The sequence below is a fragment of the Panicum virgatum genome, chromosome 9K (genome assembly GCF_016808335.1).
Source record: "Panicum virgatum strain AP13 chromosome 9K, P.virgatum_v5, whole genome shotgun sequence".
Taxonomy (NCBI): Eukaryota; Viridiplantae; Streptophyta; class Magnoliopsida; order Poales; family Poaceae; genus Panicum; species Panicum virgatum.
Window position 1 is genome coordinate 1,363,035 of NC_053144.1, and position 64,651 is coordinate 1,427,685.

The 64,651-nt window shown below is 46.6% G+C and overlaps 5 protein-coding genes and 1 long non-coding RNA gene across 11 annotated transcripts; 4 read left to right on the forward strand and 2 right to left on the reverse strand.

The window, feature by feature from the left end:
* Window positions 1-10,472: 10,472 nt before the first annotated feature.
* On the reverse strand, window positions 10,473-15,359 carry LOC120649157 (protein DETOXIFICATION 54-like). The gene is made up of 2 exons (XM_039925865.1): window positions 14,137-15,359; window positions 10,473-12,921 (listed from the first exon to the last, which is right to left on the reverse strand). The coding sequence occupies exons 1-2, from the start codon at window positions 15,307-15,309 to the stop codon at window positions 12,364-12,366; spliced, it is 1,731 nt and encodes a 576-aa protein (XP_039781799.1). The 5' UTR covers window positions 15,310-15,359; the 3' UTR covers window positions 10,473-12,363.
* A 2,260-nt stretch (window positions 15,360-17,619) lies between these two features.
* Window positions 17,620-22,967, forward strand: LOC120649158 (ubiquinone biosynthesis monooxygenase COQ6, mitochondrial-like). 2 transcript variants are annotated; one of them, XM_039925866.1, is made up of 10 exons: window positions 17,620-17,776; window positions 17,881-17,986; window positions 18,186-18,288; window positions 18,628-18,771; window positions 19,645-19,703; window positions 20,311-20,378; window positions 20,460-20,511; window positions 21,497-21,697; window positions 21,782-22,384; window positions 22,564-22,967. In XM_039925866.1, exons 1-10 carry the CDS (start codon window positions 17,736-17,738, stop codon window positions 22,777-22,779), a joined length of 1,593 nt encoding a protein of 530 aa, XP_039781800.1. In that variant the 5' UTR covers window positions 17,620-17,735; the 3' UTR covers window positions 22,780-22,967. The 2 variants fall into 2 exon arrangements, with proteins under 2 accessions (XP_039781800.1, XP_039781801.1); XM_039925867.1 differs by lacking the exon at window positions 17,620-17,776 and having other exon boundaries at window positions 18,186-18,292.
* A 331-nt stretch (window positions 22,968-23,298) lies between these two features.
* Window positions 23,299-26,318, forward strand: LOC120649159 (E3 ubiquitin-protein ligase RNF170-like). 2 transcript variants are annotated; one of them, XM_039925869.1, is made up of 5 exons: window positions 23,299-23,563; window positions 24,533-24,729; window positions 25,496-25,597; window positions 25,797-25,848; window positions 25,924-26,318. In XM_039925869.1, exons 1-5 carry the CDS (start codon window positions 23,452-23,454, stop codon window positions 25,983-25,985), a joined length of 525 nt encoding a protein of 174 aa, XP_039781803.1. In that variant the 5' UTR covers window positions 23,299-23,451; the 3' UTR covers window positions 25,986-26,318. The 2 variants fall into 2 exon arrangements, with proteins under 2 accessions (XP_039781803.1, XP_039781802.1); XM_039925868.1 differs by having other exon boundaries at window positions 25,947-26,318.
* A 17,155-nt stretch (window positions 26,319-43,473) lies between these two features.
* Window positions 43,474-45,319, forward strand: LOC120649162. 2 transcript variants are annotated; one of them, XM_039925871.1, is made up of 3 exons: window positions 43,474-43,708; window positions 44,318-44,387; window positions 44,485-45,319. In XM_039925871.1, exons 2-3 carry the CDS (start codon window positions 44,319-44,321, stop codon window positions 45,046-45,048), a joined length of 633 nt encoding a protein of 210 aa, XP_039781805.1. In that variant the 5' UTR covers window positions 43,474-43,708; window position 44,318; the 3' UTR covers window positions 45,049-45,319. The 2 variants fall into 2 exon arrangements, with proteins under 2 accessions (XP_039781805.1, XP_039781806.1); XM_039925872.1 differs by lacking the exon at window positions 43,474-43,708 and adding an exon at window positions 43,733-44,044.
* Window positions 45,320-45,660: 341 nt separating this feature from the next.
* LOC120649161 (zinc finger protein STOP1 homolog) lies at window positions 45,661-47,147 on the reverse strand. The gene is made up of 2 exons (XM_039925870.1): window positions 47,060-47,147; window positions 45,661-46,942 (listed from the first exon to the last, which is right to left on the reverse strand). Exon 2 carries the CDS (start codon window positions 46,918-46,920, stop codon window positions 45,766-45,768), a length of 1,155 nt encoding a protein of 384 aa, XP_039781804.1. The 5' UTR covers window positions 46,921-46,942; window positions 47,060-47,147; the 3' UTR covers window positions 45,661-45,765.
* Window positions 47,148-52,507: 5,360 nt separating this feature from the next.
* On the forward strand, window positions 52,508-58,592 carry LOC120649163. Of its 3 annotated transcripts, none has more exons than XR_005665186.1 (4): window positions 52,508-52,788; window positions 54,436-56,173; window positions 57,188-57,532; window positions 58,212-58,592. It is a non-coding gene; the product is annotated as an uncharacterized LOC120649163 (long non-coding RNA). The 3 variants fall into 3 exon arrangements; XR_005665187.1 differs by having other exon boundaries at window positions 52,518-52,788; window positions 54,436-54,560; window positions 57,477-57,532; XR_005665185.1 differs by lacking the exon at window positions 58,212-58,592 and having other exon boundaries at window positions 57,188-57,930.
* The last annotated feature ends 6,059 nt before the right edge of the window (window positions 58,593-64,651 follow it).

Sequence of the window (64,651 nt, forward strand, 5' to 3'; positions counted from 1 at the left end):
TCGGGCTGCATCGAGAATGGGGGCCTGCACTATGCCGGTGTTCGTGCTCCTCAGACTTGACAAAAGCACACTGCTTCCTCTCCAACAAAAAAAAAAAACTCAAAACAAAAAAGACAAAAGCACACTGCTCTGATGACCATAGCACAAAACACAAAGTTAGTTTTGGCCTTATCACTAGGCACTACTACAGAGACAGAGGTACGTACTATACTGCACAACAGTGATTTTTTTTTCGCGACCGTGTCTGAGCACATTTTTCATTAAGAGAAAAATAGTTACATACACAATTTTAATGCGACCAAGCAACGCTTGACCAACACAAGAGTATGAAGGACTAAAAAACGAGAAATACTGAAGAAAAAAATGCACACACGAACGAAGAAATGCAACAACAACATGAACAATAGCAAAGCAACACGGAAAAGACAACTCGCACTTCCTGCTAGAACCCTACACCCGAACCTATGAGCAGAAATAACAACGTCCATGGTGCAAAGATCAAGGACTTAAGAGAGGCGGCGAAACATCCACCTGAACAACCAACCACGGTGGCAAAGCATCCACCGTCGCGTTACGCAACAGTGATCTAATGATACGCGGTTGGTTGAGTATTACTCTACGCGTAAAGCATAACTGAATTTGACTTATTCAATCTTCGAGCCAAGTCAGCGGGTAGATATGCTGAAAATTAATTAGAGCCAGTGGTTAGACTCACTATATAAAAAATGACTTATAGTGACGTGAACAAAGGTGACATATCGTTGTTATTGTATGTCACCTTTGTTATCTGAGTGACACACAAAGATGATGCACGTCACCTTTTACCTCTTGGTGGCCTCTCTAAAACATTGCCCGACACCTTTGTTATGACATAGGTGACGTGCAATATCAAAGCTCGTCACCTTTGTTATAGGTGACGGGCAATATTAAAACGCGTCACCTATAAGGTTAGTATAGGTGATCGACTTTGATAAGTAAAAGGTGACGGACAACATCAAAGCGCGTCACGTTTGTGATAACATAGGTGACGTGCAACATTAAGGCGCGTCGCCTTTGTGACTTTTATTAATATTTGAACATGCGATTTTTGAATAATTCAAATTGTCTCAAATAAAAAATTGGTCTATACAAAAGTTATAGGCCTCAACCAGATCTACAACTTTGTAGTTCAAAAATTTTTCAGTAAAGGTTGTTTTGGCACTCAAATATATAGTTCAAATTTTGAATTTCAAATTTTTTAAAATTTTTAAATGACCTCAGATGGAAAAAAAACTATATACCAAAGTTGTAGATCGTCACCAGATCTACAATTTTATAGTTGAAAAGTTTTTTATTTGAGATCGTTATAGCTGTGAAACGGGTTATATAAGACATTAGAAAGTGATGATAAAAAAATATCTCATTATTGGTCACATATGATGGTGTAGCATAGTGGTAGGAAAGGGTACGCTCGAGGCTGAGATTATGGGTTCGAATCCTGGTAACGCCAGAAAAAACGCGTTCATATTCGCGCAAAAAATTACTCGGTGGGAAAAAATATATTTTTGATTTTTATTCACGCTGCAAATATTTATTTTAGCACGTAAGAGAATGATGACCGTCATCTATGTGTTGAAATAGATGACGGCTTATACTGATGCCCGTCGCCTTTTACGTACATATGTGACGGATTTTTACATGTCACTTTTCTATTCTAATCAGTAACGATGTATAAGTGACGTGCGCGATGTCCGTCATTTTAAGGAGATGACGTCCGTCACTATTGACCCTTTCTTACATAGTGACTGAATTTCAAATCTGTCGTCGATCCATCCATCCAACTGATCGATCGATGGATGGATCACCAATAATGTTGGCATTGCGGGCATTGCTAGTGGATGGAAAGCTAAGCTAGCTAGTTCCGTCCCAAGTTATCATCGGCGGCATCTGCGTGCTAGATAAACTAAGCATGCATGCATGCGTCGCCTTGAAAAGTTGGGGTGTTTTCAGTTTGATTTTTCCGCGGTACTGTCTGCACTGTGCACTTGCTCGGTGCTCCCCCGGCCTGCATCTGCATGTAGCCAGCGGACAAGTGTCCTGATGACACTTTTGTGAGCTAGTTAGTGGAGACGATAATTGAGCTGCATCGTCTGCTGCTATCTGCAGTATGTGCTCTGAAAGAAAGAAAGAAGAATTATGGGCACAAAAAGGGTTGCAAGCTCGGAACCACCACCACCGTACCTCTGCCAACGTGTGGAGATGTTAACTGAACTGAGTGTGATTTAGTTTCACGCGGCGTGCACTCATTGTACGGCACCACGTACTTGAATTAATGAATTAATAAGCTCTGGTGCTAGCTAGTAACAAATCAAACATGCTAGCCAGTGTTCAGTTCTAGTATATATGTGTGTATCCATGCCTTGTCAATGCTTTATTATCTATATATACTAGTGCCGCAGGGACATACCAAAAGTCCAGCTAGTTGTAGTACAAGTTGTTGTATTAGGCCCCATGTACGTGGACTTGTAATGTGTATCATGTGAATGACACTACACTTCGCTTGGCCGCTCCTAGCAGCTTATTTTGTGATATTTTCGTCCTTATTGGTCACTGGATACACAGTGCATACTTTAGTTGTCGGTGTCCTGATTACAACACGGCAAATAGCACCCTAGCTCATTAATCCGTGACTGGTGGACCCTCTCGCCTGAGAAAACGAGATGGCAAGTGGCACTACACGCTGATGTGTACATGGATCAGCTGCGCCGTGACCTGCCGCGCAGACAACGAAGAAATTGAGTAAACAGAACCCCAGCTTCACCATCAATCTCTTTAACAACTGGACCAAATATTGACAGTACATATAAATGTACCATATATTGTACCTGGATGTAGAGATGTTTTTTTCATCTCAAACAGGTACTGCATTTAATTTCCTGAAAAATGGACTCCACGGTACCACATACGTACTCCCTCTATTTTTATTTACATGTCATATATTAAGTTTATTTTAAATCAAACTTGGCAAATTTTAATCAAACTTATAGAAAAAATAGCATTTACAATACAAATTTATTTCATTGAATCCACCATGAAGTATATATTGATAGTGCATATGTTGGATAGTATAGTTGTTGTTTTATTTTTCTATATACTTGATAAAATCTAATTAAAAAATTGACTTAACCCTAATACGACATGTAGATAGAAATGGAGGGAGTATATCCTCCATCAATTACCCTTGTTTCACAAGTCTGCATGAGAGGAAATTTCTTGAAACTATAATAATGTTTAGAAAGGTCGCTTCCTTTTCGGAAACGACCATGTGAGACAATAATAATGTTCAAATAATTGGTTGTTATCTATGGAAAACTAAGAAAACTTCATGGACGAATCATGATTTCCAGAATGCTCAACAAATGTTGTCATCAAGATTATAACAAGCGCAACATCAAAAGGTATATATCAATTTTTTTATGAAACAAAAGTGCATCACTTTTACATACCTATTTGGAGTACATGGATTTGAGTACAGATATATCTGTAGCAATTTAACGCGGAACAGCTGAATTCTTGAACGGATTCCCTGCAAGAGCCGGGAAACTTCCTGCTGTAAATGAAGCTTCTGTGTCTGAAAAGGAATTTGATCTCCTTTGAGATTCGACTAGATCGGCCGCCAGAAACAGCCCCAGCAGCTAGCCCAAATCCACCTAAGATTCCCACAGGCATGATGAGTGAATGTGCATACTGCACACAGATCGCGCCATGTCTGAATGGAACACACACACAGTCCTTTCCCAGAAGAAGCAAATCGGCAATGCAAGAACATTCAGAGTCACACTTTTCCCTCTTCCAGCCCAGGCATGCGCTCGACATGGAGGGAGAGGTTGCACGGTGAATCCTCCACGCGCACGCGCGCGCGCGCCCCCACCCACCCTATAATAAGTTAACTGAGTTGATCATGAAGTAAGTATGCTCATTAGTTTCGTCTCGTGATTTGCAACCCATCCATACCAAAGGTTTTGTACATAAATTTTATTTAGTACTCCGAAATAGTAAGATTTCCTTTCATCCGTAGCCATACAATGGTACTACAGTAATCGTTCACTAATGATTCGTCTCGTGATTTACAACCCGTCTCGTGATTTACAACCCATCCGTGCAAAAAGTCTGTAAATAGATTTTATTTAGTACTCCGAAATATCAAAATTCTCTTTCATCCGTAGCCATACAGTGGTACTACAGTAACCGATCACTAATTATGAGTTAATCATGAATTAAGTATGCTTATTAGGTTCGTCTCGTGATTTACAACCCGGCCTGTAAAAGGTTTTGTAAATAGATTTTATTTTGTACTCCGAAATAGCAAGATTCCCTTTCATCCGTAGTCATACAGTGATACTACAATAACCGTTCACTAATTATGAGTTGATCATGAAGTAAGTATGCTCATTAGTTTCGTATCGTGATTTGTAATCCATCCATACAAAAGGTTTTGTAAATAGATTTTATTTAGTACTCTGAAATAGGAAGATTTCCTTTCATCCGTAACCATCGGATACTACAATAACCGTTCACTAATTATGAGTTGATCATGAAGTAAGTATGCTCATTAGTTTCGTCTCGTGATTTGTAATCCATCCATACAAAAAGTTTTGTAAATAGATTTTATTTAGTACTCTGAAATAGGAAGATTTCTTTTCATCCGTAACCATCGGATCACGATCGGACGGGCGAAATTTTTTTGGCCGACGTGGCTGCCTGAGAGGGCGCGGAGGGTCGGCGCTTTCATATATAGAAATTCCCTTTCATCCGTAGTCATATAGTGATACTACAATAACCGTTCACTAATTATGAGTTGATCATGAAGTAAGTATGCTCATTAGTTTCGTCTCGTGATTTGCAACCCATCCATACCAAAGGTTTTGTACATAAATTTTATTTAGTACTCCGAAATAGTAAGATTTCCTTTCATCCGTAGCCATACAATGGTACTACAGTAATCGTTCACTAATGATTCGTCTCGTGATTTACAACCCGTCTCGTGATTTACAACCCATCCGTGCAAAAAGTCTGTAAATAGATTTTATTTAGTACTCCGAAATATCAAAATTCTCTTTCATCCGTAGCCATACAGTGGTACTACAGTAACCGATCACTAATTATGAGTTAATCATGAATTAAGTATGCTTATTAGGTTCGTCTCGTGATTTACAACCCGGCCTGTAAAAGGTTTTGTAAATAGATTTTATTTTGTACTCCGAAATAGCAAGATTCCCTTTCATCCGTAGTCATACAGTGATACTACAATAACCGTTCACTAATTATGAGTTGATCATGAAGTAAGTATGCTCATTAGTTTCGTATCGTGATTTGTAATCCATCCATACAAAAGGTTTTGTAAATAGATTTTATTTAGTACTCTGAAATAGGAAGATTTCCTTTCATCCGTAACCATCGGATACTACAATAACCGTTCACTAATTATGAGTTGATCATGAAGTAAGTGTGCTCATTAGTTTCGCCTCGTGATTTGTAATCCATCCATACAAAAAGTTTTGTAAATAGATTTTATTTAGTACTCTGAAATAGGAAGATTTCCTTTCATCCGTAACCATCGGATCACGATCGGACGGGCGAAATTTTTTTGGCCGACGTGGCTGCCTGAGAGGGCGCGGAGGTTCGGCGCTTTCATATATAGAAATTATGAGTTGTAATCCATCCATACAAAAGGTTTTGTAAATAGATTTTATTTAGTACTCTGAAATAGGAAGATTTCCTTTCATCCGTAACCATCGGATACTACAATAACCGTTCACTAATTATGAGTTGATCATGAAGTAAGTATGCTCATTAGTTTCGTCTCGTGATTTGTAATCCATCCATACAAAAAGTGTTGTAAATAGATTTTATTTAGTACTCTGAAATAGGAAGATTTCCTTTCATCCGTAACCATCGGATCACGATCGGACGGGCGAAATTTTTTTGGCGGACGTGGCTGCCTGAGAGGGCGCGGAGGGTCGGCGCTTTCATATATAGAAATACGCTGTGTGCTGTGTGTCACACAACCACTTGGAATAATGTAAACTGCACGCACTATATTTGTGTGTATCTTGGCAAGAAGAGGGAAGAGCAGATCGAGAGATAGTGGACTCAAAACTACACTAGCTAGCTTCTTACTATATTCATTGATGAGTTGTTTTCTGATAGTAACAGGGACTCATCAGCTGTCTGCTTACGCTGCCACGAAGTGAAAGCAGATAACAGCATTCCCTATCGCTAGCCCTTGTCACGGTCTCATCTCATCACCACCACTACCTTGCTTGTGCGTGCAATGCAAAGCTAGGCATCTTATGGAACCCTACCGGTGGCCATCGGCGTGGCGCCGTTGCATTGCACCTGGGCACTGTGCACCCCGGCCGTGTTGCGCTAAGCGAGAGCTTTCTCAAGGAGGGATGATTGAAGCGGAGATCGCTGCGCCGGCCGCCGGTACGGTGGTCAGACTTGCGGGCAGTGCGTGATGATTCAGAGTTAGTTATAACTGGTTAGGGACACACACTGACCATCATGCAGCATATATATCATTCGCCAAATTAAAGTAGCTATTTAGGTAGTAGGTAGGTAGATTTTTTACTATCTTTATCTATTTCTAAAGCAAGGATTATTTTCTTGGTCTGTCAACTGGAGTTCTAATCAGAATCCGGTTACCTTTTACTGAGTTAAGGGTTCGAGACTGTTTAGAATTAGTATTTAATGAGTAAAATAGTAAAAAACTAAAATTCTCCACCGACCTGTACTATGTTAATCAATATATATTTATAATTTTATATGACTTTCCGTAGTGCTATTCGATTCGGCTGTACGTTATAATGCATGGCATGGACGACATGATATGACGGCCGTATCATTCGCCACTGATTACTTACTTTGTATCATGTCTGCCTGCTGTATATATGCTATCTATCTAGTTGCAATTTACAAGCACTCAATCAATCAACCAACTTTTGATCGAGCAGTTTGCTGAGAGTGATGATGCGCATCCATCGGCTCCGCTGGTCCCTGTCTTCTTTTCCGCGCGCGGTGCATGCCGATCATGAACTAGATCACTAACTGATCGAGCTGCTTGGGGCTCGTTTGTGACATCATGCGGCAGAAGAAAGTGATCGATCGAGGATGTGTTGGATATATACATGAGCGAGGTCAAGTCATGGACAGAAAGTAGATCCTGTGTCCAAAGGACCTAAAACTTACCTAGCTATGTAGGACAAGTAAGTAGGGTAGGGCGGCATCATCTACCGTCCTTTGTTATATTAGTGTCGTTGATATCACAGGTTCTGGGAATGAAAGCTAGCTAGCGGTGGATGGTTTTACGTCGTAATTTTGTTGGCATGCATCCTTTTTTACATATTTGCGCCCATCAATCTCACAAGTCAAGAGCTGATGATCCAGCAATTCCAGCAACAAAAAGCAACGTGAAAAATAAAGTGGAACATCTTCACGTGCGACAGCAGTACGTACTACTGCTACTGCTGGAACAGTGAAGGAACAGGAGTGCTAAAAGAGTACTGGAGGTACGTACTGTAGTAGTACATACGTGGTCCTGATCTGCTACGCCGGCGGCCAGAACATGTCAGGATCAATCACCGTTCATTGAACTGCCAAAAAGGCCATGAATAACCTACACGCCTGCAGTGAGAGGTCAGATAGTAGAGCCTATCCTGTCACCCAAACTAGGGGGCGTTTAGTTCCCAAATAAATTTTTTTAGTGTCATGTCAATGTTTGATCAGATGTTGGGAGAGTTTTTCGAACACTAATTAAAAAACTAATTTTAGAACTCACTTGGAAACCGCGAGACGAATCTTTTGAGGCCTTTGACTGCATCATTAGCACACGGGGGTACTGTAGCACTTATGGCTAATCATGCACTAATTATGCTCAAAAGATTTGTCTCGTCGTGTACATCCAAACTGTGTAATTAGTTTTGTTATTTGATTACATTTAGTGCTTTATACATGTGTTCAAAGGAGAGGTAAAAATTTTTGGGTGAAAATTTTTGGTAACTAAACGGGCTGTATATGCTGCACGCAGCCACCAAGGGTCAATCTACATCTAGGCCGTGTTTGGTTGGGGATTCCGTGAAATTTTTTTTCATCTTTGACCACTAATTTAGAGTATTAAATGAAGTCTAATTATAAAACCACTTCCACAAGCCACCGTGTAAATCGCGAGACGAATCTAATGAGGCATTTAACCGCGTGATTAGAATATGGTTACTGTAGCATTACTGTAGTAAATCATCGATTAATTACCGTCATTAGATTCATCGCGAAAAATTACATCCATTCCTGAATTTTTTTTGCAAATAGATTTCATTTAGTACTCCATGCGGAAATTTGTTTTTTCGTGAAATCTTGATGGGACGTTTAACCAAACGCGGCCCTAGCTAGCCCCTGCCCTCTCTCTCGCGCGTTGCATTCATACTCGCCAAGAGAAGAGAAGCAGCGCGCCGCTATCCTGTGGGCTGGCTAGCTGGAGCCTGGAGGCGCTCACTTGAATCCATGACGGAGCAACTTGGCTTTGCGTAGCCATGGTGCATGTGCGGTAGTATATACAGACGGATGCACGCTCCGCGTGTTTCGTTTCCCGGTCCACTTCCTTGGCTCGTATCGGCGTTTCCCTGGAGCCAGGCTCCGTTGTGCACATGACATGCGCATGGTAGAACGTGTAGACACAAGAAATTGTTTTTGCGCTCGATGTGCAGGCAACCAAACAGCATTTGAACGTATACTAGACCTGTTCCGCATGCGTACGTGAACCAATCGATCAAGCAGCTCTCGTACCTGGCGAGTCTGGCCACAAGCCCACGACGGCCTGTACGGGCATGCGAGCCAGGCCTGTTCGCGTGCGGTGAATGAATCGGCCTGTTCTCTTGTCTTGCCTGCCAGTGGCAGGCCACCAAGATCGAGCTGCTACAGCATCGCGCTGCACGGGATTGGATGGGACCGGGCGATGCATCGACGGAGACTTGACTTGACACTGGACCCGGCCGGCGGGCACAGTGCGCGCGGCGGCGGCACATGCGCAGTGCACACGAGGCGAGCCTCGTTTCGGCTCGCCCGCCGCCGCCGGGTCACACCGGCTGCCTGCTCGGTGCTGCCCTGGCTGACATGAAGATCCAACGCGGTCAGTTTGTTGTCCACGCACGCGCGGACGGAGCGGTCGGCAGGGAGACATGTTTCGACCAAGCTCTTCTCATGTCCGTCGATCTCCAGATCTAGTGTCGAGTTCAGACTTGGATACCAACACGTACGGGTGTCGACTGGACTGGAGGACAGGCATCGTATATATTGCACGTACGAACTAGTAAATCCTAATCCTTGTCCGTCATCTTGGTATCCCGGATCTCGTTAAAAAGCCAGGTCTCCGAGCAGGACAAGATCCCAATTACAAACACTACTGTCTGTACTCCCCGTGTCTTCTGCTCGCTACCACGCTGCTGTTGAATGCTTGGTTCACTGCTGTCCAAATTAAACGTGCAGTCAAGGATGCTCCCAAACACGAGTCAAAATTCCAGACGCTCAGAGTACGCTGAATGAATTGTCCGTGTGTGCTGGTGTCTGGTGAAAGCCACCGCCCACCGGAGATCAGACAGGCTCCCCCCTTTCCCTGTTTCCAGGGATATGTTCTGTTGGCGACACAGATAGAGGATCTCTAGTGGCGCCGCGGGGGCCCACTAGCTGATGGCCCTGCTCGACTTACTAAACTGCAACTCCCTCCAGACAGCATCTTTGTTTGAAGTGGATGTGGATACGTAAGCATCTACACGGATTTGCAATGAGATGGTGATCGAGCATCTTCTTCTTCATGTGAACTAGCTAGTAGTAAGATCAGATGGACGAGCACAACTCGGACGGCCACTCGTGGTGGGGCACCCAGAACCCCCGAATCTTGTCCACGATCTCCCACGCTCTGTGCTGCTCATCACTGAGATCATCATCCACGCTCCCTTTCCACATTTTTTTCAATTGGCAAACACCTTTCTTCCCCGTTTTCAGGGTCCGAGCATCCGTCTGGGTCAGCATCCTTCATTAACCTAATGCATGCCTCACGCGATGAGGAGAACACAGCAGGCAAACATGTCAATGCAAGCAAAAGGCAAGACCACCCTGTCGTATCGTATGCAAATCTAGCGTCTTTTCAACCGGATTACGCCTTTGCTAAATCGATGCAAGAGTCCACGAGACCACGACACAAACACATTGGCATAGGATACGCAGGCACCAGCAACCAGCTTATTTGGGGGCCTCGTCTCGTCCTCTCCAAATCTGAAACCCCGGATTCCTTCGCCCCTGCATCGGGCAGCAGCGTCGTCGGCTTGCGCACGTCGGCCGTGAATCGTGCGCGTCGAGTCGCGGAGTCGGTCGACGGCCGGAAAACGGAAAGACCGTACCCGGCGGTATGAGAGAGAGAGAGAGAGAGAGAGAGAGAGAGCAAACCATGACACCCCATACTTCCACTAAACTGCATGAATAATGAGGTCTGTTACAAAGCAAGGGCCTTTTTCCTTTTGTGATTACAAGGAAGATCCGCACACACGCACGCACACGGTACACCATACATACTGATGATACACCCATGAAGCGCACATGCATCATGTTGTCTTGTTTCGTATACAACTTGCAGATTCTTCTCTAGCTAGTAGCTTAAATTTGCTACATTGATTGATGGTGTTTACTGTTGGGCACTAGAGTTGGATATTACGAATTGGAGATTGTATTGCTGAAGTCCACCTCTAATTTGAGTCAAGCGCTCTAGATATGATTTTTTTTCCTTTGTCGATGTAAGAGAGCTACGCATTTTGTGTATGACGAAGAGTGAAGTTCAGATTAAAACAAGTTTAAAACAAGTACTATATAGTAGCAATAGAGTCGGCGACCTGACTTTGGTGCGGATGTTGTTTGCTTTGCTGCATCAACTCACACAGTTTGAAGGCCAAGCATCCCTCCCAAACCCAAAAAAGAAAAAGTTGATAAATGCGCATTTTTTAGCCCCACAATGCCACGAACTTGCCTGCAGATCGATTCCATTTAATTTGATTCCCTCAACTAATACCCTCCTCGTACAATATCCAATAAAAAAACAATTTTTCCAGTTATAGCGCGTACTACGAGATTATCCTCAACTCTTTACTTTCCGCGCGCATAGCACAACAGCAACCCTGGAAAAGTAGCTTTTCGTAAAGAAAAAAAAACCCACCTATTCATTCGTTATCCCGATGATGGAGCAACGGCTCTCCTGATTGCGATGTACCTTTTGTAGACGCGGCGGCATGCGCAGAAAGGGTATCCACAATCTCCAGACTTTTGATCCGTGAGACGCCCTGCACAGTGTCAGTGCGGGTGTGTGGATCATGGATCTTCTGAGACGTCGTCCGTCATGGCACCCGGCACCTGACGGATCTCCGTGTTCACCAGCAACCTGCATATACGCCTGCCGTGCCGTAGCTTTGCTTGCGCCACGCCCATACGAGCGGTGCTGCCGGTGCATGGCCCGGTCGTCATCTCCGTGAGCTAGCGGACCCGACGACGTGGACGCGTAACGAGAGCCCGGCCTCTTGCAGTCGGGGACGCGGGGTCGCATGCCGCCGCCATCTTTGCGAGCCAGGGCCCAGGACACGCCCCCGCCGACGAGAGGACACGCCGCCGACGTGAGTCAGAGCCGATGGAGGCCGCGAGGAGCCGAGGAAGGCGACAGCGACGTGCGGGATGCTGCCCTCCCTCCCAAAAGGGGAATATCAGAAAGCGGCTTTATTTGAGCAAAGCCACTCGAGCAGAAGAGGATTACGATCCATCACCACGCCCGGCGATGGCATCGCTATTCTATTTCTATCTGGGCAAGCGCAGAGCCTCCCTACTTCCCCTGAATTTTCATCTATCCTGAAAAGAATCCCTGATGCAGCTCGCTCGCTAGGTCATTTTCCATTCCAATGAAGAAGCACCAACCGGCACAACTTGCTCCCAGTCCCATGATCCCCTCCGCTGCTGCATGCTACAGGCAAGCAACTTGCATTGCGGGCCGGCGCTAGTGGCGAAGCCGCGATGGCCACCACCATCGCGTAGCAAATCAAGACAACGCAGCGCTTCTCTCCACTCCACCAGCTGAGCTGAGCTACCCCTAAATCTAAAGCTACGACGACGACTGGGATGCATGTCCATTGTCCCCGCGTCTGCCACCACACGACACAGAGCTAGTATTTAAAAGGCCAATCAACTGTGCCATCCGTTGCCTCCTGCGTCCATGGACGCCGGTTCGATCGAGCAGCCGGCTACACGTACGTACAGGTACAGTGTGCGGCCCACCATACGCTGCTGGTAGACATACTACTAGACGTCCTCCGCCGGCTCACCGTTGGCGGCGACGAGGCGAATGCTCTCCTCGGCGGCGGCGGCGGGCGTCGTGGCCGTGAGCTCCAGGCCCGCCAGCTTCTTGGCGCGGATCGCCTCGACCTGCCAGTCGGTGCGCCACACGACGGCGGCGAGCACGAGCGCCACGCAGGTGGCCTGTGCCGAGAGGAGGCCGTACCAGAGGCCGCTGAACCCGGCGCGGGCGCCGAACGCCAGGTACACGGCCACGGGGGTGCCGACGAGGTAGAAGGAGAGGAGGTTGATGCGGGCGCCCACGGCCGGGCGCGCCGTGCCGCGGAGCACGCCGCAACCCGTGGTCTGCGGGCAGTTGCCCAGCTCGCACAGCCCCAGAATGGGCATCGCCGCCGCCGCCAGCCGCACCACCGGCCGCTCCGTCGTGAACAGCTCCGCCCACTGCCGGCTCAGCGCCGAGGTCCACGCCACGTGGACCGCGCCGATCGCCAGCGCGCACCACAGCGCCACCATCGCCGCCATCCGCGCGCGCCGGGGCTTGCCGGCGCCCAGCTCGTTGCCCACCTGCACGCACGCGCACCGAGACACCACCAGTACAGTACCGATCAAAGGCCGCCGGCGTACGTGTTCACGTGCTCATGGATCAAATCAAACCGAACACACAAGAGAAAAGTGAACACTGTCCCGGCAAAGATTTTTACCACTGTTCGCCTATGGCCGGCGGGCAACCAGTTCTTGTCTTTTCTTGGAGCAGAACAGTACACGGCACGCGGCAGCGAGTTGCAGACCAAGACGTGGCCGGACGGCTCGTGCTGGCACTGCCCCACACTGTGCGAACACAGTGACATGAGGAGACCAACGTCCAATTGCGCAAGAAACTTTCCACGGCTCCCGTCGTTTCCCCATCGGTAAAAAACACAGTAACTTCCATGGATGCGGGGTAAAATGAGGAACCTGGGAATCTACCAAACAAGGAGGGATCGCGATGGTTCGCTTCTACTCGTAGTGATCATGGAGCGCCAACCTTTTTTTGGTTGTCGTGTGAGTCTATGCATGGATGCACGAAAGGACTGTGACGTGGTAGCGGGGCACGGCGTAGCACGCAGAATATGGCGGTGCGCCGCACCTATGGAGGCCAATTTTTGTGTTGCCGCTGATTGTGGGGGATGCGATGTCAATAGGAGGGCAGACTCACCATGCACATGTTGGAGTACTTTCATTTACTTTGATGATGATAAAAAAAGATAGAGTGGCAGCATGCTACTTTGATCTACGGTCTGTATGCATTGTTCATGAAGGAAAAGGGTGGAGAGACGAATCTGAAAATGGAAGAGAATATGTACGAGTACTACAGAGTTCGGGTGTTTCAACACAACATATGTTCTTTTCTCGGTTCATGCACACGCTGAAAGCAGATCGAAGTTAGCGTACTGCCTCCAAAGAATATTGGAATTTGAATCATGCACACAATATTGGAAGTCAGTCGACATCAGGAAAAGATAGAAAAAATGGACAAAAAAAAATCGTGTGACGAGCACAACCAAGTCGTCAGAAGCCAAGGTGAATGGTGTGCATGCAAGGTGTACATGGTGAATGGGTGATGCGATACGAACCTGGTGAAAGCAATCCCAGTGACTAGGTAGCTCGTCAACTACACGAGTGGTTAGCGCCAGCGGGACACTCGTAAGTACTAGTATCTTATTACCATCCAAAACCCCATCGAATTGGCCAAAAAATCTGGCGCAAATTAAGATTTTTGGAAGGATGGGGTGCGCTTACCCTGGTGGATACGCAGGCCGCGAGCGCCATGGGCACGGTGTACATGAGGCTGGTGGTCTGGATGAGCACCCCCGCGGCGCCGACGGCGGCGGCGGGGTTGGGCAGGTAGCCGGCGAGCACGGTGACGACCTCGTACCACCACCACTCGAGGCAGACGCCGACGCAGCTGGGCACGGCGAGCCTGGCGAGCCCCGGCAGGCCGCTGGCGACCACGGCGGGGCGCGCCCACCCTCTCCACGTGTCGCCGCACGCGCGCGCCCAGCGGATGTAGGCGAGCAGGAAGAGCAGCATGTTGGTGTTGGTGAGCGCCTGCGCGGCGGCGACGCCGCGGACGCCGAAGCCGAGGCCGAAGACGAGGAGCACGTTGAGCGGGACGTGGAGCGCGACGGCGATCGCGGAGCATGCCGCCATGGGCCTGGTGATCCCCTGGGAGCGGAGGTACACCCGGAGCGGCTGGAGCACGACGCTGGCGGCGAGGTCCGGGAGCGCGAAGCGCGCGTAGGCGGCGGCGGGGGCGGAGATGGCGGGGTCCTGGCCGAGCGCGACGAGGATGGGGCCGACGTTGAGCCAGAGTAGCGCGATGGGGAGCGCGGCGAGGAAGAGCAGCAGCATGGCGCGCTGGAGGGAGAGGGTGAGGAGCTCGTGGTTGCGGGAGCCGAAGGCCTGCGCGCAGAGCGGCTCGAGCCCCGACGCGAGGCCGAACAGCACGCTGTGGCCCGTGATGTTGGTGAGCCCGATGGCGAGCGCGCCGCCGGCGAGGTCCAGAGGGCCCAGGCGGCCGAGGCAGAGCACGGACACCAGCGCCCGCAGGTACACCACGCAGTTGAGCGCCGTGATCGGCGCCGCCATGCCCCACAGCGCGCGGAGCTCCGCCGCCACCGACGGCTGGTCGTCGCCCCCCACCTGGCCGCCGCCGCCGCCGCCGCCGCCGCCATTGCCGTCCTTCCCCTGGAGCGGGATGGCCATGCCGACCCAACGGCAACGGGTGCAGTCACCACTGCTAGTGCGCTCTGTGTGTAAGAGGCAGCAGAGGCGGCGGTTTTGTTTCTGCTGCGCCTGGCTGGTTGCCTTGCCTCCCTCCCTGGGGATATATATGGTCGCCTCGCCGCCGTCGCCGCAGTGATTGCCTGCGGGCTGTCCCTCCTCATCTCTGGTACTCGGCTGTTTAGCCATAGCCTGCCTGCTACTGCTTTTAATATCCTTCAATATTTTTTTGATTAATTATGGCTGGAATACTAGTAGGTTACCATGAAGGCGCTGCCGTTTCGGCATTTTAATTGACTGTTGCTGAGTGCTGACTGTATTGCGGCTGTAGAGATACTATTCCTTCCATCCCAGAATATAAACATTTCTAGCTGTGTACCAGGTGTATATTTACATAAGAAAAGTAGATCCCTCTGACCAAACCAACTACGAAGTACGAGTAGTGGGCTAAGATAAAAGCAAGGAAGTTGGCATCGGGAAGTAAGAAGTTCTTGCTAGACTGAAGATGATCAATGAAAGATATGGTTTGCCAAACAAGCAGGGGTAAACGGATCCTGTTAGGAAGAAGAAGAGCAGGATGCAGGATGTTCTATGTACCTGGACAAGTAATTGTCTAGATACATTAGAGATGCTATAAACCGGGTTATCTAGAAACATAACTAGTAATACTTATACTACTGCTGTGCTACTGTTTGGGGAAAAGGGTCGTGGATGGTAGCACAAAACCATCGCTCCAAAAATGGAAAAAAAAGAAACTTGCTCGTTCTACCAGTGGAGCATTCTCAAGAAAACAACCTTGGTTACAGTGCCAACACCGCGTGTCACACTCGTGTGATTTTGGGTGTGTTTAGTTCATTTTGCAAAATTGTGTAAAGATGTAAAGAGGGCATTTGAAGTACTAAATGAAGTCTATTTGCAAAATTTTTTGCATAGATGGGTTGTAAATCGCGAGACGAATCTAATGATGCTAATTAATCAATGTTTAATCAATAATTAGCGGATGGTTACTGTAGCATCACTGTTGCAAATCATGGATTAAGTGGGCTCATTAGAATCGTCTCGCGATTTACAGCCCATCCATACAAAAAGTTTTGTAAATAGACTTCATTTAGTATTTCAAATTAGCAAGATTCCGTTTCACTTTAATGCGTTTACGACTTTTTTAAAAAAACAGATCTAAACAGGGCCTTTGACAATTATCTTGTCGCCAGGTCTCCATGATTTCTTGCCACATTGCCAATGCACTGACCCTGAGCAGTGAGAACTTTTCTTGCTTTCTTTTTACTCCATTTTCGAGGATGAGGAATCGAGCAGTGAGCACTTGCCCATGGGTGGTGAATTGTGGACGCGTGACAACTGAAAGCTGTTTTTTTTTGAGAAAAACTTTTTTTTTGAGAAAAACTGAAAGCTGCTTGCTAGTCTCAAACAAAAGGCAAAAGTCTATTTTACCTCCTCCAACTATCACCAAAGTTTGGTTTTCCTCCTACAACTATAAAACCGGGTATTTCACCTCCCTCAACTTTTCAAACCGTTCATTTTACCTCCCTCGAGCGGTTTTGAAGACTGTTTGCTACAGTAACCTAGTTTTGTCTTTTTCTTTTTTAAAAAAAATTTCAGTTGAATCTTTGAAAAATCATAGTAAATCACAAAAAAATCATAAAATAGAAAATCCAATTTTGTTGGACTCCACATGAGTAGATATACGCAGTGAATATATTATATGGTATACTTTGGTACAATTTTTTACTGTAACTTTAGATATATACTTTTCTGTAATTAATTTATAGCTACAGTTTTCGTCGTCCCATTATGGTGAAATTTTTATGGTGGGCTAATCATTATATGATTGAGCTATAGTAAAAATTTTATGATTATTAGATCATGTATGACTGAGTTATAGATTTATCTATAGATTCGTCTAGATTTTTCTATAGATTTATCTAGTTTATATAGATAAATCTATAGATCAGTCAAACATGATCTAATAATCATAAAATTTTTACTACAGCTCAATCATATAATGATTAGCTCACCATAAAAATTTCACCATAATAGGACGACGAAAACTGTAGCTATAAATTAATTACAGAAAAGTATATATCTAAAGTTACAGTAAAAAAAATGTACTAAAGTATACCATATAATATATTCACTGCGTATATCTACTCATGTGGAGTCCAACAAAATTGGATTTTCTATTTTATGATTTTTTTGTAATTTACTATGATTTTTCAAAGATTCAACTGAAATTTTTTTAAAAAAAGAAAAAGACAAAACTACGGTTACTGTAGCAAACAGTCTTCAAAACCGCTCGAGGGAGGTAAAATGGACGGTTTGAAAAGTTGAGGGAGGTGAAATACCCGGTTTTATAGTTGTAGGAGGAAAACCAAACTTTGGTGATAGTTGGAGGAGGTAAAATAGACTTTTGCCCAAACAAAAAGGAGGTGGCATGCGGCCTATCACAGCCCATGTAAACCAGAGTCCAGCCCAATCCAACACGCCGAAATTGCACCCACCGCACACCGGCGCGCGGCGCAGGAGAGGAGACCTCCACCCCACCTCCACGGCAGGCGCGCGCCGCTTTTCCCCTCGTCGCTGACGCCTCCGATCAGCCGATGGGACCCTCCGCCGTCTCCGCCATGCTCTCCAGGCGAAGGTGAGCTGGCGCGCGATCCATCTCTCCCCCTCCCCGCTTCCCGCACCGCCCTTCCAGTTCCGGGCATTTTTGCTAACTCTCGTGTTCTCTCTCCTCCCGAACAGATGCCTCGCGGCGGCGGCGAATCGGATCCGGCCGCTCTCCAGGGCCTTCTGCGACGCGCCGGCTTCTCGCGCGGATGCGGCGCCAGGCGGGGTTCCCGGGTCGCAGGTACTCCCTCAAACGCTCCCCCACCGTGTCTCTCCCTCTCTTTCTCTCTGCGTTTGGGTTGTGCCTTAGGGTTTAGGGGATTGCGTGATTGCGTCTTGTGGGGGGTTGCAACGAGCTGTGATTGCTCCGTGGTAGTCGAATTGAGGTTTCATTGCCTCTAGCGCGGCTGCTAGCACTGATTTCTCTCAATGACGTGTAGGATCGCACCCAGGAGGTTGGTGGCGTGAAGGCTGCGCCTGATGTGCTCGACGTTGCTATCGTTGGTGGAGGCATGGTGGGCTTGGCTGTTGCTTGTGCATTGTGTAGGTATTGCTGTTCCTGTGCATTCTCGGTTTCTCCTGCTGTTTTAAGTTGTTGATGGGTTTGGCCCCTTGCGTTCAGTTTTTGCTGGCGATTGATGCTCGCTCGGACTGCCTTCACTTGTTGAGCTAGTATTTAACCATTAATTGCATCACCCCAAAATAACAGAGTTAGGCACTTCTCTGGGACCGTCATTTACCTGTTAATAGTTCACCAGTTCAGTGTGAAATATTTACCACTAGCATCTGTATTTTGTTCGTGCAGGTTGTTTTTTGGACGGCTTGGTCACGTTGTACCTTGTATGTTAAAATTTCTCACATTCTTGTACATCCTGTATGCAGCCAACATGCCATTGACCAAAAATCTCAGAGTCGCCATAATCGATAGCAACCCTGCATTGAAGTCAAGAAATTACCTGACTAAAAGCAGTATACCAGATTCTAGGGTCAGTACTGTTACTCCTGCAACCATTTCCTTTTTCAAAGGTATGATCCTGGACCAAATGTGTGCATTATGTTGCTTACTTTCAGCCCTCTCTCACCCTGTAACGATATTTAGGTTAAAGAGTTCAAGTTTGCCCTGTGTGTCTAGGTGGCATTTCATCTAGATTGACCTTCCATGTTGTTTATGCTCAATTTGATGAACTATATTCAGCATTGATTTCACACTTCGCAGTTTCAGTTGCTTGTAGCTTTCTGTGCTTTATTAGCCCTGAACCCAGAAGCACCCATTTTCTATTTATAACTTGCCAAAAGTTTCGCTAAAAGATATGGATGCCACAAATGGGTTGCCAAATGAAGTATGGAAAAGCGTATATCTCATATTCGCATTATGTTTATCCATCATTTTGCACTCATCAGTACCCAATGTTCGGTAGTTCATTAATATCTTAATCTCCATTCAATATTTGCTCAACTTCTGATCCTGTGGATATTATTTGTGATATGCTGCAAGTTCACACAAAATAAGCTCGCCAAAGATATGTCTCTATAACTCTTTATCTTAGCTGATCCACTATTCTTCAAAGTTCCTAACTCATCACTGCAGTGACAAAGTTACCATTCATTATTGTCATTCTTTTATTGTTTCTGCTTCGTTGTGTCAGCAGCAATGGTACCTATTTTTTAGGTCACCAGTGTAGACTTTAGTCGTGTACAATGTTGGGTTAAAATTTCTGTGACTTTTGCACATTGGATATAAAAATAAAATTTCTCCATTGGCCAAAATATAACTGAAAAAGATGTAACGTTTTTATATCTTTTCCTTCCTGTATGTGCATGCCTTTTTTTTTCCTACTGGAAAACAATAGCGTGTTATGAGTAATATTCCTTATGCGTGTACACATTAATGTGTGGCAGAAATTGGTGCGTGGGAGCATGTTCAACAGCAAAGACATGCTTTCTTTGGTAAAATGCAGGTGAGGAGATAACATGCTTTGACCTATAAACAATTTACTTCATAATTTATGCCCATTGTTTTCTCTTCTGCCTCTTTTGATCAACGCATTCTTGTTGCATTTGCACTTTTGAGCTTTGCTGATAAGATGCCAAGTTGTACTAAGTCAACTAAACAATCGAATCATCTACTGTGTGCTTTACATTATGCTAGCAATACAAATGGGTCAAGCCTAAGGTATCCAAAAAGTTTTCTAGCTCAGTTTCCAATTTGAACATAAAGACATTACTATAACTCTATTATGCTTCTGCTTACTAGCCTATATCAGTTCTGATTACAGATAAAACTGAAGCTTAGGTATTTTTGGAAGGTAGCTGGTCTAAAATAGATGGATAGCTGGCCTAAAATAGATGTTCATATTTTCTAGCACGCCAGACTGTTAGTGTATGGTGTATTTTGCAGAAGTACAACTATCACCTAACCATACGAGCATGCATGAGTACTTGCCTTCTTTTTATTTTTTTTCTTTCCCTCTCTGTTATTTGCTTACAAACACGCATTGGCATCATTCCTCCTCTTTAGTAATAACTATGATACTGGATATTTTACTTACGAGTTACGGCTGGCAGGTGTGGGATTACACTGGACTTGGATACACGAGGTATAATGCAAGAGATGTGGGCAAAGAATACCTTGGGTACGCTTTAACGAAAGCTGCTGTAATTTGTTAGATACACTTTTTCAGTGGTGAATCTTTCAGTTTGTTTGCTTTGTTTAGATGCGTGGTGGAGAACAAGGTGCTTTGCAATTCGCTGCTCTTACGTTTACAGGTTTGTCTTTCAGAAGAACCGTTTAGCATCAACACTGATTTGTATTGCACGTTGCTATTTGTATTGTGCGTTATAGTTATCTTTACACAATACCAATAGAACATCCATTTCAATGTGACTTGCTTACCAATGTTTTACAGTCGTCTAGTCGGACCTAGTCGCCATGGCACCGATAAGGTGATTAGTCGAGATTAGTCGTCGATCAGGCCGATTAGTCGAGCCTAGTCGTCTGTATAGTCGTCCTATCATGCTAGGACCGATATGATATGTATACTATACATTACATAGTGTATATCAAGCATGAACACCGCAATGATGGTCAGTTGGTCACTCACTTGTGAGATTTGGGTGACAGCGGGTCTGAGGCACATGCATTTGTGCATATATACCTAAAACCTAATGGGCCTAATGCCAGCCCAGCAGCCCAACCACAGTTGACGCGGCCCATTACTGCAAATCTAATCGTTTTCCTACCTAGTCGAACGACTAATCGCGACTAATCGACGACTAATCGGACGACTAGAATTCTAGTCGCTCATACCTAGTCGTTGCTCCTTATCGGTGCCAAGGGAACAATAAGCCTGACTAATCGCGATTAGTCGGACGACTGTAAAACATTGTTGTTTACAGGTTTGTATTATAATATGATAATCTCAAATCAAGGTTTTAAAAAACGCTAGACGCTAGGCGAACGCTTGCCTATGGTTTAGAGTTTTTTGTGATTAAACGTAGATTGAACATGATTAAACGTGTGTTGTGATTAAACGACACTGATTAAACGCAACGCTTGGCCACTGTTCAGCGTTTAATCAAGATTAAACGATGTTTAAAAATGTTTTTTAAAACACTGTCTCAAATATTCAAGAACACAAGGAAGTTGTAATTTGGTGTCGTGCAGCCCAGATTCTGTTAAGATGCCTTTTTTCTTCTTCTTTTGTGAAAATAGTCAACTTAGTCTGATGCTTAGAAATGTTTCCCTGGTCAGGAAGAATTGGATGACATGGAAAGTGTAATATATCCTACCAGATTGGTGTCTCTTACTTTCCCATCAAAGAGCAGACAAGCAAGGATGAAGCCAACATCAAGTGAACGATTATCTGCGGGTCATTCTACCGAAGAGTTATATTGCAGCAATTTAGTTAAACTTGACCTGAGTGATGGAAGGAGTTTATATTCCAAATTGGTGGTAATTGCTTGTTTATCTTCTTTTGCATTATTTTGAGATTTTTTTACTTCATTTTCTTAGTATCCTGTTTAAACTCTATTGCAGATAGGAGCTGATGGTTCCAAGTCCAATGTTAGACATATTGCAGGCATAAAAACAACTGGGTGGAATTATCTGCAAAGTGCAATTATCTGTACAGTGGAGCATGTTATGGAAAATGATTGTGCATGGCAGAGGTTTCTCCCTTCTGGTCCAATTGCACTACTTCCAATAGGTGACAACTTCAGCAACATTGTATGGACAATGAGCCCAGAGGAATCACTGCGCCACAAGTCAATGAGCCCTGAAGAGTTTGTGATGTCAGTGAACCGTGCATTGGATTTTGGGTACGGTCCGCATCCTCGCTCTAATGCTCTTGACCATTTCGTGGAAAAGTTCTTTTCTGGCACTGGGAATACCGCAGCATCTACAAAAGAAAGTTTTGAAGTGCCACCAAAAGCAACTGGGGTAGTATCCGAGAGAATGGCATTTCCATTGTCATTGATGCACTCCCATGATTATGTTTCAAAAAGGCTGGCATTAGTTGGAGATGCTGCTCATACAGTCCACCCCTTAGCTGGCCAAGGCGTCAACTTGGGCTTTGGTGATGCTGCTGCTTTAGCAAAAGTTATTGCTGAAGGAGTTTCTGTGGGCTCAGATGTTGGGGATGTAAGTATCTATTGTTTTTTTTTTATTTTTGCCTTTTCCATTGAAATTTAACTTAGAATTGATTATGCTCCGTCTGGATTATTCTTGTGAATCATGGCTCCAGTGGTAATTGCTGATTGTTAATTATATCCGTTCAACTATAGATGATCCTCTTCGTAATTATCCTTTTCCCATGGCAGCTTACTTTGCTGCAACGGTATGAGAAGGACCGGAAGGCCGCCAATGTGGCGATGACAGCAGTGCTTGATGGTTTCCAGAAGATATACTCTGTTGATTTTGGACCCCTGAATGTAGCAAGAGCTGCTGCCTTCCATGGTGCCCAGTACATATCACCGCTGAAGAGGAACATCATCTCTTATGCAATGGGCGACACGAAATGGCCGATATTCTCATGAACAATAGTATTCTAAACTTGTATGATGCGCCGTGTCTATAGTTTTGACTTGGTACTGTATCACTAAAACGTTGTAGAGCGGATGCAAGGCAACATGCAGTCAATAATTTTCTTCTGTGAAAAGAAAAGATCCACACGTTGTCAGTTTTGCTCTGATGTGAATTGAAATCATGGGTGATGTTAGAATTTGACCTACTGTCCTAGATTCGAGACTGTTCCTTCAGTGGTGCTCAGTGCTCACGGTTCGTCGTTGTATAATACAACTTGTATACATGTTCGAATGTTGACGATGGGATTCCCCATGGTTGGGTTGAAAATTTTTGTAGAACTCAGACGGGCCTAATCAGACTGGGCCGGTGAATGCCGGCCGTAGCAGGCCTGCCGGTGGTCTTAATTAATTCATGGATTGTTAGTAGTTTTCTTATTCTTATAATGCTTTAATTAATCAGAATGAAAGATTGCTTAGCGTCGGCGTCTCTTGGGAGGCCTCGTATCGAACGACGGATAATACCCCACCGAGTGGCCGGGCAAAGCACCCAGTCGCGTCGGCCACGGCCAGTCGCCGACGACTTCACTTCTCGGGGACATAACCCCCCGCGGGCAGCGCAGGCGCGTCCCCGCCCGACTTCCCGTGGGGGACAGAGGGGCGAAGGCCGGAAAGGGGGAAGGAGAGATGAGCTCCTCCTCGTCGGCGTCGGCCGTGCCGCCGGAGGACGACGTCTGCTCCGTCTGCCACGACCGCTTCCGGATCCCGTGCCAGGCAAACTGCTCCCACTGGTTCTGTGGCAAGTCCCTCTTCCTCTTCCGTCCTGCTCCCCGACCCTTTCCCCCTTTGGAAGATTTGCTATTTTCATACATTTCAATTCGTCTGCGCCGAGAGAAATTCAGTCGATTCGCTCGGCTACGGAGAACTGCCAGCTACTCGGTTGAGAATGGATTTGGGGGTTTTCTTTGCGTGTGTGATAGAACTGAAGGAAGCGATTCTATTGGTTCGGTTTGTCTAGAATTTGTAGGTTTCCTCAATTGCTGCGATTTTCGAGTAGGGTGCCAGAATCGGCGTGTGATCTCGCTCTGTCAAAGAATCGGCTTAGGAATCAATTGCTTGAGTCGATGCCAAATGAGGGTTTAGGGTACTGAAACAATCGAACTTATAGAGCCAGGCTAAGGGGAGTCAACATCACGAACCGATGCTAAAGAGAGGCCCGGATCTAGAAGGATGGTGTCCTGCAACCGAAACCGATGGAGACCACCTCCACATGTCCTCATCTCGTGCAGCTAAATGCTGAAACTCACCTTCATTACTGAGCTAACCAAACAATATATCGATGAGCCCAGTACTCGCATGAGCCGAGTTGAACAACTTATTCGTAGTATTCATGAATTATAATGAATTCAGATGATGCCTGTATGGATAGGATAAGTTGTTTTGGGGCAAAAGAAAAAAAAGGGTGTGCTGCTCTGAACTGAGTTTCTCAGCCGTTTCCTATGGAAAGAACGTTTATGTTTTCTTGATTTAGAAGTTTGTATAACTTCTGCATTGCATTGTATTCAGGTTCAGTACTACCACAAATATAGTTATCTGGCCTCGTGTAATGGAGATGGGTACACATATCTAAAGAGAAAGACGACCTTTTCTTTCCCAATTTAGTGAACTACTATAATGAGCTTATAAACTGTGTAATGCCTACCCAACTTTACTACCATTGAATCTCTTCTATTCCTGAGTGTGGTGGTATTATATTGATCTTTTCCAGGAGAGTGCATCATCCGTGTTTGGCATCATGGGCCTGCAGTACAGGCTTGCAAGTGTCCCATTTGCCGCCGCCTTATCAATCTACTGGTACCTGCTCCTTTATCAGACCAGGAGGATGATCCACAACTTCACCGTATTTTAGGAGAGATTCAGCACTATAACTGCATTTTTGGTGGAGCACCACGCAGCCTGACTCAGGTTTGTGCACTATCCACGAAGCTGATTTCTTCTCTGTACTTTCAGTAATAAAATCCACACTATAGATTGATAATGATTGCTGCATTTGACATTTGCATACTGATACTATTGTTAGAGAGCACCTGAATAGGGAAAAAAACAGTGGCCAAACTACTTGATAACAACTTAGCATTTAGGGTGAGGTCCAAGAGGAGTTTTTTGTTGTTTCAAAACATTCTTGTCCTAGCGTTCCTTGATTCAAATGGCTCCCCAGTCCCTAATAGGATTTCTAATATATGATTGGGAAATCATTTTTCCAACAAATCCAACCACTGTGCAAGCCTTTTCTATATTAAAAAAACCCACTGTGCACGTGCCTTGAGCATGGTGATTTAATTGACCATACTGTTAGAACATGATTACTTTGATAACTTGCTTTCTTTCTGACTAGTGACTACATCTACTATCTGGTAATTTTATCCCTATTTTTGGACCTGGCTTGCATGATTAAAAGCATGCTACACTCTCTGTAACAAAGCTAGAAATTCCAATGCTAATTGTAGGGCACATTAAATTTGAGTGTTCATGATATAACAGATATAGGTATTGGAGTTGTTATTGCTGCGTAAGGAATATAACTAAAATACAGCTGTCGTAGTTGTATAACGAATATGACAGTAGTTTCAGTCATAAAGTTATGTCTCTAACATCTAGCATATAATCTCGCGGGTGGTTTTCATCTAGCTCCTTGTTTTTGACAACCCACTTTTTATTCTGTGATCTACAGAGGTTGCAAGACCTGCCCTTCTTCATCCGAAGACTGTTCAGAGAACTAATGGATCCCCAGAGGACTCTCCCACTTGTGTTCAGGGCGCGGATGATGATGATGGTAAGCCTGATAGGATTTAAACATTTTGTTATTCAATACTCTTATTTAATGTTATGCTGCAACACTACTCAGAATGGGAAAGCAAACAGGTTGCTCTGTTTTTTACCTCAGTTTCATACCATCGCCCAGTGCAATGGATGTGAGAGACGAGGCCATATATGAATATGAATATGATATACTTACTGATTCGAACGTGTAGGTTGCATTGAGCGCAATTTACGTGCTGAGCCCTGTTGACATTCTCCCCGAAAGTAAGTTCCATATACCCTCGCAATAAACCTGTCAGATATTTTCAGAACTACTATATACATTCATATCACATCAAGGCCTTGATTCCGCCATTCTACAGGTGTGCTGGGGCTCTTTGGATTCGTTGATGACCTGCTGATTCTGTTGATCGTGTTCCTCCACCTCGCCGCAGTCTACCGGTCGTTGCTTCTGTACCGCCATGGGAGGCAGTAGAAGGTGTTGTGCATAGTCATTTGCTTAGCTGGGTTCCATGGGAAGTTTTCGAGGTGGCAGCAGCTTTGGATGAGTGCTAAGCAGATGGCGAGTTGGCGACGATATGAAGGACGGCTAGCTACTAGCTTGTGCTTGGTTTGTACTGTTCTGGTACGCCTGTTTTCTTATGATTCTGACACGATGAACTTGTGTTGATGGAGGTGGAACTCTGTTATGTTCAGCTTGCCCGACGGATCTGCACAGTTCATGGATTATACAAGCTGACTGGATGTTGACGTGGATCTGACATGTTCCTCTCCCTTCTCTGTAGATGACGGCCACCTCTTTTTCTCTCCCGATCTCCCGCCGTCGTGCCATTAGCCCGGACGTCAATTCGAGAGGCATTGGGTTCAGGATCCTCTTAGCCTAATCAATGGTCGTGGCTGAGAGCTAGGCGCGAGCATCCTGGAGAGATCGGCCGGGGGGGGGGGGGGGGGGGGTGCCGGAGCGCATGGCTGCCATCGCCGGCCGTCCGGCTCGTGCTGTGGGCACGGCCCCCATTTGCGCAAGACCGCTGCCGCCCATCCGCGCCTCCCGTTCCTCCTCTTCACGCCGGTGGCGGCCCGTGGCGCGGAGGCAACACGGCGATGGTGGGGAGCAGGGTGGCGTCGATGGGCGCGGCGGGGTTGGACGCGGTTGCTAGCGACGGCGCACGGGGAGCAGCCGAATCGGTTACAGCGGGAGGCGGAGGCGGAGGCGAGATGCGGAAGATGAGGTTCGCGAAGGCGCCGAAGCCGCACGCACGCGACCCGCCGCTGAAGCGGAGGGTTGCTGTGCCCCTCGGCGCCGATTCCCGCCCGGCTGCGGAGGGACGCGGGGGCGCCGCCGCCCCGCGTCCATGGCGCCGATTCCCGCCCGGCTGCGGGAGGGACGCGGGGGCGCCGCCGCCCCACGTCCACGGCGCCGGTGACGACGGCTCGGTGGCGGCCCTGGTGCACCCCGACGGCATGAATCGGCTCCGCTGCTATCCATCCGACGGCGTCGTGGGTGATGCTGGCACCTTGTCCACCGCGCCCGACCGTGTCGGCCTTTTCGCGCCGGTGAGGCGGTGGGCATGCGAGTCGCTCGTCACCAGCCTCCTCTGTGCCGCGGCTCCGCCGGGAACGCCTCGCCGGGCCGCCGCCGTGGTGCCTCACTCGTGGTCGCCGCTCGTGCAGGCCACCGCGGAGTGGTCCGCCACTGCGCTCCGTCCTGGACGGGCGCGCGAGAGGATGGCAGAGAAGAGGATGGTGTCTGACATGTGGACCCCATGTGTTAGGTCCACGTCAACATCTAGTCAGCTTAACACGCTGGTGGTTTAATAAGGATAGTGGTGATTTAGACCTTGCATGAACCAATTAATAAGTTTAGAGACCTAAATGTGCATTTTAAAAGTTCGGGGACTTGGATGACACCCACTGCCAAGTTTAAGGGCCGGTGGTGCATTTAACTCTTCCATCTATGTACATACCAATGAAATGACTCTTCGATACTGACACGCACTCTCGGCCTCAGTTTGAATCGGTGATATTATTATTTCGTGGAGGGATCGATCATCCATCGGATTTGCCTGAACCAAACAATTACTAAATTCTTAAGAGCGAGCCAAGCAAGGCTTCTGAATTTAGAAAGCTTTCCTTTCGCGTGCTCCTCACAACCCGTCATGCGGCTCCTCTTCGTTTCACCGCTAGCTGTTACCGCTATATAATGAGGTTATATACTAGTAGTCTGAAAGCTAATCGAGCGAGCGGTGAGATCAATGACGTCGCCGCCTGGTTCGTGTTCGTCGCCGGCTCCGGCGCTGCTGCCTTTGGAGATGGAGCGCCTTGCACGGCGGAACCTACAAGATGGCGAGTATCAGCTACTGTCCGGGACCTGCCGGAGGGATTCTTTCTGCCTCTCGTGCAACCAGGCCTTCTGCTCCCACTGCTGCTTCTACCACCACGTCCACCTGCCCCTGGGCACCAGCATGGTCGTCAAGATCGACCTGGACGCCGGCGGCCGCCCCGTCTTCCCCACGCACACCGACGATGGGCACAAGATCATGCAGTGCATGGTGGAGGCGATGATGTCCGCGGCGGACTACACGTCGCGGCACGCCAGGGACGTCTTCTGCCTCCTCTGCCGGAAGGCCTTCTGCTCCGGCATCTGCTCGCACCACGACCACCGTGCCCGGGGCCTCCCCGACTCCGTCGTCCGCGTCGACGAGCTCGGCGGACGGCACCGCCCGTGCCCGTGGTGGTCCTCGCGCATCCTTGGACGTGGCCCTCGGTCACCTCCCCGGTTTTCAAGCCCGGCTTGTTGAAACAAACCTGTGTAACTACCTGCGCTCGGCATGCACCGCGCCACGCCGTCACGCCGCGCTCTCCGCGCTCTGCGCTCCGCACGCGACGCGCCACGCCCGCGCTCTCCGCGTGGCGTCGTGATCGCGTTCCGCGCTCTCCGCGCCGCTGCATGCGCTCACTTTGGACTCGCGCCTGCATGTAATCTAGCAGTGATTAGTTAGCCTGTGCATGTGATGTACTTGTATATAAACGTTGCTACTGATCAATACAAACTACGGTTGGTCCATTCTTTCTCTACATGGTATCAGTACCCTTAGATCCTACTCTCTCGCTTCCGCGCTCTCCTGCCCCACGCAGTCATGGCCTCGTCTCCGGCGCACTCCTCTGCTAGCTCCGGCGACACCTCCGATGCATCTCAGCCCGCATCCATTGCCGTGGTGCAGACGGTGAACATCCGTTCACACGTCCCCATCCTTCTCGATCTCCTGGACTCCAACTACAGCCAGTGAAGGTGCTGCTTCGACTCCGTCCTCGGCAAGTTCGGCCTCGATGACATCGTCAAGACTCTGACGCCCATGGCGCAGCGCGACGCCGAATGGCCCCAGATCAACTACTGCATCGTCAACTGGCTGTACACCACCGTCAACAAGAACGTCTTCGACATCATCTACAAGCCTCGCGCCTCGCGCCTCCGCGTTCACCCTTTGGTCGGACATCGAGGGCCTCTTCCGCGACCATGAACTCCAGCGCGCCGTCTACCTAGAGGCTGAGTTCCGCAGCCTCAGCCAGGGCTACCTCAGCATCTCGGACTACTGCTCCCGCCTCAAGCTCCTCGCTGATGGCCTGCGCGGCGTCGGACAACCCGTCTCGGAGTCGAGCCAGGTCCTCAACCTCCTCCGTGGGCTGAACCGCAAGTATCGCCATGTCAAGCCGGTGATCACGTCCAAGCACCCTCCTCATACCTTCATGACTGCCCGTTCCTATCTGCTTCTTGAGGAGATCCAGATGCAGCATGATAACAAGGTTGAGGCGGGTCATGCCTACGTTGCCGGTCATGGTGGTCTCCTCCAGCCATGGCGGGTCCTCCGACGACAATGCCAACTCCCGCTCCAAGGAGAAGAACAAGCGTCGCGGCCGCGGCTCCAACTCCTCTAAGGCCGCGGGCGCCGGATCCAGCAACCCCAGCGGCGCCAACGTTGGCGGCGGCAGCACTGGCGGCGCTACACCACGCCCGCCTGTCCCATGGGCCGCGGGCTACAATCCCTGGACCGGCCTTGTTCAGGCCTGGCCCATGCCCTTCCGCGTCCCTAGGTCCGGCGTCTTGGGTCCGCGCCCACCAGTTCCGGCCCAACAGGCGATGGCGGTCTTCTATCAGCCCGCCCTCCCAACGCTCCCCACGCCGACCGACCTCTCCAACTCCGGCATGTCGCAGAGCTGGGACAACAGCGCCCTCTACTCCGCGCTGAATGGCATAGGCGCCTCCACCTCTCCACCGAGTTCCGCCGACTGGTACTTCGACACCGGCGCATCCATGCACATGGCCGCGAACTCTGGTATCACCTCCTCCCCTTGCCCACTCCCACTCCCACTCCCACAGCAACTCTTCGTCACCGTTGGAAACGGCGCCCGGTTGCCCGTGACTCACACGGCAGCCGCCACCATTCCTACATCTTCTTCTCCTCTTCATCTACGTGATGTTCTTGTCACTCCTTCTCTAGTTAAGAATTTGATTTCCGTCAAGAAACTAACCCGTGACAATGCTGTTTCCATTGAATTTGACCCTGCCGGTTTCTCTATCAAGGACCTCCGCACTCGCACGGTGAAGCTCCGATGTGACAGCCAGGGTGATCTCTATCCTCTACGATTGTCACAGCACCAAGCCCTCACTGCATCTTCGCCGGCGTCGGCCGAGTTGTGGCACAATCGTCTAGGACACCCCGGCTCCAACAGCTTTCGTCAGGTCTTTAGCTCCTTTGATTTCCAGTGCAATAAGTTAGCCACCCATACATGTTCTCATTGTCAATTGGGCAAACATGTGAGGCTCCCCTTTTATTCCTCTGAAACTTCAGTTTATTTTCCCTTTCAACTTGTTCATTCGGATGTATGGACGTCACCAGTTTACAGTCATTCGGGTTTCAAATATTATGTTGTTTTCCTTGATGCTTACACCCATTACATTTGGACGTTCCCGATTAGACAGAAATCTGACGTTCCGGCCATCATCCGCTCTTTCTTCTCCTACGTACACACACAATTCAGACTCCCCGTTCTTGCTCTCCAAACAGACAACGGGAAGGAATTTGACAACATCACGATGCGTCATTTCCTCTCTGCACAAGGCACTGCCTTCCGTCTCTCTTGCCCTTACTCCTCACAGTAAAATGGCAAGGCCGAGAGGGCCCTATGCACGATAAATGATTGTGTTCGTACTTTGCTCATACATAGTGCAGCTCCGACTTCTTTTTGGGCTGAGGCGCTGAACACGGCGACGTTCCTCCTCAACCGGCGTCCATGCCACGCCATGGGCATCGCCACCCCACATCACCTCCTCCTCGGCATGCCTCCATGCTACGACGAGCTACGCGTCTTCGGCTGCCTCTGCTACCCCAACTTGACTCCGACGACGCCGCACAAACTCAGTCCGCGCTCCAAGGCATGTGTCTTCCTCGGCTACCCGACTGGTCACCGTGGGTACCGCTGCTACAACATCGCCACGCGACACGTCTACACGTCTCGCCACATCGTGTTCATCGAGCATGTCTTCCCGTTCCGCGACACGCCTCCGCGAGCTGCTCCACCTCCACCACCGCCGGTCTGCAGCGACACTGACACGATCCCTGCCCCTCCATCATGCCGGGAGCACGCCGTGCCGCGACATGGCAGCCAGCACCAGCACTAGGACGCCGCCCCCCACGACGACGTCGCCACTTATGATGCTGATCGCCACGACGGTGCCGCCCGCAATGTCGTTGTCGGCTCCTCGTCCCTACCTGCGCACCTAGACGCCACGACATCCCAACAGTCCACTGCACCAGCTCCTCCCCAGCACCAGATGATCACTTGAGCACGAGCCGGCATCGTCAAGCCAAACCCGCGATACGCCCTTGCCAGCGACACTGCGTCCATCAGTCCCGTTCTGCGGTCTGTACGTGCGGCGCTCCAGGACGCCCCATGGCGTGACGCCATGCAACAAGAGTTTGATGCTCTCCAGCGTAACCGCACGTGGACTCTCGTGCCACGGCCTCCCGGTGCTCAGATCATCTCTAGTAAATGGGTCTTCAAAGCTGCGCTCCGATGGCACCCTCGAGCGTTACAAAGCTTGATGGGTGGTGCGCGGGTTTCATCAGCGGCCGGGGATTGACTTCGGCGAAACCTTCTCCCCGGTCGTCAAACCCGCCACGATCCGTGTCGTCCTCACGTTCATCGCGTCCAAGCACTGGCCAGCGCACCAACTGGATGTATCCAACGCCTTCCTCCACGGCAACATCATGGAACGCGTCCTGTGTCAGCAGCCGACGGGCTTTGAGGATCCTCAACGACCCACCGACGTCTGCCTCCTGTCGCGCTCACTCTACGGCCTTCGCCAGGCACCTCGCGCATGGTTCACCAGGTTTGCTGAACATGCCGTCTCCCTCGGCTTCAAACAATCACGCTCGGACTCCTCCTTGTTCGTGTACAAGAACGGCAATGACATGGCGTACTTGCTGCTTTATGTGGACGACATGATCCTCTCTGCATCCACTACTGCACTTCTTCGCCATTTCATCACCAGCCTCAAGACCGCCTTCGCCGTGAAAGACATGGGGCCAGTCAGCTACTTCCTCGGCATCAACGTTCAGCGGCACGCAGTGTGGCAGAACTACCTGAATTATCCTGGCTCAAGTGCGCTGGCCATCACCATAAAGACAACACCGACACAAACGCATTTCAAACGGAACAATTCTTGGTCTGTCGGGTAACGTCCCGATACAACCACCGGTTCTCGGATCGAACAAGCATACCCCGCACGAAGGCGAGTCCAAAGATATTACAACCACATATTTTACAACACAAGCATAATAGTTATTATAAACCAGTTCAAAGCATTATTACAGATCCAAACTCAGTAAATGTTATACAAGCCATAAGTTTCATGTTCAGAGTTTAAGCAGCGGAAAGAAAACTCGATGGCTACAACACATCGCAAAAGTATACCAAGCTTGCCCAAGCAAGGTATCACTCATCGGGGTCATTGCCGGCCGAAGACGGATCCCATTCTACGGACCAGCCAGGAGGCAAAGAGCAGGGCCAAGACAGACTAGCGATCTGGTCCTTAAAACTCATACCTGAAAAAAGTTTCAACAGCAAGGCTGAGTATTCTAATACTCAGCAAGACTTAACTGTCAATGGGTATACTTAGCCCACCTAGCTAGACTATGCAGGATTTTGTAAGGCTCTGGTTATCTTTTGCTGAAAAGCAATAAAGAGTAGGTCCTTACTTCACATTTTAGCTTTCTATATTCTAGTTGATTAACCATTCTATGTAAGCAACTAATCTTATCCAACCATGGTAGAACTTTAGTCAAAGATCAAGATTGATCATAATAATGTTGCTCTTATTACTCTGTGTGGCAAAGGGATCAAGCAGTCCCAAACCGTGAGAAGCGGACGATTCGAATCGAAATTTGTTGATCTGGCCAGGCAGACCTAACACACACGTTTGGAACACTGTCGGGTCATTCCCAAACAACCGTTTACATTTCTTTCCGGCTTGTGGATAGGGTCACTCTCCCTGACTACAGGGCACCAACCTCGTCCCTGCACCCGTGGTGTTGCGCAACATAAACATAAATAAAACCTATCTCTAAGAGAGAGTGAAAGATATATCCACTCCCCGGTCCAATGGGCTACTAGGCTTATCGCGTACCATATTTACGGCATGTGGCTAGTACGTTCAAAAACTTAACCACCGCTACCACACACCGCGACCTTAGCAAGTTCATCAACACAGACGAGGTCTCACACAAGGTCATGATATCGAACACGACCCCGTCCGTCGTCCTTATATTGATAGCAGAAATTAAACAAACAATTCCTATAGAGCTCGCGAGTGACAGGCAATCACTCGACTTTTACCGGTCCTATAAGCTTAGCAATTATTCGAACTCAGGTCTAGTGTTCAGTACATAGGTTCCTAGGATCATGCATCTAGGGTTTCAATTCAAATCCTAAGAACCGTAAATACACAAGTAAGTAATAACAATAAATTATAATAATTTGAAATATGAGTTATGTCCGGGGCTTGCCTTCTCGGTAGTCACTAGCTAGATTAGCCTTGGGCTCTTCCGGATTTTGGTCCGGGTCTTCAGTTAGTACAGTGGCGTTCAGCTGGGCCTCTTGATCACCTTCTTCGGACTCCGGGATCAGGTCGTACGTCCCGCCCGATAAAACAGTCGTATCTATATGTGATGCAAGAAACGGTATTATAAACACACGCTTCACAATAAAGTTGCAATTTAAAAGATAACAAACATAACTAAGCATATGAGCAATTGTTTATAGAATAGTTATTTAACATTGTCTACTACACAAAACAATATGATTAACCTCACAAGACAACTTGATTAACTTCACAAAGTAAGTTTTAGTTAACTCACATAGCATTTAAAACATGGTTCGCTAAGAATTGAGTAACTCAGAATACAACCAGAATTTAAATGCAACAAAATTACTTCAAATAGGTAGTACAGATAGCAATCTACCCTGAAAATTTCATGCTATTTCATGCAGCCAATTATTCAGAATAAATCATTCACTCAGACAGCACCTAGAATAAGATTAAATTCTACAGGTTAAACTAGAGCAAAACAGAAGCTATAAATTAAAAAAACCAACACAGTGTTAACTAAGCTGCTGTAAAATTTTCATGATTTTATCTTCACATAATTAATTCTGATAAAAAGAACAAAACTAGCATTAACACATCAAGATTCATTTTTAACTTCTGTTCTAAACAGGATCAGTTGCTCAAACATTATATACAAGCTGAACTATTCAAAATGAACACTCAGAAATATTTTCATGATTTATCATGAACATAAACTATTTACCATAATTAAAGTCTACTTAACAAGCATTAAATCAAAGAAATAGTTAAACAGATCGAAAATTTTCCAAACTTGGGCAACAGCAAGTTTTTAGTAACATGTGATCATGGAAAAAGTTTCACACACAGATCTTGATTATTTCTACCATTAAAAATAAATTAGAAAAACTAGTATATTCAAGATTCTTGAAACTTTGACATAGCTAATGACGTCGAAAAGGTTTTAAATTTTTACCAGATGCTAACAACACTTTAATACATAAGCTAGACAAAAATCACATGAAGTTACTGACTAGAACTCCTAGAATAAATAAAGACTACTATTTCTATTCTATTTCTTGGATTAAAATACAAACCAGAACTGAAAATATGCATGTAACAAAGCTTATATTTCTTGTAACAAGTATTCCAAAATATTTGGATTTGCATTTTTCTTATTTTTCTACGAATTTCTAGGTATTTTCAAAGTTCAGCCTAAAAGCAAAAAGGAAAAGACATGAAATCTTGCAGACAGGCCCCTAAAAGAATTCGAATCCCAGCAGATATGCCCCTGGCTGGATTCAGAGCAGGGGGTGGGCGTTGACCGGCCGAATCCCGGCGGCTCGGGTCGCCGGCAGCGAGGGTGGAGAGGCGTGGGAGCTTCACCAGGTCAGGGCGCACCTCTGGGTGGGCTTGGGAGGCCGAGGGGATGGTCGGAGCTAGGTCGTCGATGGCGAGCAGCGGCGGTTGGAGCTCGGGAAATAGCGGCGAGGTTGCTCCGGTGGGGATTGGGCGAGGAGGAGGGGTCTGCGAGCTGTGCGAGGTCGAGGTGGAGCTGATAGTGGGGGTCTGCGTGGGCGGAGGAGGGCTGCAGGGGCTGGTCGACGGTGAGCTTCGAGCTCGTCGGAGCTCAGGCGGTCGGCGGCGGTGTTCCGGAGGTTCTGGGCAGAGAGCGAGCGAGGCAAGGAGGGGAAAGTGATGCGGGACTCCTCCAGGTGCTGGGGCGCGCACGAGTTGGGGAGCCGAGGCTCTGCGCTGCGATGGCCATGGCGGCGGCGAGGTGGTGGCCACAGAGCTCGCTGGGGGTAGCGTGGCGAGGGGAGGAGGGGTACAGCGCGTGGGGAAGTGGGTCCAGAGGCTGCGGAGGTGCCACGTGAGGCGGCGGGCGAAGCAGGAGGTGGCCTGCGGCCTGCCTCGGTGGCGGACGGCGCCGGCGGCACTAAAGCAGAAAGGGAGAGAGGTGGAAGAAAGAGTTTGGACCTCTTTGCAAAATCTAAAAAGTTCAAGGGTCCCACTGTAAAACTTAAATTACTTCTAAACTAGGGCTCAAATGAAAAAGTGGCCAATATGAAAGTTGTTCAATTTTTCAAGATCTACAACTTTGATGTTGTGCAAAAATTGATTTGACCAAAGGTTAAAGAGTTATTTTGAAAACAAAAGAAGGATTTTGAATTTAATGGACTTTTGTCTTTTCCAATGCAAATTCACCTCAAATTCAGACTAAAAAGTAAAATTTTCTGCCATGTAAAGATTGCACTGATTGTTGCAAATAAACCCTCCACAAAAGCAATATTTACCCATCCTATTCAAATCAAATTATAAAAAGGACCTTGCATCAAATCATATTTACACAAATGACCTTATACTTTTAAAATAAGATCCTTGCTCAAGCAATTCAAGCACATGATGCATAAAATAAATGCAGTCATATTGTACAGACACCTAGGGTGTCACATGCAGATGGCTTCGTCCTCTCCCAAGCTGCGTACGCCAACGACGTCCTCGAGCGCGCTGGCATGGCGAACTGCAAGGCTGCCCCGATGCCGGCTGATGCGAAGCCCAAATCTTCTAGCACTGATGGAACGCCCCTCAAGGATGCCTCGTGGTATCACAGCATGGCCGGCGCCCTCCAGTACCTCACGTTGACGCGGCCCGACATCGCCTATGCCGTCCAACAAGTTTGCCTCCATATGCACTCACCCAAGGATTGCCACGGTGCACTTCTCAAGCGCATCCTCCGGTACATCAAGGGCACCGCGACACTCGGCTTGCACCTCCACGCCGCTTCCTCACCGACCCTGACAGCTTACACAGACGCCGACTGGGCAGGTTGCCCAGACACTCGTCGGTCTACGTCAGGCTTCGCGGTGTTCCTCGGGGATTCCTTGGTCTCATGGTCCTCGAAGCGGCAAACGACAGTGTCACACTCCTCGGCCGAAGCGGAGTACCGTGGCGTGGCAAATGTAGTGTCCCAATGCACCTGGATCCGGCAACTTCTTGGCGAGCTCCATTGTGTCGTGCCCAAGGCGACTATCGCATATTGCGACAACATCTCCAGCGTCTACATGGCTCGCAATCCCGTTCATCAACGACGGACTAAGCACATCAAGCTGGATATCCACTTTGTTCGTGAGAAAGTGGCTGTCGGTGAGCTCCGCGTCCTCCAAATCCCGAGTTCAAAGTAGTTCGCCGATGTCTTCACCAAGGGGTTGCCGACGTCGCTATTCGAGGATTTCCGCTCCAGTCTCTGCGTCGGAGCGACGAGCTGAGACTGCGGGGGGGGGGGGGGTGTTGAAACAAACATGTGTAACTACCTGCGCTCGCCATGCACCGCGCCACGCCGTCACGCCGCGCTCCGCACGCGACGCGCCACGCCCGTGCTCTCCGCGCCGCTGCATGCGCTCGCTTTGGACATGCGCCTGCATGTAATCTAGCCGTGATTAGTTAGCCTATGCATGTGATGTACTTGTATATAAACGTTGCTACTGATCAATACAAACTACGGTTGGTCCATTCTTTGGGCCTGTTTGGCAAGGCTCCGGCTCCACCAAAAACGGCTCCGACTCCGGCTTCTCTGGTGGAGCGGCTTCTCTAGTGGAGCTGGAGCCGTTTTGTAAAGCGTTTGGCAAAACGGCTTCATGCTGATTTTTATGAATGGATAGAACATGTGAAATGTCCAATATGCCCTTTGCTATTTGACATGTTTGTGTACTAAATTATATATGTTTGTACCGAGTTTAAACCTTGAAGTCATGTGAAAATAAATAAATAAATAAATAGAAATATTAGTTAGGTAATAATAATTTGTCTTCTCATAATAATAATAATTTGTCTTCTCAATCGTCACATAAATCATATAACCATGGATACAAGCTCATGATGATCTAGTTATTGCCCGTGCAAGGTCATCACGGAATCTATCCATAGACAAATCACTAGATTCTGGAGTTGATGTATCTCCTGCATTTTGGATCCGTCGACTTCTTTTTTACCTTTCCGGTATAGTGGGCACATAATCTGGATCCCGATCACATTTAGCAAAATGTTTATCTTGAGCATTATTCTCACGAATGAAGTTATGGACCCTTGCACCCTTGAATGGTGCGTATCCAGGCCTATTTGGGTAGCCAACATAAACAACGTAATATTTTCCTAAAATAAAGTAAAAAAAATTATATGAGCCACTTACAAATAATTTACATGTGCAGACTTGGGAGTACAACCAATGTTCATACCTACAGGAGGTGCGGAAACGTGTGAGTACCATCAAGAGCTCCAATGCAATCTTTAAAGTATGGCATCATCCTACAATCATTAGTAATTCTTTGATGCATAGTATGGAAGCTAGGATCAATTGGCCTTATGTAGTCCCCACACATAGCCACCACACAATTCAAGACCTCATCGAATTTTCTACTAATAGTCTCCCCAGAATGGCTGAAAATACCATGTATTGCACTATTGGACATACCATGCCCACATATAACAAGAAACATAGCAAGTGATTCTACAGAATTGATATGCAACGATGACCGGAGACCGTAGGTACTCACTAGCAAATCATGAAGCCGGTAAAACAGATGTGCATCCATCCTGAACATCTTAGGGCTTCGCCCAGTGTTAAGTCTTTCCACAGTCCAACTAAAGCCACTCTATATTGGAGTTATAGGATCATTCTTGTCATGATAGGTCATGAAATATTTGGAGGCAACAAGAGCAGTAGCAAATAGATTATTCTGAGCAGCCCTCATAAATGACATAGTTTTCATTGTCCAATCATCATCAGAACTAGTATCATCACTCTTATGAGAAGAACAATCAGATCTGTGCATGAGATAAAAACACTCATTAAAATAGTATAATTATTACAGCAAATGTTCAGAAAACCCATTAAAATTGTACCATACAAACCTGTCAAATAAACCACAAAGAGATCAAATTCGAAGGATACATTGGTGATGCCACAAAGAGAGCAGTAGCAATGCTTTCTACTTAGACACATCATTTCTTGTCATCCACTCATGCTTCCTTGTCAACCATTCAAATCTCTCTTCATGAGTTTCCAAGGTCATGAACATCTCTCGTTCAGCCCTTTTGGTAAAAGCAATAGATGCTATGAAATGCTCATTTGTCGATGGAACAACACCACATTCCTTAACCAAAGCCATGACATCCTTAATGGAGCAACTAGATTTATCCTCCCTCCTTGAAATTGACTCACAAGAAGCGGTTGTTCTCTCATTCATCTCTGCAATCTTACCCATCTATTCATGAAACCATTGCCCGGTACTTGTCTTCGGTTTCTTTTCTTTGTTGTTATCAGCCCCTTTACCTCTCTCCCCTTTCCCACTTGTAGGTGTTACCTCCTCCGGCTCACTATCATTCTCTTCATTCACGGCTTCATCTTCGTCATCAACAGGAATGGGAGATGGTGGCGAGCTGAACTGGGAAGGTGCTACACCACTAGAGGCACACCAATGGTCATCACCGGTGTTACGAATATCTTCAAACATAATTTCCAATTGTTCCTCATTCTGAATGCCTCTATTCTTGAATCTGGTACAACCCTTTATTTTCTGTAATGGAACAAATAATTTTCAATTACATAACAAAGCATGACAATGGAGAAACAACTAATTTTCAGTCGCATACCTTTGCTGTTTCCTTCCACCAAGCCTCTGTCATGTCAATATCTTTCCCTGATGCACTCCATCCCAAACCAGTCTGCTTAGTGAGTTGCTTTCAAATACCGTAATCAACTTTCAGCTTATCCCATTTATTCTTAAACTATTTTCTAGTATACAGAAACCCAGTCCTATCCTTGAACCTTGTTATCATATTCAAGTAACCAGTCTTACTCAAATGAGTTGTATCACGATTTCCTTTTTCCACTTCGTCTACAAAAAGCTCACACACTATTCTAGTGTTCTCATCACACCAACCAGCTTCTCTGTTGCCAAGAATTCAGTACCATAAGTTACTACATCAAGTTACTACACAATCCATTTGAAGTACTGCCCATTCCATTGTGAAAAAAATGCAAGCACACAATGGGTTCCATGTTCACATTCTAATGCATGATACGACACTCCAATATTATCTAGAAAATTGGTAGCAAGGGAAGTGTTCTTACATTGGATCAGTGAGATCAATGTCAACGGTAGCACTGGCAGCACGAGCCGCTGCCCGCGGCCTAGGTGCACGGCCACCACATCCTGCTCGTCGGCGAGCAGGGACACCTTCAGCGGCCTCTGCTTCTCCTATGGTTGCATGGTTCCTGATGGATGTCGAAGCCGGCGCCGTCGCTGCAGTCAACACGCTAGTGAGCCACTCCGGCCCGAGTGCCGCCGCCGCCGCTGCGTTGGTCCACCAATCCGGCAACCCACCAGCCATCGCACCCCCTCCGCCAAGCACGCCGATGCTAAACGGGAACGCGGTTGGGGCAGCCGCCGAGGAGTTCGGCCACGCCGCGTCCGCGCTCCTCCCCCGCGCTGCACCTTGGCCGGCCGTCGGCCGTCACGCCTCCTCCTGCACCTTGGCCGGCTGCCGCGCCATGGCTGGCCGCCACGCCTCCTCCTAGGCGAAGAGTGCCATCCGGCTCGTAGGAGAACCCTCCGCCGCCCCCAATGCCCGGATCGAGCTCTGCAGGTGTGGGCCCGTCGATTTCGCTCGCCGGAGTGCCCTCCCGGTGCGCCGCCGGCCGGCAGAGGGGGTTCATCGGGCGCCGCCGGTCGGTTTCCGAGTGGGGGAGAGAAGTGTCGTTCTGTTTCGCGTGGAGTGGGGAGCGAGGCAGCCGCGCCGTAGCATTTTTTTCCCCGAGGACAGTGGCAAAATTGGTATAATTAATTGGAAGTTGTGGAGCAAATTGGGAGCACACCCGTGGGCCTCAAGACGGAGCCGCGAGAAGCCTCCTTTCCCTGACTCCGTCGCTGCTACAGGAGCCGGTTGCAGCTCCATGTCCAGCTCCAAAGAGGCCCTTTCTCTACATGGCTCGTGCAGGCGCTGCGGCGTCGGCCTTCATTGGGATCTCGCCACGCCGCGCTCTCAGTCCGGGCAGCAATTAAGGCGACGAATCAGTGCTATGCTGCTGGTGCATTTTATGTTGGTTATTTTGCCGCAAACTTTTGCTGATGGAAGTGTGGAACCCTGTTTTATTTAATTATTCTGCTTGCCGTCCGGGTATGCATATGCACGGCTGTTGGTGCTGTAATCGTTTCTTGATTCGATGTTGGATACCGTATCAGCTTCTGTTTTTATTTCCACCGTAACTATGACAATAGTAATATTATCTTATTTACGTAAATGAATGAAATGTCTCTCTGACAGACTGACAATCTGATACTCTGATAGTGATGATAGGCCTCCCAGCTCATGCGAAAGGCCGGGCGGCCGGTTGGCTAGCCCGGTCCGGTAGCGTCGTGCTCCAACAGGTTCTGAGTTCGATTCTCATCAGAAGCGAATTTTCGATTGTTGGGTTAAAAAAAAACCCTCGCTGTGCTCGCCGCGAGGCTTGGCCCTCTCGGGCATGGGCCAGGGTTCGGGGGTTTTCTCTATCCGGGTAAGCCGGTGTGACTTCCTCTTAATGAAAAAACGGTGGGCCCGTTTCCTCACGGGTAGATTTTTTTTAGGCCTCCCAATTCATACAATCATGGGCCGGCCCAGCCACCTGAACTCCGAATTTGTCCATGAAATTCGGAGATCCCTAGGTCTACTCCCTTGTAGTACTAGGCTTCTTCTTAATGAAAAACGGTGGGGCCGTTTCCTCACGAGTAGAGTTTTTTTAGGCCTCCCAATTCATACAATCGTGGGCCGGCCCAGCCACCTGAACTCCGAATTTGTCCATGAAATTTGGAGATCCCTAGGTCTACTCCCTTGTAGTACTAGGCTGGCAGGTAAGCTAGCAAGATGCAAAAGGTTTAACAGCTAGTGGTCCCACTATGAGTAGTGGTCCTACTTGTGCCGCCCCCGATTGGTTTGGCTTGGGCTTGCGACGACGGTGCGTGCCAGGGCGGGCGGTTCCGGCGTGGGAGGCGGCTGCGGACGGCTGGCGTGAGCGCCGGGCAGTGGTCGTGCAGGTGCTCGGTCAAGCGCTGGTCCGGTACTTTGCGGAAGCACAGGAGCAGCTGGTGGCACACCAGGCAGTGGTACCGCTTCTCGCCCACCACCTCCCCAAACGGCGCCGCGGCGCACGCCCTTGGCGTCGCCACCGCCGCCGCACCTCTGCATGGCCGTCGCAGTTCCACGACTTTGCATCGGTTCATGTTCATTTGAGCACCAAGATGGCTCCGAACGGAAAAAAAATTTAAACTTCAAAGTCGTAGATCTCGTCAAGATCTACAATTTTTATATAAAATTTATCTCCATCTAAGTTCATATAAATTAATTGTAATTTTTAAAAGTAAGTTATCTAGACTAGTAAATTTCGTCGAATGAACCGGTGTACCGGTAAATTTTCCAGTTGGATGTATATCTATTTATACTATAAAAGTTGAAACAATTGAAAACAATTCTCATCCAAAGTGGACCACTCTTACCCCTCACAGATGGCCCCACATCACAGGTCCCAAGATGGTGGATAGATGAAAACAACTATTTCTAAAATATTTCCACTCAAAACCTCCAATTTTTCTCACCATAACTCTTCTATGTACCCACCATACCCACTATGGAAAGCCAATTACCTAGGAATTGGCTGCCTCACGCACGCATGTATGGGGAGGATGCAAATCACGGGACCTCATGTTTCCAAATTTTCAGAGGATGCAAATCATGCGGCCTCATGTTTAGGCACACAACCTGAACATGCATGGTGCTAATGACGGGGCTTGATTTGTTTTGTTTCCTTATTATGCCCACGCACACGAAAGGAACAGGTTTGACGCACTGTTTTTTTGGAAGGAAAAAGAGAGGGCCCAGTTCCTCCTGCGTTTGACGCACACGTTTGGAAGGAAAAAGCGTTCCGTCGCTGCCTCCGATCCGGCCTACACACTTACTTCTTTATGTATATTGGGTCTCAAAACATATAAATAATCATGCTAATCAGAAAATAAATAAAAATCAATGACCACTACAATTATGATAATATTAGCCAAAAATATTTCTATGCCTAATGAAAATAACTAATCATTGCTGCTATGAAAAAATTAATTAAAAATATCTTTAGCTGCCTTCTTTGCAAAGATACATCAAGTTATGTATAAATTATCAACTTATATTAATGAAAATAACTAATCATTGCTGTTATGAAAAAATTAATCAAAAATACCTTTAGCTGCCTTCTTTGCAAAGATACCTCAAGTTATGTATAAATTATCAACTTATATTATTGACTAGAAAATAAAGCCAACAAAATTTATTTAGTTAGAATAGGAACAAGTTAAAAGAAAAGAGATTAACCAATGAAGAAAATAATAGAGCTCTAACAAAAAAACTTATGATAATATATCTATATTTAAATTAATTTTAAGAACTAGACATAGGGTGCGAGTAAAAGAACAACATAAAGGAAAAATATAAATTTAATAATAATAATAATACTAACATATATAAACATTTAGATCCTAAATACTAGCCGGGCAAATACGTTTCGAAAAAATTATATAAAAAAATCACTAGAAGCTGATAGACTCGCGAGCCCACAAAGCTTTTAGGCATCGTCGTGGGCCGGACACATGGTCTCTGTGGGCTGCGAGCCGGATCCCTGCGAGCCTGCGACGAGCGGAGAGCCCACATGGACTTGGCTGCCAGCAGGTGGGCGGTGGCTTGGCTCTCCTGTCGCCGAAGGGATGGCGTGTGCGGCTGGAGGCGGGCAGGCGGCGGCTCGCGAGGGGCACGGTGGAGATGCGACCCCGCGGCGCGGAGGAGCCCCAGCCTCTCCTCCTACCCGCCGACACGCTGCTGTGGCGGGGACCAGCTCTAGTGTAGAAGCCACAGGCGACACACGGAGGAGGCGGAGACAGCCGGAGGCGTGTGCGCGTGCAGCCGGCCGAGCCGATCCACCTCGTACGCGATGCTCTTCCCCCCTCTATCTCGCTCAGATTTGATCGCTGCTTCGCTTCGTCTGCGTGCTCAGATTTGCTTGCTGCTTCGCTGCGTCTGCGTGCGTGAGATCGATTGCTTTCAGAGGCCTTTTCTTCTCTGTATGCCGGGATCGTGGTCTTCGCCGCGTTTGCTTGATTGCCTGACTAGGAGCACCTAGGGATTTCATCGTTTCTTTCGGAGGGCATTCGATTGAAAAGTTACTGATGAAATGATTTCCTTCGAAGTAACAACCGCGGTGATTGTACTGAACGGGTTATCGGCGGACTGCAGGCCAGGAGAAAAATAAGTTGCTGGAGTGTAAGTTTTGTTGGTTCAACTGAAAAGGGAATGGGCACTGCCTCATGTGATTTGATTTGTTATTAAATTGATTCCAACTGAAACAAATTTTCAGTTTGGTTTGGTTCGCAGTGTGTCCTGCTTTCCTCTCCATTCAGTTGCTGAAAATCGCCTCTAATTTTCCCCTCTGCTCACTACGCCTGCAACGCTTTTCATTCATGCCGTTGTTCTCTTCCCTGGTCTAGCTTCAGCTTACGATCTTCCCGTTTTTTTCTCTTCGCCGTTGGTATGCAGGATGTTGGCAAAATCTCCAGCATTGCCTTTGGTGACTACTGATGCTACTGCGTTTGGCTCCTGTATTACTGTAAGATGCACCGATTAACTTGTTCCTGTTTAAGATGTTTGTAAATCACGTCTTCGCAAGCAATGGCCCTTGACCGATACATGTTTCATTCCTCCAGGGAAATATCTTGACTTCACCTGTTGTCAAACTCTCTAGCAAGAGATGCCGAGGAAGATTGCATATCCAGCAAAACATTGAACTTGGGAGACCTCGAGATGCAAGTTGGAAATGGCGGACTCTATCAGCTGATCAAGCTCAAGCTTCTGTTGTAGATGTTGATGAAGAGTGCAAACAAGTGCTCACTTCCCTAAAGTTCTCCAGTGAAGACGCTGAGAAGATGTTGAAGAAGGCATTTGGATGGATCCACTCGCCATATTGGAGTGAAGAGAGAGAGAAGGAGGTTCCAAGTGCTGAGGTGGTGAATGGAGTATTGAACTACATCAGGAGTCTCGGGCTATCTGACGAAGACCTTCACAAGTTGTTGAAGAAATTTCCAGAAGTTCTTGGGTGTGATCTTGACAGGGAGGTAAAGCTGAATGTGAGCAAGCTGGACAGTGACTGGGGAATAAATGGGAAAACCCTGAGGAGTCTTCTTCTGAGGAATCCGAAAGTTTTAGGCTATAATATTGATTGCAGAGGGGATTGTATGGCCCAGTGCACCCGTTGTTGGGTTAGGTTCTAATGTTATGTTCTACATGACCACATGAATGTTCAGAACTAAAGAGGGCATTCCATTGGCTGTGGGAAAATTGAGATGACATTTCGCGGCGCATTTTTCTGAAAACTAGCACCTGGCAAATGCAGCAGCTCCAGCGCTTTTGTAGTTGATGGATAGACACTGTGTTAGTTCATGTATACATTCTCAAGAGCCAAACAAATACTGTCTGTAAAAGTCTAAAAGAGTTGCAATAAATATGGTCAACACCTGAATGATTTGTGGTATGGTACTTCAATCATTTTCTCTTGTTCTGTTCTGGATTGCTGTGGCCATGATTTGTCCTGTTATATTATGATCCACCATTATCCTGCCATAGTTCCAAATATAAAGGTGAAAAACGCAGAAGGTGGTAACAGTCCGGTGGTATTGATTCTGTAAATTGCTTGCTTCCGTTTGAAAGATTCCTTTACTTGTAAAGTTGTAATCTGGTTTGTATCCCATGCAAGATTTACTAGATCCTTTTTAAAGTTGCGTTGCAGTAGATTGGTCAAAATCTATTGCCCATTTACAATGATCTATAATTTTGGGTTGTAAATTCACTCAAAAGGGGAAAAGGTCATTTGCATTTGGGTATGTTTTAGTGTACACTTTCCCAATTGTTCTACAAGCTAGCCAGTTAAAAATGTTCTGAAACTGTTCGTCGTTTTCTCTTTCTTTGATAAATCCCATCATGTTCAGGGTTTAGAAATCAGCAATTCCTGGTGCTCCGAAGAGATCAAATCCATCGAAGTCACAGGAATAAAGGTCCATCGGGAAGAGGGACCCTCGCTCGTCGTCCAAACATTGCGTATCGGTGAGAGGAAATCCTTTGATGTCAGAGCAGCTGAGATCATCAAAGATGCTATCAGAGAAGCGCTCCTGATTGTTCGCCATTCTTCTTGCTGCCTCAGTTTCCATCAGCATCTGATCAGATGCACTGCCATGGCCATTGGCCGCAGAGTGATCCGCCTCCTCGGGCGGCAGCGCCGGCGCGTGGCCGTCGAAGGCGGCGACGTGGCCGAAGAGCTTGTCCTTCCTGGAGAAGGAGGTGCCGCAGGAGCAGACCCACCGGTCGCGGCCGCAGTGCTTCTCGTGCGTGCGCAGGTCGGCGAGCACGGAGAAGCGCTTGACGTTGCACCGGCGGCAGGTGTAGCTCTTGTCGCAGTGGCTCCGGCGGTAGTGGTTCTTGACGCAGACCGCCGTCTTGAGCGGCTGGAAGCTCTTGTGCTCCCTGTTCCGCTTGCACCCCACGAAGGGGCACGAGTAGAAGCACCGGGCCGGCGGCGGCGCGTCCATGCCGGCGGGCTTGGCAAGCGCGGCCGCCGTCTTGTACTCCTCGCCGTGGCCGCGCATGTGCATCCGCAGGTTGGCATCGCGCTTGAAGCCCTTGCCGCAGACCTTGCACGAGTGCACGTGCGGCGCCAGGATCTCCTCCTTGTCGAGCTCGATCACCTCGTAGGAGCCCGCCGGCGGCAGGCGCAGCTCGTCGTCGTCCTCGGCGTGGAGGTCGTGGTCGGACGAGTCGCTGTCCCCTTCGCTCGGAGTCGCCGCTCTCGGCGGCGACTTGGCGTCCTCCTCCGCCGCGGCCCCGCTGGCGGCGGCGAGGGTGTTGGAGATGGAGACGAGCTGCACGGCGATGCAGCTGAGCTCGGCCGACACGATCTGCTGCGGCGGCCGCGGCGCCGAGCAGATGATGCCGCGAAGGTGCGCGATCTTCTGCTCCAGGAAGGTCAGGTACGTGAGCACCGTCGTCCTTGGGTCGTCGGAGCCCGAGCCCCCAGCTTGGCTATGCCTATGATCGTGCAGCTCACGATGAGCCTCCATGGAGCTCTCAACATTATTATTCCGGACCTCCATGATCGATCTCAACAAACAGCCCCTGAAGCAGCAACAATAATGTGGATCATCAGCCAATGCAGAGAGAGGTGATGAAACAGCAACAATCCAAACGAAGTAAACAACAATCTTTGTAAACTGCATATCGGCGTCTACTTACTGCAGAGATAATCTTGAATAATCGAGTGGGGGTCGATCAAGTTCTGTCGGATCACCGGTTGCTCTTTGTGTGTCGGTGCTGACTGGTGAAGTGCGTGTCCAGCTGAGCTAATCAGGCTGGTTATATATATAGGGTAATGGAAAATGAAGCTGCCCGGGGAATCAGGCAAGGGTGCCACTGCTGCTGCCGTCGCCACGTGTGCGTGGGCTCCACGGCGGCGGCGGCGTGCTGCTCACGGCCGTCACCTCTTGCGTCAGCGTCACTGGGCAGCTGAATGGAAGGCGGCAGGCGACACCGAGGGATGGCAGCAAGGCGCAGGGCCGGGTTGGTTGGTTGACCGGCGTCGTCTGGGGTGTCTCGTGGTGGTTTCTGGCTGTGGCTAGCTCTTGGGGCTCTGCTTTGGGCCACGAAAGCGACCCTCCCTGGCCTTTTGAGCAGCTCAGATGTAATCCGCACGCGTTGAAAATGGCCATGGGCCGGTTGACCTCGTCGGAGTGACTGACTGACTTGTCAGCTGGTCGCTCGTTTGCCGGAGCTGATCAGTCTTGATGCTTTGCTATGCTTCAATAATGGTCACCTCTGTTTTTGTCTCGGAGACCTGACCACCTACCTCATACCTGCCCCATTTCTCCATCTCGAGCATCTGGCTATCTCCAGATGTTCACACTAGACACCGTATGCCTTTTACTGTCTTGGGTATCTGATTGCGTGTGTAGGTAGGTTCACACCTAGCAGACACGCAGCAGGTGGTGAACCCAAAAGAAGCCCGGCGACACCTCTTCTTTTCTCTCTCTCCATTTTCTTCTTCTTCCAATCTTCCTCTTGTTTTACCTCGATATGTCCTTATGTCGTCCATACGATTGTTGGCCTGCAAGTCATACAGTATGATGCCAATTCGAGTTGATCTCAAGTACACAGGCTAGCAATATATAAAAAATATCTTAAACAAAATAAAATGAGTTATATATTACTGCAAAAACATTTTTATGGTGAATCTAGCAATGTTAATCATATTCTATAAGTCCATGTGGATATTGATGGTCAGAGTTTAAAATTTACATGTGGGACAAAATTAAATTAAATGGACTATTACATTGTATATATACTTCTCGTAGGCCACATATCCCCGTATGTCAGTATGTGTGTCTCGAGAGGAAAATTAAAGCAACAAAGACTTTGCAGGTTTATTAAAAACACTAGTAAAATCATGCATGGCAAGTCATCTGTGAACCTAGGCATAGCGTTTATTAAGCTACTGCCAGTAAAGTAATCAAATATTCTAATAATAAAGATTATTCCCTTTTGGTGGAGCTTATCTGGCAAAAGTAGTGAAGTAGTGACCAAATCAAAAATAGAGAGCACAAGGTAGCAAGGAGAGTGATCCCGGCTTTACGGGTGGGTTTGAAGGCCATGAAAGGGACCTTATCTGCCCCTTGGACCTTATTGGGCCGCAGCCAATGCTCTAGAAACGTCGTCATGCATTCATGCATCCACGTGCGGGTTCAAAAAAAAAATGCACCCACGTGCGTATTGAATAGAATTGATGAACTGTCATGTCAACACTTGGATTGGATCCATGTATGCCTAATTACTATTCAACTCTCTGCCTCGGCACCGTTCTTGTTGTTAAGTTGTTCAGGTAGAAGGCCAGAACTGTGATCCTGTTGGTTGAGAAATTTGCAAAAATGCAACCGCAAATATTATCTTTTGCAGTTTTTTCATTAAATTCATATTTCATAGACACAGATGGTATCACAATATTATTTTCTAAGTGTGGCAAAATTACGAGTGATCAATGTAGATTGGGCTGCTGAGGTTGGTGTTGTAGATCGCTATCACTGGCGTGCTAGTACTGCATTCTTTTTGGGCTCGCTGGCAAGGACGATGTGCTCTCAGCTGCACGGTTTTGCAGGCGCGCGTCAGAACAAAAACGGTGCGAGTTTGCCTTCAAACTATGTGGTTATGGAGGCGATGCTACTGGCGGCTAGCCGCAGGTTTTAACAGTAGGGTGAGTCAGTACTGAGAATGTGGCGTTGCTGTACGTCGTCAGCTGTGTCTGGGTTGGATATAAGGTTGCCTTTTACTTTCTGATCAGACTGTAAAACGGTGAATTATTGTCTTGTTGCAATGTTTATGGACAGGGCCAAGACCCTTCAACTCCAAAATATGTGCCTGGAGCATGACTCTTTCCGAACATTGCAAAGGATTCTGCCTAGGGGTGGTAAATGACTCAAGATTTTGAACTAGAGAATCGAAGAGCCGGGCTCTAATTTTATATAATTTTAAACTAAATAATTTAATAGTCTTGCTGGACTGTGAAAAAGGTCAATAGAGCCATGACCCATTGCCCCCCCCAGCGAGAATCAGGCCCACATGGCCGGCCCATTAACTTTTGGTGGAGGGGAGTCTGGCCACCGCAAAATATGGGCCACGACCTAGGGACCCGGGCGTGGTTAGGTGTCACTTCAGGCGATATTTGCACCAACCGTCACCTGAAGCGGAATTAATTCCCCTCACATCCGAGAGAGTGCACTTACTATTGGGCTGAATGAATGTTAGGCCCACTGTTGCAGTTTGGTAGCACTGTTTCTGCGCATCAGTGTCTTTTCCCACATGCATGCATGCAGATGAAAATAAAACTGATGATATCACCCACATGCCATAGAAGTTCATATTAAAAAAATCTATAAATCATAAACGGTGCATCCAAATTAAATTATGATTACACTATTATTTTTTATGACAAGATCTTCAAAACAAGGTCACACTTGCCTATCTTTGCACATTAATTTTGAAAAATAATTTTTAATACTAAATAATTAATTTCAGCTACTGGGAACAAATATTTTACCAACACAAACAAATAATTATTTTCTATGAACAAAAAACTAAAACATGACGAACAAATAATCATGTACTACGAACATAATATTAAACACCGTGAACATTTGATTGTATAGGTAAATAATAAAAAATGCATATCACAAACAAATGAGTCATTCACACTAAACAATTTAATTTACAAAGTGAACAAATAATTTGGTATTGAGAATAAATTAATTACATACATATAATTTTACATGAGAACAAATGCATTTGCATCGTAAATTTATTTTTATAAACATATATACACATACTAAACAAGTTTGCATATAAAGAAAATAAAATCATTTCACACAGTATACATTGAGCATGACTCACTCTAAAATGTGAACAAATAGTTTATTTTTAAATATATATTGTGTACCTGAGAATAAATAAATAGATATCAAGGATTGCAAAGAGAAAGGGAAATAAAAAAAGAAGGAAAGAAATAGGAAACAGAACAAAAGAAATAAACATAAGAAAAATAAATAGAAAAGAATTATTTTGTTGCATTAGTTGTGACGGCAATGGTTAAAAGAATCTATAAAAAGGAAAGAAAAGAAAATAGAAAAAAATTAAGAAACGGAAAGAGAAAAAAATAGAAAGAAAAGAGTTTGAAAGAGGAAAAAGAAAAAAATGCATATTGTTGAATGCATGCAGTCGGTAAGAGAAGCCGTCACTTTTCTAATTTTCTACAAAAGAACATAGGAGGATAAAGCTGACATGTAACTATGTAAGAGGAGGATAAAGCTGATATGTATAGACTGTTATGTGTTGTTGGGCTTTTTTCAGTGTGGCCCACCTGAGATTCCCGATGGATCAGGCTCTTATCACGCGCGCGATATATAGTTTTGGGCGTATGGCTGGAAAAATAGCTCGAGCCTCGCGAGCCGGCTCGAGCTGGGTGCGGCTCGGCTCGGCTCGAAGAGGCTCGCGAGCCTGAACGAGCCCGAGCCGAGTCTAGTTATCTGGCTCGGCAAAATAGCGAGCCGAGCCGAGCCAGCTCGCTGTGGCTCGCGAGCTGCTCGCGAGCTGGGCCAACCACCGGCTGAGAGGCCCAAGTGGCAAGCGCCCAGCGGCCCAGCAGCGGCCCATCGCGTTAGCCTGTTAGTCTGTTAGGGACTTAGGGTTCCATCGCACACCTCCACTCCTATTCTCTGCCTCCATCGCCGCCTGCCCCCTGCATCCACCACCCGCTCGCTCCAGGCAAAGGGGCCGCCACCGCCAGCGCTCTAGTCCCTCCCAATTTGTGAGTTCTCGGAGGTGGGCGCCCGCGTAGCTCGTCCGTGCCAACATCCTCTCCCTCGGTGGCTGCCTGCTGCAAGTCTGCAATTACTTTCTCAAGGTCAATCCCCGCCTGCAGCAACTGACTTCTCTGACCGTCATTTAGTCCTTAGCTTCCAACGATGAGTTCATTTGTTTGTTCCTTCATGCCTGCGCAGACTTGCTTATTTTCATCTGATATGTGATATGCTACTTGCTTATTTTCATCTGATATGTGATATGCTACTTGCTTATTTTTTTTCCAGATTTACTACTGCTAATTGATGGAATCTGCTGTGCAAGGGAAGAGTAATGAAAGTGAGGGGACTGGTTCAGAGAGTAATTCATTTGACAAGAACGATGAGATGTCTGAGGATGAGTTGATAGTGCTAGGTGGGAAAGGTGCTGCTGAATCTGATGGTGGAAGTGGAAAAGGAGGCAAGAAAAGGCGCAGGGGGGATGAAGAAGAAGGTTAAGGTGCAAGGGGAAGGGGGCAGCAGGAACAAATCCAAAGTTTGGGATGTCTTTGATAAGGTGACTGCCAGATCCGAATGAGAAGGGAAAAATGTTATCAAAGGCAAAGTGCAAATACTGTAAGAAGATGTATGCTTACATACAAGGGTTAACAACGTCGACATTATCAAGGCACATGAAGAATTGTGACATGTACAAGAAACATATAACAGAGAAGCTAGATCAAAAACTTTTGAGCTTTGCTCCTTCAAAGGCAGGTGAATCTGGTTCTAGTCTCCCTACTATCACGTCTCCAAAAAATTATAATCATGATCAAGTTAAGAAATTAATTGCCAAGATGATTATAGTTCATGAGTACCCGTTTAGGATGGTTGAGCACACATGGTTTAATATTGTCATGACTTATTTGAATCCTCTATACCAGTTTATTGGTAGGAAGACCATAAAAGCTGAATGCTTGAAAGTGTATGAGTCTGCTTTTGTGGAATGCTTTTCTAGTAGAATGCTTTTGTGGGTTGTGGCTGCTGCCTCGAAATGTGTTGCCTCTGAAGTTTTTATTTGTAGATGGGTAGATAAATGTTTAGTTCATTAGTTGTTTTTTATCTTGCGGTCTTGCCTGTGTACTGAAGTATAAACCATATGTAAAGACTATGTCTGCATGAATATGCTACAACAGTGCGTCGGCCCGCGAGCCTTGAATGAGCCGAGCCGAGCCGACTTCTCGCGAGCCTTGAATGAGCCGAGCCGAGCCGACTTTCCCAGCTCGCAAAATGATCGAGCCGAGCTTGGCTCGGCTCGCTAACCCACCGAGCCACACCGAGCCCTTGGCGCTAGGGACCCCAGGCCTTACTTTTCCGTCGAGTAGACTCTCCCGGCTTGTCAGGTCTCTCCGTCCGTCCTTCTCAAAAAAAAAATGGTCTCTCCGTCCGTCTCTCCACCGACATGCCCTCGAAGACGTCGTCGTCTCCGCCGCCTCCGATCCGCGCCTCGCGGCGGCACTGCGAATGCTCCTCAGGTGCGGAAGAACAGCGGCGGCTGCTCCGCGCCACCGCGAGCCTCGTTGAGGTGATGCAGCTGTCGCTGTTGCCGGGGAGCGCGATCAGAGCAGACCACCCGCGACGATTGCGGTATGCTGCTTGCCCTGCGGAATTAGGGTTGGCTCCCGATTCGCTTGCTTAATTTCCTTGAAGTTGGGGATGGGTCCCGAGATGCCTGCGCGTTAGGGTTCTGTGTCATACTTCCATCCTGGTTAGGGGATTCCGGGATTCGATTCAATTGCTTGGTGTAGGGTTTAGGGTTTTCCCTACGAAGCTACGATTGGTGCTATTCGTGGTGGCTTGCAGCTTCTCTCCTCTTAGGATCGAGAGTTTTGGACTCGTGTGCGCATGCTTTGGTTAACCGCGCCCTCAATCTAGTATTTCTCGTGGTTTGCTGGTTGAATCCGGGCTAGATTGTTAAACTATTGATACCTTTTTTGTTGGCTTCAGATGCGTTAGGCTGTTGTCCTGGATGAGCATTGTAACTATTCTGTGGTATGGTTTGACAATTGATAGGGTGGCATGTCTTGGATTGTGTATTTATTTCAATTATGTGATGCTTTATTATTATATTATATAAAGTGTAAACCATGTGCTGACCTGTAACTATGAACCTGACCAAAAGAGTCTAATCAACAGGCTGGTCAGGATGATTTGAGTCCAGTTGTGTAGTAATGTGGTTGAGCAGGCACCAAACGGGTTTCTCCTAAATACCTGGGGAAATGCTTTTAGGTCTTTAAAATCTTTGCTTCGGCTGGAAATTTTTGCTTCATGTTTTTATGTTTCTATTTTAATAATGCTTTTTAAAATTAATACTAGTAATCATATGTATTATGTACATAACTGCACAGCTTGTTATTTGTACATATTTGTTTTCCTAAGGAGAACAATTAAAATAATACTAGTAATCATATGTTTTATGTACGTATCTTGTTATTTCTAGTGCCGTATGGACAGATTTTCTTTATTTTCCTTGACATTACAGTTGTCCTGTTCATTTGCAATAGCGTCAAAACACAGGATAATTGGTAAAAGAAGCCATACAGTTAACTTTAATTGGGTACTGCATATGTTGATATGATACAAATCTGTAGCAGTTCTCTTCATAGTTGGCCAAGTCAGAATGCAGATCTGTATCTTGTATGTATGTCTCTAAACTTTGTCGTTTAGCCTTCTGTGCCTAAGTGCCATTGAGGTCAGGGTATGCCCTTATTAAAGTGGGAAAGGCTTATTTTGTAACTTCACTTATGAAATTATATAGTTGCCTCAGTTTACTTTTCTTGCTGATTCAAGCATGCAAAGCTACACATTGATCTTCCAAATCTGTAGCGTCTGATCCAGATTCCAGAGCCCTGACACAACCCAACATAACAGAAAAGAAAGCTCTTGCTGGCATGTGTGTGTAGTTACCAGTTTATGTTTCATCTTTTCCTTGTCATTTTCTTTTTTAGTAATATTGAGATCTCCTGCATATTTGAGAAAATTCTTTTCTGATTTAGGGCCTGTTTGGATGGGCTAAAGTTGAGTGCTAAAGTTTAGCACCTTTAGCACTCATACCCCTGCTAAAGCTTTTGAGTCTTAGTTTAGTCCATCCTATTAGCACTCCTGTTTGGATGGGCTAGTGCTAAAATTTAACACTTCTCGGCATTAACAGTTGGTTTTCAACACCCCCTTTATTTACTTGATTCTACTCTTATTAAGACTGACCTGTTTATGTTTGTTCTTTCTATCGTACAGGGTAGACGGTTCTGCTTGAGACTCCACTTGTTTTGTATTGGAGTTGAAGCCTTTCCGAGCATGATTGGGAGTATTTTCCAGTTTCCATAAGCGGCCTGATTCTGCCAAATTTGCCGGCTCAACAGGTATTCTGACCGTTTCGCCATCAAATATGTCAGGCTACACTTGGGCTTACTGTCCATATTGTTCTGGGGTGTATGGTGTAGGCAACGTGATGTGCTATTCTGTTCTGTTATGACTCAAATGTGTAGTGTTTCCAAGACACCACTAGTGCTGTTTAGGCATGCCATACCAAGATTATCCATAGAGTATTTGGACAACTGACTGCGAATTTATTCAAGTAATATTGATATGAATTCTTAGTGAATGTTAAGCATACTATTAAAATCTTGGTGACACGAGCTCCCCAATGTTCCTAACATATCCCACTGCTTGACTCCTGGTCATTACTTTGGGGAGATGGAGTGCTGCAACTGTGATGCAGTTGGGAGGCATGGAACCACAGGTCCAAGGATTGTTGTGGTTGTGTTGTTGTGTGTGCCAAAATCGCATGTGGGACATAGAGGGGCAGTTTGCATATTATGTCATCTTTCTCAGTGCAGAAATTTAGGTATGAGTCCCTTAACCTCATCTTCCAGAAATACCATTAATTGTGCATAGTGATCCAGCTGGGGTTTGGGTAAAGTTTTCTTCATGTGTCATTATTGACCCACATGCCTGTGGATGCTCACGTATGATCAAGCTTGTTAACCTAGTTGCACTTGATGCATGTCTTTGATAGGAGGTAAAATTAAAAGGTTGATCCTGTTACAGGACAATAACACGATTGCTTAAACTATAGCCTTTGTCAAAACTATATATATAAAAGGTACACTGAGGTGTTTGATTTGCTGCTTTTTGTAGTATGTGCTATATGCAGCTCTATATTTTAAGTAGTAAATCCATCTTCAACATTAAGAGGCGGAGTAGCTGATCAAATATGCATGACATGATTGAATGTTTCTGAATTCAATATGTTGCATGAGCTTTTAACCAGACAGTAGCACCATAGAGCACTGTCGAAGTCTCCGTTTTACCTCTTTCACTTACAAAAGCTGTAAAATGTACAAGCTTCTTAAGTCATGAAAGGGATCCAGTTTTGCTATGAGTTCTCTCATGGTAGGAAATAGTGAATTTTGTGCTGATTTGATATTGCAAACTTTCTGCTAGTGTGTGTGTGTGTTGGGGGGGGGGGGATGAATTTATATACTACATGAGTGCTTACTGCATAGTTGGGATCTTAGAAGTTCTTTTTAAGAATGTTTATGAATGATGTTGGGGGGGGGGGATCGGATACAGAGTAGCTGCAAACTTTGTTAGCAATTGCTTTATGCAAGATGTTTGATCTTTGTTGACCTGTTCTTTTCCATTTTCTTGATAGTTGAGGTGCTCAGGAGCTTAATCACTTAGTAGTAATTTATCATTCCATTGTTTGGGTTGTGAGGTGCATTGTGTTAGCAATTGATTCACGCAGATTATGAATGGCAATTGTCATGGTGCATTTGTTAAATCAGGTGTCCTAAGCAGTTTTTGTCAATTATACGATATCAGATATCCAAAACTGATAAGTTGTTTCCCATTTTTGTAAAATGACTATTCAGGCTATGTTTTTAAGCACTCTGGTCTGGCTATGATTAGCTTGACTCTCAACATATCGAAAAAGTTGGTTTCTGATTCTAGGCTTGATTCAGTAACGTATGTCGTGGTGCTGCAAACCACAGTCGGGTGGCGAAGGCACCCGCCTAAGCCCAGAGGGTGTGTACTCATGGGTTAGCTAGTCCTAGTTCGATCTCACTCAAGAACACGATGAACACAGCGAGATTAGAGTGGTTCGGGCCGCCGGAGTGTAATACCCTACGTCCACTGTTTGTTGTATTGTTCTTGGTTGTATATGAACCTATCCTCTGCCGGGCCTTGGCCTTTTTCCAGCCTGAGTTTTCTTCTAGCGGGCGCCCCCCTTTTATAGATCAAGGGGTGCAGATACATTGGTTGTTGAGGCCCCGACAAGTGGGCCCAACGTGACTGTGTAGCATGCTGCACAGAATACTTAAATGGCTACAGTAGTTGTGAATCTTTTCTCCGATATGCTTCCATGCCCTGCTGCCCCTCTGACTCAGGGTGGTCTTCTCTTGTCCCGTCAGCAAGGTGCCCGTTGGGGAAACGTAGCTTGCGGCGTAGGAGGCATGATGGAAAAGTGTCGTGCCGTCGTATCCAATTAATGTGGCAGACGGGCTCTGCGCGGGTGCGGCATAGGCGGCTACACTGTGTACCTTGGTAATACGCGGGCACAGTGAGGCCCGCGTGCTGTGGCGACAGAGCACGCCTCAACCATCTGCATTAAATGCGGTGGGTGCGCGAGTCTTCCAGCAGAAGACTTGCGCACGAGTCCGCGCCCGTGCCTCCGGGCCACGTGGCGGCTCCGGACCTCCACGCGGTAAGGGGAGGTCCGGATGGACGCAGGAGGTCCCGGACCCCTATGGGGGTCCGAGGCCTCGGCTGTCAGCTCGGAGCTTCCCTTCCTTAGAGACACGTGGCGTCTCCGGACCCCTCCCCAGGCGGGGAATGGGTCCGGGGCCGTTGGCCTGGTGAGGAAAGAGCCTGACCCGTGGGTCCTGGCTACTCCGTCCTTTGCGCGCAGTTACGGATAACTACGCGGGTCCTGCCTTACCGCAGTAAGAGTGGGTATCCCTGTTACAGGGTACCGACAACGTAGGCTTTATATTTTCCATCAATTTGTGCAATGCAAGATTCTGAAGTCAACTAGTTGGAGCTCAAGAGCCTAAACCTATTTACGTTCATGTAGAATTTTGTATCACAAAAAGAAAAACAGCTTCTACTTTTCCATTCGCTCTTTAAGAATTTAATTAGCCAATCTCAAAATTTGTTAGTTATATTGTCATACCTTCACTTCTACTGTTCCATTCACTCGCAACATGTTCATAACCTAATAATTTGTTCTATAAACTGAGTGTATCTGATGATGCATATGTTGCCGGATGCAGCCAATTTAGGGTTTTACTTTGCTCAATGACAGCGAAGGTTTCAAAGCATGTATGAGGTATGGTTTTCAATTCTTGAGTGCAAATGCCGGATGCTTTTGTATGCTTCACAATCTTGATGGTGTAAAATTTCGATATGCCGGACATACTATTTTTGGTCTTAGGGATTGGAACCAATAGTTTACATTCTCATATCTAATCTTCTGGTCCCTTACGTTAGACCCCATCTTATCCATGAAAAACTGGAAAGCCTTCATGTCTTTCGTACTAATTTACAAAACGTGAACCATGTGGCACAAGTAGTTAAGTTGTCTTTTTACAGTTATAGTGGTTGCCCAATCACTGCAACCTAGGTTTGTTATCATGTGTTACAAGTGCAGTGTATGTACAATGCAACCTAATGTGACAAGGCCGGATCATTATATTCTCTATATCCTGAAATTCACTTTATCTTCTATCCCTGGCATCCGTCATCAATGGCAGCAACAACAACAACAACATAACCTTTTTTCCCAAGCAAGTTGGGGTAGGCTAGAGATGAAACCCGAAAGAAAATATTTGTTTGCACTGTAAATGTTGCTCAAGTACCCGTTCCACAACTTGTTGGGTGGGTGTGGGCATAGATAAACAAATGGTTGGGCGAATGTAAAAATGATTGGTTATGTGGTGATGTGCATGTCTGGTGGATGTTTTAAAACAACCAAATTGCTGAACGTGCCTGCTCAATGTATGTTACAGGCACCTTAAGAGATCGATACAAGGCAAATGGTATTGCACATAACTCTTCGAATGGAAGACTTTTGTTGGGGGTGGGGGTCTAGTCTGCTAGCGCTCCAATGATTTTTGTATACATAGGCAAATAGCATCTGTTAATGGGACACTGCCACATGTGATAGGATGAGTATCCCTATTGCACTGTGATAAACTGTTGCTTGATTATGTGAGGAATTCGGTACGGTAAGCACCAGTGATCTTGCTAGGGGTGGGGCTCTATTGAAATTTTAGAGTTCATACTTGGTTCGCTAAACATTCTGAACATTTTGCTTGTGCAAATTGACTAATAGGGCCACACCTGATTCAAAATTTTAAAAATAGTGATTAGGGTGATTATTCCCTTTATCGAACGAAGCAAGTTTGTTAGATTCATAGTTAGGATGTACGTGCGTTGTAGTGGGCAGACGCAACGGTTATTGTCCCAACCGATGCGCGTAAGGCCCAATGTCAAATGGACCTAACGGGCTCAGCAATGGGCCCGAATAATGTCAAATTGACCTTTATTAGCCCAAAAATGGCTTTGTTGGGCTGTTAATGGGCCATAGAATGGCCCAATTGGAATATTAATGGGCTCAAAAGGTCTCAAATGGGCTTGACAAACGGCTCTACTGGGCCGTTAATGGGCCACAGTGATGGCCCAATTGGGGCTCCATCAATGTCAAATGGGCTTTTACGGGCCTTTATTATTGGGGCTTGACAAACGGCTCTACAAATGTCTTGTTGGGCCCAATGAGTCTATTAATGGGCTCGAGCAGTATCAAATGGGCTTTTATGGGCCGACAAATGACTTTTGCGTCATTATTGGGCCACAAAATAGCCCAGTTAGCCCATTAATAGGCGGGCAGTGTCAAACCGGCCCTTTATGGGCCGGCAAATGGCTTGTTGGGCCTTTAATGGGCCACAAAGAGAACGCAATGGGTCATTAATGGGCTCGAGTAGTGTCAAATGGGTCTTTTATGGGCTACATAAGACTGACATTGAATGAGCTTTAACAAAGGTCAAATGGGCTTTGATTGGACTGAAAGTAAATACAAATGGGCCACCTGTGCGTGAACACAGGCTTTCCGTGGCATTTCTTGGTCCATATAAGCTATTCATGGGCCACATAACGTAGCTAAAGCTTGCATGGGCCTATAAATGGACCTGCAGTTTTGTCAGCGTCGTCTCTTTGTGACGCAGATACCGATTCCTTAAAACCGCGCCACGTCCACAACGTGATTTAGCAGGTGTCTTCATGTGTCAACTTGGGCCGGTATGCAGGTGCCATGCATGTAAATCACTGCAAAAAAAAACAAGGTAAGGTCGGTTAGAAAAATATATTTGCAACGAACTGCATTCTAACTCGTGGAAAGAAGCCTTAAACCCTACAACTTCCCAACCATATATTCTGGAAAAGTCGCCATCACTTTACAATTGCGCAAGATCTAAACGTAGGATTGGCAAGGCCAGGTAGGGCAGTGTTATGGTCTTACTTTGCTGGAGGCAAAAGGGGCAGTTTCAAAACGTGGCAGGGCTGCCGCAATTAGGACGAACAGTAAACTAAAAAAAAGTACGAAGAGTAATGAGTAACATGCAGTGCCATGTAAATGTACCAGTTTTTTCTAGCTACACAATGCAATGCTCTATACTCATCTGTATGCAAACACAAGACAATCACCGTGTTCGGCTGGTGTGTAGGGCTCCAGCCCTACAGTAATTCCTTCTCACACCACTCCAACTCCAGACTCCAGCCACCAGTCAGGTAACAGTGTTTTTTCTCACACCACTCCAGCTCCAGCCTGCCGAACGCGGTGAATGGCAAAAGATTGCAACGAAAACACCTTAGCTTCAACTGAGGACTATTCACGTCAATGCTGTGTGCTTTTTAATTCTCCCATCAATTCTGAAATCGATGATCATCTTACCGAAACTTGTGACTCATCACTGATGCATCCACATATTAGCACATTTGCTCAGTGTGGCCACTACGCAAATTTATCAATTAGCACAGTGACATGTAATCAGTGTTCCAAAGTATGAGCCAGCTGCAACTACTGTGGTACTTTCAGTGGATTGGTGCTCTAAAATTACAAACTTAGGAAAAACCTCTTTGTTCAGCTGATGTCCGGGATATTTCAGCTCTATCAGCAGAAATTTATCATACATAACCAATTTCTTAAAAGACCAACGTAAACTACCTATTTAATTTCTAGAGCACAAAAAACATAAACACTATATCAAATATGGCACAAACTCAAATTACCCTTCTCTGCCAGCATATGACCCTCCCCAACTCATCTTCCTTATCCAATGCAACTAACAGTCAAAACCTCATCAATGGATTAAACCATGGCATACATGCAGTGTGGCTTAGTAGTACATGGAGGATAAACACTGTTAAAAAAAGCTGGATGCCTACTTAAAGAATCAGCAAAAAGCGTAGGGCAGAAACGAGGGGCAACAAAGTAGGTAAAAGTAGAGCAGTTTATTTCCAATGTTTGCCTCACAGGAGATAGGGCAAACATAGCTAACAATAATAAGATAGGGCAAACATAGCTAACCAATGCTTAAAATCTCCGGCTAAGCCAAGCTGTTGGGCTCAGCAACAGCTAAGAGCAGCTAAAGCCGGCTATAGTTACAGCTAAGCAATTTAGCGGATTTGCAAATATAGGTAAAAAAATCAGAAATGTGACACCGTTACTTCACTAATTCATCTCATCACCTGTCATCAGCTCTCGCTTCTCAGTTCTCACAGGAGTATAGCACAATATACAGGACATTGGACCATGTTTCAGTTCGGAACACTTCACACTCACAGTTCATCACACAATGAAAACAGGACAGAGGCAATGTTAACATAATCAAGACTTTAGAACACTAATAAATCATATAGGCAACACATTATCTACCCATCATAATCAGAGGAGGAAAGGGGAACAGAGAACGTGCTGGTTCTTCCTTGCCTCGCGTTGCAGCCTCAAACGAAGCAGCTGTGGCAGAACCAGTTTGAATTATACCAGTTCGAGTGCACTAAACATCTAAAAGCACATTAACCAGTATAATCACTGGTCCTTCGGATAACATCCCGATATAGTCACTGAATATCGGATCGTAAACATCCCGCATGAAGGCGAGTCAGAGATACAACAATTCCACAATATTTCACATCACATAGATAAGATGTATAATTTACATTAAAGTTCCGAAGCTAGCGAGCCGGAACTTGAGCTTTTACAGTTTTATTTCAAAGAAAGAGGTTTCACAGAAACAAACTATAAAAAAGAGGTCCTGTAGCGGAAATTAAAACACGATTATATACAAGCGTCGTAGGGGTGATGTCATGATAAGCCCGAACATGACATCATTCATCCGAACCATAGCTGGTAGATGGTTCCCATTCCATCGTCCAGCCAGTAGGTAATCCACTAGGCCAAGTTGAACTAGTGTTTTGATCATCAGAAAGCATTCCTGAAAATAAGGTCACAAGCAAGACTGAGTATACTAATACTCAGCAAGACTGACCCGTCTAAGGGTATAACATAGCCCTTTAGCTAGACATGCAAGGCCTTGTGAAGGCTCTGGAGTTTCTTTTGCTGAAAAGCAACAAAGAGTGGTCCTTAATTTCAAGTTTTAGCTTTCAGATTCTAGTTTCGTTAACCATTCTAGGTTTGCACCTATCTATACAAATATGGTAGAGAAATTATTTGCATTCAACAAGATTGAGTATCATCTTCGTTCCACTTCTTACTCTATGTGGCAAAGAGATTAAGCAGGCTCAATATCCGTGAGCGGCAGAACAGTTCGAATCGAATTTCAATCCTTGCAAGATAAACCTAACACACACGCTTGGAGCATTGTTGAGTCAATCCAGAGCAACCGTTTGCCTTTCATTCCGGGTCGTGGATCAGCGCCATTCTCCCCGACTATAGGGCACCACACCTCGTCCCTCATAGTCGTAATCGTAGGGCTACTTAACATAACTTTCAACATAAATTAACATTTCTATCCCTAAGAGAGAGTGGAAGGTATGTCCACTTGCCGGGCCGATTGGTTACTAGGCTTGCCGCATACCATATTTACGGCATGTGGCTGGTACTTTCAAACGCTTAATCAACACTACCACACACTGCGGACTTATCAAGTTTAATCAACACAGAAGGATTTCAATATGAAGCTTGTAACCAAATCCGTCAATGGTCCTTATAGTGATTGCAGAAAGTAAACAATCAACTCCTATAAGCTCGCGAGTGACAGACAATCACTCGACTTTTACCGGTCCTATTAGCATAGCATCTATTTCGAACTCAGTTCTAGTGTTCAATCAATAGGTACCTAGAATTATGCATCTAAGGTTTTCATTCAACTCCAATAACTTAAATGCACAAGTAAATAATAACTATAAATTGTATAATTTAAAACAATAGGATTATGCACCGGGGCCCTGTAGTAGTGTCTATAAAGTTAGTAGGCTCTGACTCTTCCGAATTAAAGTTCGGAGCTTCAGTCAATTCAACAACGCTGGCCTGAGCTTCGGAGAAATTCCCGTCTAGTTCCTGGATGAGCTCGTATGTTCCGTCGACTAACGATGTTGTTTCTATATGCAATGCAATAATTGGATTTAGTGAAGTGCTTAAGTATAACTTTTCTTCACTAAAGAATTGAAAACTAATAAAGTAAACATTTAAGATTTAAACTTAAAAGTTTTACTTTACTAGGCAATTATTTTTAGAGTAAAAGGAAACATAAAGAAATTCATAGAATAACATGGAAAAAAGGGTTTTTGTTTCAATAAAATAATCCACAAGAAATTATGTAAATAATTTCTTATAGACACAAATTATAAAATAGGAAGAAAATTTTTAAAGCATAAGCTATAGTTCACTCATGGGTTTAGAAAAAATTTGGAAAGTTTTTTATGTTTCAAGGAACACATGGTTCAAAGCTCACAAACCAATTCATTTTTGAACATTAGATACAAATAAAAAGGACTATAAACAAATCCTATTTTTAGATTTAACTACACAAAGTTTCAGCAAAACTTCACAACATCAAACTTGTAGGGCTATTTACAAGGAGCAAAACAAAATTAATTTGACATTTTTCTGATTTTTCTAGGAATTTTTGAAGTTCACATGAAAAAGAAAAAGAAAAAGGAATTTGAACTTCTGCAGAAAGGACCTTGAGAAGATTCAGATCAAAGCAATCAGGTCCTGCCTGAGGAAGAAGACAGGGGAGGGGGTTGGCCGGATTCCGGCGAGGCCGGTCGCCGGCGGCGGAGCCGACGGGCCAAGGAGCTAGATGGGGTCGAGGCGAACCTGTAGGAGGGTTTGGGTGTGGCGTGGGATGGCCAGAGGGTGGTCGTCGGCGACGGGCAGAGCGCGGCGGCGGAGGATGAACGGTGGCGAGGTGTTCTGACGGCTGATTGGTGGCGAGAAGGGGTGGGTTAGCTTCACCAGTTCAACAGCAAGCTTGCTAGGGGTTCGGGGTGAGCGGAGCTGGTCCGGAGCGGCGGGTCGACGGCGGAGTCGAGCTCGCCGGAGAAGGAAATGGTGTGGAGGTGGTGTACCTCGGCGAAGAAGCTCGTGCGGGCTATTTATAGTCCAGATGTGGAGGGGATTGGCACGAGAGGAGGTCCAGGGGATGATTTTGGCCGGGAAGAAGGCGAAATTGGCCACGGCGGCGCGAACCCGCGGGCGGCCGGCGATGTGGCGCAAGGGGAGCGGCCTGGGCGGCGTGGCGTAGGGTGAGGGGGACAACAGAGGCGGTTCCTTTGGCGGTAGAGGCTTCGCGCACGGCGCATGGAGTCCGGTGGGAGCAGAACCGGGGTGGCGGGGCGTTTCCCGCGGCGGCAACTCGCCGGCGAGGAAGAAAACAGGGGCTGCTCGGCGGCGGGGCTGCGTGGGGCGAGGGGAGAGCCGCCAGCGAGGTCAGTGGGGTCCAGGGAGCGGCTTGGCGGCGCCCAAACAGCGGTACGGAGTCAAACCGCGGCGAGGAAGACCGGCGGCGGCGGCCTGCCAAGCTTCCCAATTGGCTGGAGGTGGAGAATGAAGTGGATGGCTTATTTGTAAAAACAGACAAGTTTAGGGGGCTATCTGTAAACTAAAATTTCCCGCTAAACTAGGACTCAAATGAAAAAGTGCCCAAAATGAAAGTTGTTCAGTTTTTCAAGATCTACAACTTTCATGTTGTGCAAATTTTCATTAGATCAAAGGATTTTGAAATATTTTCAAAAATTTAAAAGAACTCTATTTAAATAAGGAAAAATACTTTTTTGATTGCAAATTCATCACAATTTTGGACTTAAATGCAATAAAGCTGCCAAAATCATGATTACTTGCATTTTGCAAGAAGACCCTTCAAAATTTTGAAATTACTTCCTAAGTTAAAACTCATTGCAAAAAGGGGCTAGTAATTTTGTATAATTA

Excerpts from the sequence above, each read along its gene's own strand:
- LOC120649157 (XM_039925865.1), bottom strand. The coding sequence starts at position 15,309 with ATGGCTAAACAGCCGAGTACCAGAGATGAGGAGGGACAGCCCGCAGGC. Across the intron at positions 12,922-14,136 it reads CGGCCTGCGTATCCACCAGG|GTGGGCAACGAGCTGGGCGC; the intron begins GTAAGCGCACCC and ends GCGTGCGTGCAG.
- LOC120649161 (XM_039925870.1), bottom strand. The coding sequence starts at position 46,920 with ATGGAGGTCCGGAATAATAATGTTGAGAGCTCCATGGAGGCTCATCGT.
- LOC120649162 (XM_039925871.1), top strand. The coding sequence starts at position 44,319 with ATGTTGGCAAAATCTCCAGCATTGCCTTTGGTGACTACTGATGCTACT. Across the intron at positions 44,388-44,484 it reads CGTTTGGCTCCTGTATTACT|GGAAATATCTTGACTTCACC; the intron begins GTAAGATGCACC and ends TCATTCCTCCAG.
- LOC120649158 (XM_039925866.1), top strand. The coding sequence starts at position 17,736 with ATGGGACCCTCCGCCGTCTCCGCCATGCTCTCCAGGCGAAG. Across the intron at positions 18,289-18,627 it reads GGCTGTTGCTTGTGCATTGT|CCAACATGCCATTGACCAAA; the intron begins GTAGGTATTGCT and ends TCCTGTATGCAG. Across the intron at positions 21,698-21,781 it reads GTTTATATTCCAAATTGGTG|ATAGGAGCTGATGGTTCCAA; the intron begins GTAATTGCTTGT and ends ACTCTATTGCAG.
- LOC120649159 (XM_039925868.1), top strand. The coding sequence starts at position 23,452 with ATGAGCTCCTCCTCGTCGGCGTCGGCCGTGCCGCCGGAGGACGACGTC. Across the intron at positions 23,564-24,532 it reads CTGCTCCCACTGGTTCTGTG|GAGAGTGCATCATCCGTGTT; the intron begins GCAAGTCCCTCT and ends GATCTTTTCCAG. Across the intron at positions 24,730-25,495 it reads CACCACGCAGCCTGACTCAG|AGGTTGCAAGACCTGCCCTT; the intron begins GTTTGTGCACTA and ends TGTGATCTACAG.